Source organism: Leptosomus discolor, chromosome 24 (assembly GCF_034619465.1).
Source record: "Leptosomus discolor isolate bLepDis1 chromosome 24, bLepDis1.hap2, whole genome shotgun sequence".
In the NCBI taxonomy this organism is placed as follows: Eukaryota; Metazoa; Chordata; class Aves; order Leptosomiformes; family Leptosomidae; genus Leptosomus; species Leptosomus discolor.
In genome coordinates, this window is record NC_141414.1 from 8,804,252 (window position 1) to 8,863,014 (window position 58,763).

Sequence of the window (58,763 nt, forward strand, 5' to 3'; positions counted from 1 at the left end):
TTTGTCACTTGCATGATTCAGTTTGGCTTTTGCTCTCAGCAGTCAAGTGTATTAAAAAGAGCTGTCTTTTTTATATATATATTGTGCATGTTGATAGCAAATTTTAGAAGACTCAACAAAAGTACTTAACAGAAGTGTCAGTGGCTGTTGCTTGTGGGATGAAGTGTGGAGATATGCTGATCGCATGCAAGACTTGACCCGTACGTCCGCTCCACAAAAGGTGCTATGTATGTATAGAGTGGCAGTTGCTGAGTACTTTCTGTGATACCAGTTGAATCGTGAGTTTAACAAGGCTGTGTAACAGTATGGGTACTTCATCTGACGATGTTTTTCTCATACTTACAGTGTTGGAGAATTCCCACTGTCTTCTTGTATCATCTGTTGGCCTTCAGATGTTAAATGACACTTCTGGGGCCATAAACGTAGGAGTGGGAGGACCTGCCCAACTGACCGTGCAGGAAGCAAGCGCTGAAAGAGCTCGACTGTTGAATGTGCTGGTGTTGGTGCAAGCGTGTCTTGCCCTCCCATCTGCTCTGAGACCCAGCTTCTCTGGGGCAGTAAACCTGTGTTGTAAGGGACCTAAGGCCTTGCTGAATAGCCTGCTGTCTGTTAGAGATTGAGACAGAGTGCTGTGATCAACATTCTACTCTGCTCTCCCTGTCAGTTGCTGGTTTTAACCCTATAATATCCAGAGGCTGTGGGCAGTATTAGAGGTATCTTGCCACAATGATGATTATCATTTTGGTCCTTAAGAGCAAACACTATGTTTGCACAGTAGTTTGGGATACTAGGCAGATGCGCTGACTGGATCATTCGTGTCAGATGGATAAGCAAATACTGAGCTCCGTTCTCCTTTAGAGTTGATTTTTCTGTTGTGTTCAGTTCTTTTCTGTGAAAAGACACATAGTCTATAAGGTAAAGAGCATTTTGTGCCAAATCACAGCGAAAGAAAATGTGCTCTCTGCTGTGCAAATAGGCTTCCCCTGGCCCACTCACTGTCATCTCAGTCTGCAGTGCTTACCAACCTGAGAGGACACCTGGGCCCTCTCGGGCTGGTGCTGTGATTGTAGCATCCTGCTGGAGTATCTGGGAATAGGTCAGGTGTGACGGACAAGGGCCTTTTGACGCAGAACGTGTGGGAGTGGCTGTAATGTGAGATTTGGAATAAGTACCAGAGCTGCTTTTGAAGGCTGCTGTAAAGGACAAGATGTCTTCCTCCTATGCTGTTAGGGTCGTAGTGGAGATGAGTGGGACCATCCAGACTATCTTTTAGTGTTCTGGAGGGCAGCTAAAAAAGTGGTTGGTAGTAGTGTGTACTTGGGTACAGTAATAGGAACTTTAGGGTATGATGTGATGGATGTTAGTTTGCTTTCTTCTGTAGCAAGCCTTGCTTGTGATGGCTCCTAACTCTCTCTCTTGCATTCTGTAGGCACTGGGGAGAGTGGAAAAAGTACGTTCATTAAGCAAATGCGTATAATTCATGGCTCAGGCTACTCTGAAGAGGACAAAAAAGGCTTCACCAAGCTGGTATACCAAAACATCTTCACTGCCATGCAGTCTATGATCAGGGCCATGGAAACCCTAAAGATTCTGTACAAATATGAACAGAACAAGGTAAGTTTATCACAGTTTTTGTGTGTATCTTCAGGCAATTGGAATTCTAGGGTTTGACTCCTAAGTTGCTCTTTGTTTGTATCCTTCTGCATTACAATCTCAAACTCCTTGAACTCTTTCCCATAAATGTTTTGTGCTTAAGGACTGCTTTTGATGATGTTTTGTTGATATCTGACTGCATTTACTGGGTAGTGTTAAGGGATAGAGCAACTTTCTCAGGATGGTTTGTGCACTGGTCTGCCTAGTGAGTGGTGGGAGCAAGGGACTGGGATGCGGTACAGGAGGTGTGTTCTTTTTACTCGTTTCGAGGATTCAGTATTGTTAAATGTGTCAGGTTTTTCTTTGCGTGCATTACTACTCACATTGGAACTTGAAGCTGACAAAATACATGCTGAACCCAAAAAACACCTCTACTGGTGGTTATCGCTGTTGCTGCAATCTGTCAGTTTTTCTGATAGGTACTGATCAAAGGTACAAACCTTTGTTGAAGGGTTTTGGTCTCAGCCACAGAAACGTGATTTGAGCTGAAGTCTGACTTACTGCTTTTGGGTCCAGGAATAAATTTTTTCAGCCAGATCTGGTCTAAATTATTTTAGCTTTTTTGGGGGAGGACAGGGAGGGGGAGGGTGTGCCAGGAAATTAATTTTTTTTAAGTGTGTTTTGCTTCTTAATGCTTAGTACCTTAATATGTTAAAGTGAAATTGTATTTTATCTGTTCCGTCACTCAGTAACTTGGAGCAGATTTTTAATAACTGTTTATAGGGACTGGACAGTGCCTCAGGAGTTCTGAACACCTTTTTTTGATTTTAGAGAGATTCTGCAGTCTCAGTGGTGAGGATAGGCAGGGTGTGAGGAAGCTTACTTTGCCTGTGCTTTACCTGGCGCATGGTGGAGGTGTTGTGATAGGTATAACCTGCCAACCTTTGCTTGTGATAACGTGCGTGGAACTTGGCTTTGTTATTTATTTTTAATGGTATAGGTGGTATAGGCAAAAGGCCTTTCCTGCAGCAAGTGTACAAAATACTTCAGAAGGCAGCTTGGTGCGGAGAATAACCTCACAGATGCCACAGGCTGTTGTAATGACTGTAGTCTTTCTTTTGCCTATAGCTTATAGGGTGGCCGTTTCTGTTTTCTCTCTCAAAAGGGATTGTGACTGAAGTATGCTGAAACAGTGTCTCTGTTGCTGTTCAAAATGTAGTTTACAGGGTTTTTTGGTCAGAAACCTGAGATAGCAACTTGTTATTCAACTGCAGTTTAACCTCCTCAGAAGTTGGGCAGTCTGTCGTTCTTCACAGTGAATGCTCTGCCTTGGAAACCACTGTGTTTCAAAACACCTGGTGATCTAACGATAGGTGAAACCTGCTGCTGTTTCATAGCTTATTCTGTGAAGGAGCATATGATGCTTTGGGGACATTTTGCTGATATCTGCTATGTTTACTCATTGTCCCTCTGGTCTTAGCAACCTGATCCACAGCCAGCATGCGGATTCTTGGTCATAATGTAAGGATTTAGTTCATCTGAGCATTTTCCATTTTCTGCCTGCCTGTGACCAGTACCCTGTGCTCCTGACCACCCCACCTGCCCTTTTTTTTTTTTTTTTTTTTTGTTTTGTTTTGGTTTTGTTTAATTTTTTTTTTTTTTTTTTTTCTCTTCAATCTCCAGGCCAATGCAGTGCTGATCCGGGAAGTGGATGTAGAAAAGGTCATGACATTTGAGCAGCCATATGTAAGTGCAATTAAAACATTGTGGAACGACCCTGGAATACAGGAGTGTTATGACAGGAGAAGAGAATATCAGCTTTCCGACTCAGCTAAATAGTAAGTGTATAGTCATTGGCATGCACTGGTAGGTGGTAGTGATGGTCTAACAAATAATACCTGTCCAATTTTTTTATTGAAGTCTAGAGTTTGTTTCAAAGGGCAGGAGCAGGGCTGTACATTTCACTACATAGTTTGTTTAAAGTACCTTTTATCTTTTTCATTGAGGCAGATCAGTCTTGCTAGCGTTTTACACAAGCTGCACAGTCTCCGCTGGCTATGTGTAATGGGATAAAAAGCATAGGTATATGAGAAAGGCACTTTGCCCCTATCAGCTAGAAGTATCCTTAGGAAGAGATAAGATGAAGGAGCAGTGGGAGCAGGTAGCTGACAACTTATTTGAATCTGGCTGCAGAAAGGCAACGAGCTTTGCTGGAGGTGGAAGCAGCTATGTTTATTTGGGGATAGATTTAGATCTGGAAATTCCTTGCCATTTGCTACTTTTCATGAGAGTATGAGGCCTTGTGGTGGGTGCTAAAGAGTTGTTCGCACATCTGCTTCTGGATATACCTGAGGCTAGAGTCTCTACCTTATGCCATCTGGGTTGGTCCCTGCTCTTAGGCAGCAGCAGTGTTGCTCTTTCTCTTCAGGTTTGTCCTTTGGCCTACAGGTGTACATGGATATGTAACTTAATGGATTTATTATTAATAAAATCTAAGTCAGGTGACATAGGGTTGTTTATAAATCGAAGACCTCAGATGAGACTTAAGTCTGAAACATAAGGATCCACTGTACTTAAACTTTCTCAGTAGTAAAGATTGTCTTCGACGCTCCTGTACAAGAACGCTGATAAAGTTGTCCTCAATATATCTGTTTACCTTCCAAAGGGGATGGCTGGTGAATTACTGTTTTCCCAGAGATGTATTCTGTTATTTTTCCACATCATATTTTAAATGGTTCAGGTGACTTCTGACTTTCTCGTTACGCTAGGGAAAGACTAAATGTAGCAGTGTTGAAATCTGCAAATTTGTGTGCTCCAACCTAAGGTAGTTTTTTTTTCCATTGTGCTTCTCGTAGCTATCTTAGCGACGTGGATCGTATCGCTACCCCAGGATATCTACCAACTCAGCAAGATGTGCTACGGGTTAGAGTTCCTACAACCGGTATCATAGAGTACCCCTTTGACCTAGAGAATATTATCTTCAGGTACTGAAGGTGTATTCATGTTACAGCTGAACTGAGAGAGGAGTGATATGATTTCAGGAGGGATGAGTTCTGGATTGCTTTAGAGTGTCCAGGCGCATATTTGAGAGGCTTGAGTGGATGTATGTGCTGTGATGTTATGAAGTATCTGCTGACAGGTGCTCCTGTAATGGTGATGGTGTAACGTTTTATTCTGATTAAGGGAAAACGCCAAGCTGAAGCATTGGCTGTCACAAGACAGAACGTGCATTTGAATAGGTGACACTTAAAGCCCAGCTAACCATCTTGCAGGACCTGGTGTCCTTCCTGGGAGGGATTGCATTGCTGGCATCTGAGGCTGAAGTGGTGGCTTGTGAGGCAGCTGAGTGAACTGTTGGTAGCTAAGCCACCAAGGGGAGGAAGGGGAAGCTTGGTCTGGGCAGTGCTTGACTTGAAATGTATTTCCCTTTAAGAATGCTTAGCTGAAGCAACATTGACCATTTATTTCTCCTTCAAAAAGAGACTGCTTTTTGTGCAGAAATACTTCCTTGTATGTGATACCTCGCATCTGCCTTCAGAGATGGCTTTCTGTGCCTACCTTGTGCTCTCAGGATCACACCAAAACTTGTTGCCTGTGCTGCTGCAGCAATAGATGGTATTTGGAGGCTTAAGCCAGCAATCGAGCATGGCATAAAGGGCACAATGACGTACCTGTGTATTGCAAAGCAATTTTCTCCCTAGCTCTCTTGTACTTGCGTGATCCCTGCCCTTCTCTGCTGCGGTGCTGACATTACAAGAGAGGAGTCCTCTCTCTTAAACCATTCAGTTACAGATATACAGAAACTTACTCTCCCTGTTCTGGTTTGCTGACCTATGAAGTAAGGATAGGGTTTTTATCAAAGGTGGACCGTGTGTGTTGCACTTGAGGTGAGTGACAAAATAATTTTAGTGTAGTGTACAGGTGGACTTGAAACTGAGAAGCTGAGGTGCATATCTGTTAAACAGCACATTCTAAGAGAAGTTTAATAACTAAAGAATGCTCTGCGCAGGAGAAGTTTTGGGGCCAGCATATGCTTTAATAAAAAATAAAAATAGTTTGCTGATTTGACAAAGCAGAGTTTTGAAGGACTTGTCTGTTCAGAAGCACGTTATTACATCCCTGTGCCAGGTTAACTCGCATGGTAAAGAACCACATTTGTTGTTCTTGTGTGATGGTCCTTTGCATTCAGATAGAGAACTGCAGCTGCTTCTGTGATACTGTATGTATTTCTCTTCCTTAGAATGGTCGATGTTGGAGGTCAAAGATCAGAACGAAGGAAGTGGATCCATTGCTTTGAAAATGTGACTTCCATCATGTTTTTAGTAGCACTTAGTGAATATGACCAAGTTCTGGTGGAATCTGATAATGAGGTAAGCCAAAGAATGGGAACTCTGCAGGAGGGTGGAAGGAAAGGAGGAATATCTTTTGAGCTTCTTGGAGGCTGATACCAAAGTGCTTGGTGCCATGTTGCGTTAGCAGGTCTTGTTGGTTTGGGCCTTCAGTTCTTCCTATTGCAAAGGAAACGTGAGCCTCAGTGGGTCATGGTGTCCCTGGGAATGGAAAATGCACAGTGCATTCAAATCACCTGTCCTTCTCAAGTAATACTGAAATACTCTGAAATTGAAATTGCTGAGTTCTGTGTGCCTTGGAAGGTACTGTGCAAGGTACATGTGGCAGCATGCTCTTAAAAATCACCCATTCCTCTTTTCCGCACTGAAGTACTTCGTGCTGTGACTGCTGTCTTGTTAGGTAGCGACTAGTCTCTTTGAAGGTGCAATACTGAATTTTTGCACTTGCTGATAGATTAAAATAAATGCCATTCAGTAACAGCAGTTATTCCTTTTATATTAGACAAAACATGTTCACAAAGTATTGTGGCCAGTCCTCTCACATGACTGTCAAAGCATTAAATGATTTTAAGCCCTTTGGCTTGCCAATTAAATGAAGCTTGCATTTCCTTTCCATTTACCAGTGCGTGAGCCAGAACCTACCTGGGGCCAAAGTATTCTGTGTACAGTATCTGAGATGCTGGATTGATACATGTCTGAGCCCATGTGTAGGCAGCAGAAAAGGCATCTTAGTGCTCATTTGTGAAAACAGGACTTTTCTTTTTCTTATTTCAGAACCGGATGGAAGAGAGTAAAGCTCTCTTTCGAACCATTATCACTTATCCATGGTTCCAAAACTCTTCTGTTATCCTCTTTCTCAACAAGAAAGATCTGTTGGAAGACAAGATCCTATATTCCCACCTTGTTGACTATTTCCCAGAGTTTGATGGTGAGTGGTTTTTAAGGAGGAACACTCTATATCTAGAAGAAGGGGGGGAGGTTGGTTTGGTTAGAATTTTTTTGTTTTTTAAAGAAAATCTAGATCTAGAGATGGGGAAAACATCTTAATTTGAGAAGGAATACCTACAACAGTGAGAAAATGTCGTGAAAATGTCGCAAAAATATCTTAATCATATGTAGACAACTAGAATCTGATCAAATAATGAACCTCTCCTACATGAAGAATTACTCTTCCCCACCCCCCAATATGCACTTCAAAGTATTAAATAATGGAAGTCTTAACTTTCTTACCTGTATGCTTGTGCATGTAACCCATTTCATAAACATGTGACAATTTGCTGGTATACTTGGCATTTTAACCCTCTAGTCAAGAGGTGACTTGAGTCCTTGTTTTGACAAACTGGTCAAATACCAAGTTGTTCAAATGATGGTACTGAAAAATCTCAGGTAGCCTTACAATCTTACTAATCTGCAGTTGTGTTTAAAAAAAAAAGAAAAAAAAAACAACTATGTGAAACAGAGAAATTGCCATCTGAAAGAAAAGTCCTTAGCCAAAATAGCATTTTGAGCTCTTCAGTTGAGTGCATTTAAAGTTGTCTGGTAACACATCTGTCCAGGGCTGAAAATAAATAAAAGTAGTGGAGAATGAGATCGGGCAACACACTTCCTGCCATGCTGTCATGTATTAACTCTGTCATTATGTGCTTTAAAAATACAAGGTAAAGGAAGGATTGCCATTTTGCAGACAGCTTTCATCTTTCAAACGACTAATGAAATTGCTCCTTATTAGTTGTCCTCCTGCTTCTGGAGTTTTGTGCCCCCTGCTGTCTGAAAGCACAGACACCCTGAAAGCATCAGGGATGGAAAACAGCATGTTTTTCCAGCAGGCTGGGGATAGCTGGTGAGCTTGTTGGTCAAATAGTGCATACTTTTAATATAACTTAACAGCTGGAGACAAGATCACAACATCAGGAAGCGTCATATACTTTCAGGTTTTTTCATATATTTACTGTAGCTCCTCTGGGGATGCTGCTTGGCTCGGGTGAGAGGTAGCCCATCAGACCACCTCTCAAGAGATGGTCCTTGCCACGGAGGATGCGACAACACCAGTACCGTGAAAGAAATATCAATAAGGTGACACTTTTTCTGAGGAGTTGTCAGCAATATGAAGTAAATACTGGCAAAAATTCCAGTTTTTAGCTACTGTGAGTTGACCAGCCAGTTAGGACAGACTGCAGTTTTAGCTGAAGATGACCCTTGTTTGCGAAACGTAGGCTTGTGTCCTTCAGTGCGCAAGTTCCGTGTATATATTAGGAAGAAATACACATGCTGTCTCCAGAGGAGAGCGTTGTGTTGTGTATATCCAGCCTCTGTCACTGTTACCTAGTGAATGCAGCACAGGGTCATACCAAACGCTGTATTTCAGAGCATGGCCTGAAATGATGTCTTGGTGTCTGTCAAAGCTCTCAGCCTTGGAAGAATGCCTTTTGTAGGTTTTGGTTAGATAACTGAAAAGCATGAGACACTTCAGCTCCTGGGACTTTTATGCAATCTTAATTTCTTCTTTATAGCTCTGTAACCTGTAAGAAGCAGTACAAAGCAGTTACTCTGATGGATCAAGCTGGGGGATGCGCTTAGTGTAAATCCGTTAACCGGTTCCTTTGTTTGCTGCAGGCCCACAGAGGGATGCGCAGGCAGCCCGTGAGTTCATTCTCAAGATGTTTGTGGATTTAAATCCCGACAGCGATAAAATCATCTATTCTCACTTCACATGTGCCACAGACACAGAAAACATCCGTTTCGTCTTTGCGGCTGTCAAGGACACCATCCTACAGCTCAACCTGAAGGAGTACAACCTGGTTTGACCTGCTCTGCTCTTGGCCCCTTGAGAGGCTTCATTGTGAAGAAAAGACAAAAAAAGAAATTTTAAATATGACAGGAAAAAAGTTTTCATTTTTGATGATGTAATGATTGCAAATTGTCTGATCTGTGGAGTGGCAAGTGCTCAGTGTTATCCTGGAGTCTCATGTCTCTGTCCACAGAGTAGTTGATTTCATATTTTTAACAAATTGCTTTTATTTCACAGTTAACGGGGATATGCCTCATTTCTCAGCACCTTGCTTACTACTTAGTTTTTGCCAAACCGCTAAGGCAGTCTCATCTTCAGCTTTCCTTTGTTGCTTAGCCACTTTTTTTTTTCCCTTTTCATTCCCATGGTATATATAGAAAAAAAAAAACCCACTTTCCAGCTGAGATTGTGAATTCACTGGACTGTGGGAGTGCAGAATGCTACTGGTCCCTTTGCCTTGTGGTATAGGGTGCCTCTGGTGTAATTTGCTAGTCCTGCTTGCTTTGCCCCGCCCCCCCTTTCCCTTCCCCGGGACACGCTCCATGGTTCACTGTGATGAAACGTTGGGGAGGAGCGATTGCTCTCCAACTGTTGTGCAAAAAAAGAAAAAGGCAAAACAAACAAAAAAAAAAGCCATCACTTTTCCATTCTTTATATGTTCTAGTTCTGAGTTATTTTTTTCTTATCAATTATAAAAGGTATGGAGACTGTGATTTTTTTTTTTTTTTTTTAAATTATTGATGTTCTATACATAGTTTGCTACGTGTTGCTGTATTTTGTTCATGGACTACAAACGATGGAAGCTCTTGGAGCAATAGCTGCTGAGCCTGGGGAAGTGCCTGACTGTAATTGTTCTTTTTTATTTTATTTTGGTTCTAGTTTCTTCGCACATGTACACACATCACCCCACACCACAAGCGCATGTGCGCGCACAAGGCTCAATTTGCAGAGAGAAACTGTTTTGTTGAGTAGAGTATATGACATCAAGTGAGCAACTTCTCTATGCAGCAGATATCAAAAGCACACTGAGTACTTGTGGCATTTAAACATCGGACTTTGGCTGGATTGAAAATCTCAGTCTCGTGCCACTCTCTAGTTCTTTTCTTGCTGCTAGTAGCAAACAAGCCTTGTTTATTGCATTTCGTGCCAGTGTGTTGAATGACTTTGTAAGAATTCCTTAGTCCCGTCCAGCTTGCAGATTTTTAGAAAGGACCAGAGTTGGTGGGTGACAAACTTTGGGACGTAGGTAGGATTCTTACCTGAAAAGATTGAGGATCGCTCTTGGAGGGAGTGGCAATTCTGTCTCTCCTGTTTATGCATTCCCCTGAGGCACATGCTGCTGTGTTTCTCTTTAGAGGAGTGTGGATCCTCTTTGGAAGACTTGCACACATAACTTGCTCCAGGGTGCATGTGATAATCAAGTTACAGTAGTCATGGCTGGAGCACGCGGCTGCTATGGAATCCAGAGAGCCCTGCTGTGGTTGCACTTTTGTTCAGCAGGAGAGTAGAGGCAGAGACAGCAGGGTTTGCTGGTGCTGGTGGAAGGTAGAGTGGAAGTAGTTCTGGATTCTAGATGCTCAGTGAAACTCCACTGAGCAGAAGGACGAGAAGCCTTTGCACATTAGAGAGCTTTTTCCAGGAGCTGAGGCAAGTGAACAAATGTGCTGAAGACCTGTTGCCGGCCTGGAAGATAACTGCGGTGGCAAGGCAAGGAGTGAGTAGGAAACAGGGAAATCTGACCCACCTCTGGACAGGTGTCATTTAGCCATCACTGATGCTTCTGTTTCAATTCCAACAAGTAGCGCTGGGTCCAAATTCTCTGGATCAACCAGACTGCCCCCCTGAAGGCCAGCAGGCTGCCGGTAGAGAAAGACTAAATGAGCTGCACTGTTGAAGGGGGCTGTTGATATTTTGTCTCTTTTGTAGACAGAGCACTACATCAGTGTTTTGCACGACATGTAAATCTTAACTGTCTGAGATGCTTAAGATGCTTTGATCTAGAACACTAAAATATGGAGGACATAATTCTGAGTAGTTCTGTTTATAGGTCCCTCTTGCTTTCCAGAATAGCTGAGGGAAGCCTCTGTACGTCTCAGAGTGCTACAGAAGAAAGCTCTGCTAAGAGTGATTAGAGAGCTGAAGTTGGAACAGCAGCCATGGGACCAACAGTTGAAGAGCCAGGCTGGCTGAGTGGTGATGCTGAGGGAAACGCAGCATCTCTTTAGCCATGCTCCGGACTACATTTAACACTTGGGAGGAATGAGAGGGATTCCCATGTGTCAGACAGCTTTGCATCAGTTTTACTGCTTTTTTTTTTTTTTTTGTCTTTATGCCAAAATGATCCATTTTGTAGAAACTGTCCTATAAAGAGGAATTTATAATCATCTTTGTGTATTTGAAGTGCTGTTCATCTGAAGCAGATGGCAGCGCCAGCCTCTTCTGCTTCTGTGATCCTCTTGTAAATGGTTCACTCTACAACTATTGCCAGCAACGAACCTGGCACTGAGATATACAGGTTCTTGGAAATAACTTTGCAGAAGTTGTTTTTTTCCAAGGTGAATGATGGTGGTCCTTCCACTTGAATCAGAAACTTTTTTTTGTTTTGTGTCCTCCCCGTCTTTAAGAGCTGTTGCCCTGGCATGGGAGGAGGGATCTTGGCTTCTGTCCCTTGCAGAGTGAATCTGCATTGTCATGGGGAACTGTGGGAGGCTATGGGCACAAGGATTTAGGCATGTGCTGTACCTAACTGAGCAACTGCTTGGTGCAGCTGTTGGCCTGATAACTGACTTGGTGCGATGACTGTTGCAAAGGGAAGGGGAGAACATTGTGCGATGGCTGTCCCATGAGTTCCTGAAACCTCATTCGAATTAGGGGAGGAATGGGTCAGACTTGTACACGTAATCTGAAGTTGTCTGTGGACTGTATCTGTGAGAAGATACCAGTGGTAGCATGTGCTTTTCCTAGCAAGTGGTAGCTTGCGTGCCTCCAGCTTGGCCAATGAAGCATTCCTGCAGAACTGGTTCATGTCTTTGTTGGCTGGCCCTTTGGCAAATACCTGCCCTAGCGAAAGTGCCAAGCCTTAAACCAAATTTGCCTATATCATCTTTTCTGAAAGTGAGGCCAGTCAGAATTTTCTGCAGGTTGAGACAACAGATTGACCTTCAGAAAAGAGGTGGAATTGGGTTATTGTAGAGAATCTTGAGTCTGAGTCATTGGTCTCTTGGCTAACCTCTGCTCCTTGTGCACTTTTAATCTTTGTTCTGCCGAAGAAACCGACATACTTTGAATCAGTTTGAAACTTGAAGTCAGTGAGGAGAGGACCATCCCGTTTCTTTGCACCATTCTGTGTGGATTGGCTACCCGGTGAGCAACAGCCCCTTCCTGCTTCAGCGTGTCAGATAGCTCCTGCCCTTTCTGCCTGTCTCCCCTTCTCCCGGAGCTGGGTTCTTTGGTCTCTTGTTGTTGCTTCCTAGCAATGTTGGCCTTGCGTTCAACTATGGTTTTTCTTCATGTGCTTTATTGGTTTTTTAAAAAAAAAAAAAAAAAAAAGTACTTCCGGAGTGTGCTGACCATTGTATCGTACTGTACAGAGCCCAGGTTGTTAGAGTCCAGCAGAGATAAAGTGTGTTATGCAGCACCCAGTTTTTTAAGAGTATGGTTTGTGCCAATGCCCCTTCTTTAGTAGTGCCAGAGACTCTTTACAAGTGCCAATGTGGTGGAAATTATTTGGTTATACTTGTATATTATAGGATCCTGATTTAAGACAATTTAAACATTATCCTATTTAAAAAGATACTATATAAAATGCTGTTTTTAAACCTTGTCACTTGCAATGCATGTATTGTTGTGCGTGTTGGGGTGGGGGGAGGGAAGAGGGTAGGGTAAAGGAGTTTCTGAATAAGATGCCCAGTGTCAGGATCTATTCAGGCTCCAAACTGTCTCATTCCAGTCCAGGAGTGTGATTGTTTCTTGGAATGATCCCACTCTGACTGCTGGGCAACAACCCTTATTACAGAAATATCTGATGGAAATTGATTTTCATATCTTTCTCCTGAAATACATTCTCTGTTTGAAATTGGAATAAATTTTGTTCCTAAAAGCTGTGGTGGTCATGCATGCATTTCTTCATTCCTGTCCCTCCTCTCCCCCTCCTTCTGGTTGGCTTAACAACTTCTATACCCTGAGACCTGCATACGGTTGAGGCACAGTCTGCCCTCTTAGCTAATAGTGTTGCCCCTGCTCAGAAAATCAGGGCTCTGAGGCACAGAAGCAAAGTTTGTTTTGGTAAATATAAGGTCTAGTATTCAATAACTATATATAACATCTACTGTGCTAATAATTCTGAACTGAAGTGTGAACGGTCACTGACGAGGGTTTAAGATACAGGGAGGCAATGGTGGCACCTTGACTTAGGGTTTTACAGGATTTTGCAGTAGAGTTGCTAAGTGATGTTGTCAGTGTTTGCTGCTGCCTCTTGCCGTAGTGTCAGGCACATTTCTTGCAGGATATATGTTGCCAATAGCAGGTATGTTGGTGGGACCAGACCCGCTTCCAGTCTTGTTTGTTAGCAACATGGACTGAAATACGAAACACTGCTAAAATTTATCTCTGTAGGAGTCCAGGGATGGACAATTGTGAAAGCTTTCAAAAAAAGGATTTCCTGGGATGGGGTTCGTAGAATGTAATTCTCCTTCCCTTGGATCGTTCCCCAGGAATTTCGGATTAAGTTGGCCGGGAGTGGGTAGAGTTGTCTGACTTCCTCTGCGGAAGGTTTCCTGTGTTTTTGGGAAGCCGCAGTGGAGGATGTTCTGCTCCCTTCTGTGTCATTTAATGCGCAGGTGAAGCTGCAGGTACTGGACAGCCTGAGATGCTGTTTCATCTTGAACCAGGAAGATCACTCCAATCTGGCTGGCCATAATACTGGCAGGTATTTGTGTCGTTACTGTTTTCTGATTACAGGTGAATGTACATTGCTTTTCTCAGTAGTTCTGTGTTCTCACCGGCTGGAAAGCATGAAACTAGCTGAAAGAAGTGTGTTTGGTTTGTCGTTTATTTCCTTCAGCTCCATGGGGGTCATGTCATGCCATTCTTTGCAAAGAGAGTATAACACGCTCCGTTTAAATAAGGCGCAGTGACAGACTCTTCGAGGAGGAAAATAAAGTCTTAAAACTAATGCCCAGTGTTCCCAACTGACTGCGAGAGGGCCTTGTGTTCTGGCCTTTTGCAGCCTCCAGCCGTGGTATGTGTGCGCGCTGCCTGTGCCTGCTGCGGGTGTGCGGTGCGGGTGCTGTCTCTGAAGCGCTGCAGCTTCCTCGGCTGGTGCGCAGGAGGCTGGGTTGCTGCCTGTCTTGGAGTGGCCCAGGGAAAGCAGCAGCTGGGAGCAGCAGCCGATAGAACAATCCACGCAGCTTGCTCACAGTTGCTGTCTTTCCCAAGGGCCCCTCAAACATAGACTGAGCAAACCATTTCAGCAAGACAGCAAGCTCCTGGCCTCCCCTCAGCAGCTGGGGGTGAGCGGCGCTCTGCTCCTTCGTCCTGTGCGGGAAGTGCCCCATCCTGCAAGAAGTCTTGGGAACCCAGGAGTGACCATGGCATGGAGCGGCCTGCCGCTGCCTGGACAATTCCTTTTGCCTGCAGCCTGCTCTCAAGAGACCCTTGGGAGAAGAGGGCAGTCAGAGCTGGGCTGCGGGCCAGGTGAGTTTTCTGGTAAGGTGTTCTGCCCCAGGGACTGGGGTTTTGTTAGTGCTGCAAGTCACTTCAAACCTGGCCATTAGTCATCTGCTAACACCTGAACAGGTCCTTGGGAGTGTGTGCATAGGTGGACCCAGACATCAAGGAAATAATTTTCCATCTTTTTCATGTTAAGTCCCATGCAGAAGATGAGGGCAAAGAGACAGTCCAGGATTTGCCTTGTCCTTGGGCAGCCATCATCCTCATAGCAGGAGAAAGCTCTTTTCTTTGAGCATTATGTTTGCTGTCTTGGGAAAGCTAGGGAAGCACCTGTCCCGGATGAGAAGAATAAAATGTCATATGAAATTTATAAAGTAGGTATATCATGCATCCCTCCTTTCACTTCAGCTTTCTCTCCTGTGTCTAGCCTGACCCCGAGTTGCCTCATGCAGGACCCTGCAATCTGTGGCATGCAGGTCCGAGGCCATGCCAGCTTGGCTTGTTTGAATGGCAGCTGTTTGTCAATGCAACGTGATCGTCAAGAGCAGCGACTTCTTGGGCCCCAGGCTCAGCGAGGGGCATCCATCCAGCACTCTCAGCCTCTAGTTTATGTTCTCGCTTTCCTGGGCAGCACATCTGTCTTCTGAAGGCTGCTGGGTCCTGTCTCCCATTTTGTTGCCTGCTTTTATCACACCTGGCAGTCACTGTGGTAAGCTCCAGATAGCTCAAGGATAGAATGTGGAAATCATTAGTCCCTCCATTGCAGAAGCCAAACTCTTCTGGGGTGAAGGCATTTGAATAAATATTGCAATTACCTATTTCTGAAGGTAGAGCTTTGGAATGCAGGTGGACAAATGCCTTTTTTTTTTTAATACACATATTTTTCAAAAAGCTTGTATAGTGTATGTGTCCTTACAAACAAAAGCGATAAGAACTGGTGGGAAATAGTCAGGATGGAAATGAAGGTTTCCAGAAGCCACCTTGGACAAAACTCTTTTCCTTTCCCCCCCTTTTTTTTTCCCCCTTTCCCCCCCTTTTTTTTCCCCCTTTCCCCCCCTTTTTTTTTCCCCCTTTCCCCCCCTTTTTTTTTCCCCTTCCCCCCCTTTTTTTTCCCCCTTTCCCCCCCTTTTTTTTCCCCCTTTCCCCCCCTTTTTTTTCCCCCTTTCCCCCCCTTTTTTTTCCCCCTTTCCCCCCCTTTTTTTTCCCCCTTTCCCCCCCTTTTTTTTCCCCCTTTCCCCCCCTTTTTTTTCCCCCTTTCCCCCCCTTTTTTTTCCCCCTTTCCCCCCTTTTTTTTTCCCCCTTTCCCCCCTTTTTTTTCCCCCTTTCCCCCCCTTTTTTTTTCCCCCTTTCCCCCCCTTTTTTTTTCCCCCTTTCCCCCCCTTTTTTTTTCCCCCTTTCCCCCCCTTTTTTTTCCCCCTTTCCCCCCCTTTTTTTTTCCCCCTTTCCCCCCCTTTTTTTTTCCCCCTTTCCCCCCCTTTTTTTTCCCCCTTTCCCCCCCTTTTTTTTTCCCCCTTTCCCCCCCTTTTTTTTTCCCCCTTTCCCCCCCTTTTTTTTCCCCCTTTCCCCCCCTTTTTTTTTCCCCCTTTCCCCCCCTTTTTTTTTCCCCCTTTCCCCCCCTTTTTTTTTCCCCCTTTCCCCCCCTTTTTTTTTCCCCCTTTCCCCCCCTTTTTTTTCCTGTCTTTGTAAAAGCTAGTTGAAAACAAGTTGTATGTGTGGTCTCCTGTCACTGATATTTCAGGACCTTCCCAGCAAAAGCTAGCAGCAATTTCTAAAATGTACTCTTGTCTGTGCACTCTCTTCAGGCATACCAGTTCAGTATAGTTGTCTCTGAGCTGTTTTATCTTCTGTGATGCAGTCCTATCAGGAATTTAAGCCTCTACAAGCAGTTTTTGTAACATCTGTATCACCTTGGGTTGAGAACTCAGCTTCTAAAGAGTTTATGTGGGTTCCATACTGGACCATCAGGATTTCATCTGTGTGAAAGCTTCTGGGTAACCTAGCTCTTGAGAAGAGTGAGGATGTGGCTCAGCAGGACTACAGATGCAGCCCAGGGGCTGTTCTGCATGCCTGGTCAGGTGCTATTGCCTGTTGTCACTGGCCACTCCTATGCACCGCTCTCAGAATTGCTCCTCCCTTCATCTCAGGTGTGCATCTCTAGCTCCTGGCCATGGAAATAGGAGGTGTCTGTATGAAGCATCCAAAAGGCCGGTCTCTTCTGCTATGCTGGTTCATATACTCCCTCCCAGTGGCTCAGACCTTTGGTCTCTAATACTGCGAACAGCTGATAGCTTCAATGAAGCTCTTTGCAAAGCAGAAGTGGTGTAGGATGAGAACATCTTTGGAATTACTCTGGAAAGCATTTGTCAGCCTGATTAGAAAAGTCTCAGCTTGATGTTAGCTTTGCGACGCTTGATTCAGAGCAGATTAAATGTAGAGAATCCTAGGGGGTAGAGATGCCTTTCTCAGCTTAGCCACGAATTTGCTTCTAAACTGCAATCCTATGCATTGTTGAAAAAGGTTTGTTTGTTTTTTTTTTTAAGGTAGGTTTTTTGGATTAATTCAGAAGTTGCTTAGAAACAGAACCTTGAAGAACACGTGCTGTTGTTAACCCCAAGAGGGCACTATATGCACGTAAACACCACAGAATAAACGGGCTCTCCTTGCACAACATCATCTGCAGCAAAAATCACTGATAACTTTGTTCAGTTACAGCTTTTCTTAGTCATGTGAATGACCCGGGGGGCTTTAAGACGTTTTGAATTACTAGGTTTGGAAAGTACTTGGAACCTTAAAATCTTTGGTCTAAGTGTTTTGTATCCAGCGCTGCTGCAGATATTATATGGGCTCTAACAAGTCACTCCTATGCAAAGTGGAAAGGCAAACACTCTCCAGAAGTACATCTTGAAAAATAAAACCCATTAGGGGCTTTCCTTTAACACAAAAGCTTCAGTCTGACTGCTGCTTTTCAAAAACTTTGGAGATTGTGCTTCTATAAACAGGAAACTTCTGTTGTAACCTGCAAACTGAAGTGAACCTACAGACTTGAAATGATTTAAAAACAGGAGCTAGTTGGTGAAATTGGCCTTGATCAAAACTTCCAGATCAAAAAACAAGTTTGGATTCAAGAAGATAGATGTTCTTATCAGTAGTTTTGTAGACTTTGTCCCCTAGTCTTCGATTTTTAGAATTTCATTTGTCAGTTCTAATCTCAAGAAATATGTTGGATTCTTGTGCTATAAACAGATCTTCTCTCCCCGCCCCCCTGCTTCTATGCAGTTAAAATAATGTAAATATTGTCAAGTTCAAAACCTCTATGCGCCACAAAACTATGTGTGTACCTCTAATAATAGTCAGATTTTATCCCATTTTTCTCCAATGGTTGCTTAAATATCTCCAGCTGTCTGACTGCTTTTTCTGTTACTGGAGTATCCCCACTGCTTGGGTATGAATCAAGCTCCACACCTCAGCTGGGAGATTCCTGTCGAATTCATCTCATCTCTGAAGACTTAAGTTCTGTTGTTCTTTCTGTGGAGAGCTGGGTCTCTCATTCCCCGGCAGTAAGCCCCAAAGGGTGCAGTGATAGTTAAGGCTGGAGTAAACGTGGCCTCAAGGAGGTGTTTGTTCTGCGGATGCAGGCTCGGGTTTTCTCCTGTTTTAGTGTGGCTGTGTCATTGCAGCAACACTCACCAGGGTTCCTGTGCCTCACAGTTCCGAGGTTCTGAACCTCCAGTGGTTTGGTGGGAGTGGTTATTGCAGCAAAGAAAGGAGAGAAACCAAGCCTGCTTACAGCACAGGAAAAAGTATAAATAGAAGATTATTATAAAACTCCTCTCCTCCCTGCCCTGCATTAGGCTTGGATAGATCATGAAATTTTGCCAATGTCTCACCTGGAATCCCAGTCAAAACTGGTATGTTTGGAAATCCACACGGGGAGAAAAAGCAAGTGGAGTTAGTGTTTTCATGCTTGTTTGAAGACAAGCCTCGAAGTTACCCCTCTTGGAATGCCCTTTGTGTAAAATAGAACACATTCACCATGCTACTGTCTGCCATACTCCTTCCCTCACCTTCTGCTATTGACAGCAGTTACCCTGTGACAGATGCCCAGGTGGCCAATGTGGATTGTACAGACTCTTCCTTCATTCTCACTTCAGTGGGGTTGCATTGTCCGTGTGTGCTGTGTCAGGGGAAAGGCCCTCTTGAAAAGCTTTCCTCGGGCTCTTCCCCCCCACAAATCTGTAGATAATAGAAGAGGTTTACTATTGCTTTTTATGGGTAGGAAAAGTCTGCACTTCTGTGATCCAAAGTTTTTACTCAAAAAGTTCCTGGCTTTGTTTCTGGCTTTCAAAATTCGGGAGAGGACAAGGCTCTCTGCATTCACTCGTGCTTGCCTGCGTTTCACTTCCATCATACGAGTGCAGAAGCTGGCTGATAGGTGTTAAGCCTGGATTGTATGCCCTGTACTTGCAGCTGGCAGACAGGAGTGTGCTCTTTCAGGACTCTTTCAGATCAGCTGGATTGCTGGTGTGCAGATGCCTCACCGACTAAGATTAATTCAATCGAACTGATGTAGTTCAGGGTACACCAATGAGCAGCAGGTTAACCCAAGCGCCCGTGATGGCGGGGGGAGTGACGGCACTGCTGGGTCTGTTCTCACTCTGTGCGGGCAGCAGCAGGGTTCCTGCACTGCCCGGCTCTCGCAGGTGAGTAACTCCTCTTCGCATGGGGGGGGCTTTGGTGCGTGGGGGGAACTGAGAGCACTGGCTCACAGCCATGCCGCGGAGCATGGGACTGGGTGGCTCTGATTAAGAGGCTGAATCTGTAGATGTCAGATTCCATTTCCCTTCCCTCCTTGGGGCAGAGGTGGCAGTGTGAGAGGCACCAGATGAGGAAGCAAGAATCCAGTTTTTTCCTTATGGTGGTTCTTCCTGAGCTGGGGGTGGGGGTTCATCATTCATCTCTATGGCTCGTGGACCCTGGGCCAGGGAAGGATGTGAGGTTTTTCCCTGTATGGTGTGAGGATGAGAGGTTGTGCAGGGCACGGGAAAGTGCAGCCTGACAGGCTTAGCCATTTTTGTAACTTGGACTTGATTGGCACTTCTGTCGTATGGGGCAGAACTGCGGCAAGGGACATACTGAAATTGTTTTTCTAAGAACTGTTGTTAACTTGAAAAGGTAGCGGGACTTGGCAGAGTGGGTTTTTCCTCGTCTCCCTCATTTTTGTCAATGAAATCCTAAGCACCTGATGGAAATGTTTGTTCTGATTCTCTTGCTAGGTCACTTGCCAAATCTCCAGATTAATTTCCTTCAGATGTAGTATTTTCAAGCTCTATTCTAGAAGAGGTGGTCTTTGTGGTCTTTTTCTTTCTTTTTTTTTTTTTTTTTCTTAAACCACAAAATGTAGGAAGAAAATGTTCACTGTGTCAGGCTGTGGTGGGAACGTGTGGTGGTTCTCTGCTGCCAACTTCACTAAAAAGACCTGAATGACTCAATGTGTCTTGATGAACGCTCATGTGTGATAGAGGCTCATCAGGGTTCCCCTGACTGGCACCTGCCTGAGTGCAGCCACAGCCCAGTGGAGAGGGCTGAGGGTGGAGTAGAGAGGGACAAAGACAGAGCCTGCCCAAAACCATGCTCTGCTCTGAAGACCTGAGCTGCTGCAACCTCCTTCTCCTTGAATCCTCCTGCGCCTCCCGCTGCCAACCTCCACGGCTCAGTGCTTCTGCTGATGCGTTTCCTATTAGAGGTGGATAAAGCTGTCGTTCTGATCAACTGTAAAATCAACAAAATACCGAGGGAGAAGAGCTGAGTCTGGCAGGAGCTGAAATTGCTGCTTCTTGGCAAGTTGCACTAGGGGAAAGATGATGGTTTTCCATAGAATGGCTGCCAGGCAGAGGTGGATGGAGGAGAATCAAGACGGGCCACGGGGTAGCAGATGTGATGGAGGAAGGAAGACCCCCAAAATGCCAACCGGGGGGAGCACATGTGTCTGACTGCATGTGAGGAGAGCCATGGCTCACTAGTGCCGGGAGTGCTGCTCTGGATGCTGAGGTGGTTCTCCCAGATTCACCGTTGTGCAGCCTTGAGCAAATTCATGCCTCTGTTGCTTTAGCCATGTTTCTTTAGCATCTTCAGTGTGAGGACTGATTCTACTGCATGCACGTACAGCACCTTGCATGGGAGGATCCTTGTCACCAGGGCATTTGGCCACTACTGTAATACGCAGCACTGAAACATCTCTGATTTTATGGGTTGCCAAAGAGCTGATGCCTACATCTTTCACTCTTTCTTTTTCCAGTACAACCAGGCACAAAAATCTCTTGAATCTTTGGGTATGATTTCTTTCCTGATACACAGAAATTGGGGGTGACTCTCTGGGGTTTGTGCCTCATTAACGCAGTTGCTTGGGCGTGTAGGAAGAGAAGGGTTGTGATATGGTTAAAGCATGGGGACAGGAGTAGTACTCCCAGTTCCATTTCTTTCATTGCTAGAGATTGACTTTACCCTTTTACAGACTGGCAGAGATCTGAGATAAAATCGTGTATTGGCGTAGTGCCTTACAGCCTAGGCACAAGACCTTGCTGTGTAAGGTGCTGTTGTCATCTTGCTCACAGTGAGGGTCTGTCTGTCTGCATTGTTTGTGGCTTGAACCAGGACCAAAGCCTTTGCCTCTAACCCAGTTGGTGCAGCTGACTTGTGTCCAAGCTTCTTGGGGATATTGCCTTCTGGAATGGACCGGCTGTATCCACGTGGCACAGGAATAGGTCTAGATCTCTTCTGCACTCTGTGTTACCCATGGTCAGAAAACACACAGGGCTTTGACTTGGGCAATATTTTTTTTTTCTTCTGTTGAAATCTGCAAGAAAGGATGAGACAGTGATGTTATAGCCCTATAGGATGCTGTATTTATACTGTGACATCCAGTAGCATGAGCGTATGCCTGCTTTGGGAGATGGTGTAAAGATGCTTCTGCTTGGGCTGGGCAGGTGCTGTGGTTATTAGGAAGCAGAGCCTTTGTACCTCTGTGCCTTCTCTTGTTTGAAATCCTGCCTGCACCTTGAATTTCGAGTAGTTGAATTCCAGCTGGCTCTGGTGCTTTTCCTGTCCTCTGTCCACAAGGTGGCTTGGCGAGGTCTCTGCTCACTTGCTCTTGGCAGGCTAAAAGTGCATTTGGGATTACATTTAGTAACTCACTTTATATCTGATATCAAGTGGTACAATATGTGGCAGCACAGTCCTGGGGGCTCTGAGTCGGTGATCCCTGTCAAAGCTGTGGTCCCAGGCACTGCCTGCCCAAAGGGGAAAACATTGTGCCCCTGCCTCTGGCTGACCCTCCATCCTGGCAGGATCATGGATGTGGGTGGGCAGAAGTCAGAGCAGAGGAAATGGATCTGCTTCTTTGAGAGTGTGATTGCTCTCATCTATCTGGCCTCCCTCAGTGAATGTGACTGCTGCCTGGAAGCCAACTGCAAGGTGCCGCAAGGCTCAATCTTTGAGCTGTTATCTCCCCTCACAAGGTCTGTAGAAGGGATAAGCTGATACCAGCATTCTTAACCTTTCGCTGTTTTTTACCAGGTGAGCAAGTTGCTCAGCTCTCACCCTTGATCTATCCAGGGCACGATAAACATGTTGCTTTATTTTCCTTAAGTTGAACCTTACAAGCCTAGCATTTCTTCACATATGGTAACATGCTCCTCCAGGCAGCTGCATGGCTGGAGCAGCCAGATGCGTGTTGTCAACACGAGCTGCTGCTCCCCTGGGTGTCTGACAACCCGGGCGAGCTGGAGGCAGCAGAAGGCTTGGCATAGCCCTGTGACACAACTTGTAGAGCACTTGGGCGCTGCAGGGGCTGGAGCCTCAGCTGTGTTCCTGACTTTGCTGCGCTCTGTGGGCAGGCTGCCCTGTGATGAGATGGGCTAATTCTGCCCCCATGCCACACCAGCAGACACGTGCTGCAAGTGCCCCCATAGCCCCAAAGACCCCTTGTGCTCAGTGCCCCCTCCCCTGTATAGTTCTTCTTTCCTGACTGCTCACACTGCAGCATATGGGGGGGGGGGGGGGGGGGGGGCGGGGGGAGAGGATCCCCTGCCAGGAGACGACTGATTACCGTCTTTTTCACTTTTGCCTGAGCAGTCCACACTGGGGAGAAGAAGCCAAGAGGCTTCCCCTGCCCTGAAAACCAGGCTTGACACCTATTCTGGGGGTTTAGGTGGGACAGAAAATGGAGGCCGCTGGTTAGGGTAGAAACTTCCAGCTTGGGATCCAGCTGTTTGAGCAGTGACTTTCTTCTGAGATGTTCAGGACTGGAGCCAGTGGCTGAGAGAAATCCAAATCACAGAAGGAAAAAGGCTCTCAAACGCAGATGCAATTTATTTGTTTTACATGTTCTTACAACATTGGAGCTACAGCAAGAGGGAAGAAAGGAGGTAGCAGGTTTCAGAGGCAGGGGACAGCAGCAGCAGTAGTGAAGCAGGAGCTGAAAGCGTTCTCCTTGGAGCTGGGGCAACCCTCTAACCCCAGCGCTTGGGCAAAGGAGACCCAGGTGTCTGGTGTCACAAATACAAGGGGCAGGGAGGAGGCTGGTCTTTGGATCCCCCCAATCTAATTGTACTGCCTTCCCCAAAGGGCAGCAGACATCCCAACAGCTACTGTCACTTCACTCAGGGCTGTCCTGTTGCTTCCCTTCCAGAGCTGTAGCCACAAGCAGCGTGACAAAGGGGTAAATCAGAGCAGCAAAGTGTGAGAGCACGCACTGTGTAAATGGGCACTCCCTAGCTTGCACAAGGAGCAAACGCAGACGAGGTGCAAACTCTGTGCCAAGCCCCCCACTGCCAAAGTTTGGCTTTGCCAGAGAGAAGTCCTTGCCATGTCCATGAGGACCAGTGGAAGATGTATCCCAGGGAGAAAGGAAGAAAAAGCAGGTGAGCATGGGGCCATGAAGTGTGAGTTTTCCATGGCAGCAGCTGTGGGGAGAGTAGGGTCATGCTGACTTCATGACACTGTTGACCCAGGGAAGGTAAGGAGCAATGTGTGTGTAGAAACCGGGCCAATTGTTATGCCTATAGGAGAAGATGCCGTAGGCTTTGTTGTTGCAGACAAGTGGATCCCCGGCATCGCCCTGTAAAATGGAGGAGGAGAGAGATCAGTATTGATTTATGTGGGGTTCCCAGGAAAAGGGTGCATTTGCAAAGAACGGGGAGGCTGGAAATACCAGAACAGAGCTTCCCTAGGAGAAGCTTGGACTCACAATAGAGACTGGGTCCAAAAGGGACCTTTGGCAGTTTTGTCTGGGATCCAGCACAACTACAGCTGGGCAAATGTTGAAGCTTAAAGTATTGTTCATTTCTGCCCTTCTGCTGGCTACAGAGCACTACAAAATGCACTCAGACCAGCTATGGGATTTAGGGCAAACCCTTCTCCAGCCAAGCTGTTTTGCTGTTGCAGACTCCTAGGTCCTCTGACATGGGAAGACAAGGATCCCCTTGTCCCTTCTGCTTTGCCCAGGGCTGAGCACAAGTGTGATGCCTGCAGTCAGGAGGAATGCTGCTGATCTGAGGGTCTGATCCTTGGAGATCAAGACCCAGGCACCTCTTGTGCCAGGACAGCAAGAGAGAGGGATTCTGGTGAGGAAGCATGCACTAACGGTGGAGGGGAGAGTGAGGGTGCAATGAGAAGCAATTTTAGACAGCACCTTTTCAGTGAAGTTTTTTAGCCCAGATCAGGTCTGTGCCCAGCACCTGGCTGAAACCTCCCCCTCAGCCTTCTACTCCCTAAGTCAGGGACTGACCTTTCCAGGTACCTCAGCAGATTCACTGCGGCCACAAATCAAGTTGTCTGCAAGTCCAGGGTAGTGGCTGAGGCAGTCCCTTTGTTTGATGATGGTGACAGTGGTTTTGCGTAACGTGGCAGCGGGTGTTTTGTAGCCCCAGCCAGCTATGCTGCACGCAGTCCCACCAGGGACCTTTGATTTTTCAAAGGAAATGGTCCTAACGTAGCCGTTGCTGGTGGCATTGCCTTTCAGCTGGGCAAGGGGACAGAAATTGCAGAAGTAAGTGCTTGGTCTGTAAATGTTCTGTGACAAAGGCTCTCCCCTCCCACTCCAGGGTTACAGCTCAGGCCTGCATGTTGGGCAGACAGGACCATACAGGTGCTCCAGGCAGACAGTTACCTTCAGCAAGAGGATGTCATTTCCCTTCTTAGGACTCGTGAAGTCTGGGTGGCAGTGATACTCTTGGACTTCAAAGGTCTGCCAGCTTTTCTCTCTCCTCTGGATTGTGTGGGCTCCAAGGATGACAGTCAGAGGTTTGTGTCTGGTAAAATCAAGCACGGTGTATGTCATTAGCTTTCTCCTGTCTTCCGTGGTAATGCTGAGGCCCATCTCCCAGGGGCATGGCCAAGAGGGACTGGCTGGGCTTTAAAGAAGAATGGTGGGAGCAAGGAGCTCTGCCAGTGAATCTACCCAGCCGAGAGGCAGAGCAAGTTCCTGTCCGACAGACTGGAGTTCTGCAAGGACTACCTTACCTTTGGACCTTGAGCTGAGCGGATTTGGTTCAATGCTACTGTGTTCTAAGATATGTGGACTGTTGGTCCATGCTTCGTAGGCCCATGGAAGTCCATGGCGCCAAGGAGGGATTTCTAAATCGGGACCCTGCCCTGGGCCAATGTACCTTTACTGGCCTCTACATCATCTGCAGAAGGGTCTGCCTTAGCAAAACTGGGAGGGAGCCTGGGTATGGGTAGGAGTACCTCTCAATCTAGCAGGTGGGACTTGGGCATCTGGGCTCCTGGGTTCTGCTGATCCTCCTTTCCGCTGCTCAGATGTGGCAACTGACCCTCAGCCTGGGTTACTGGCACCAGGGCAGAGCTGTCAGCCCTGAGCAGTGTAGTAGCTACACCCAGAGTCATACACACCTAGAAAAGCCTTCTTGCCTGTCCATGCCCTAGTTTCTCCAGCTGGAGGGAAGGAAGACTGCTGGGCAAGCAGCTTGCTTATAAAAAATGACTAATTCTGATAAGAGTCTTGGAGGTCTTTGGTGGCAGAAAGGGCAAAGCCTGACACCAGTGATCCCTGCTATGCCAGCAGGTCAGTGACAGCAAGGGAAGAAGCTGGTCTGACTTCTCATTGATGATGTCTCAGAAGAACAAAATGAGTCATGGAGGGGGAATAAAAAAATAAAGGTAGGTGTCTGAACATGGGCTGGGGAGGGACATGGGGAAGGACGGTTCATGGGAGAGCTGCAGTCATACCCCTGCTGTTTTGGTGCTAGCCCCCACAGCCTTGCCCTGTCCCAGCAGTGCAGCCTGCGCTCCCTGCTAGGGGAAGAGTTTCACCACAGCCAAATCTCCATCTAGGAGATGTTACCCGGATCACGGCAGTGAGAGAATCTCGTTGTGCCAGGTGCTGTACAAACACGGTAAAAACTTACACAAAGCACTGAGCCGCTGTCATCACCCAGTTCGGGGCTACTAGGAAGCCTCCGCAGAAATGGTTGTTCTTTCCTTGCAGATAGGCTACGTAGGGTGTGGAGTGGGTCTTGGCTTCACCTCCTCTCTCCACCCGATTCCAGGAATAATCTGCAATGGACAGGACCGAGGATGCAGGGATCAGAGGACACAGGGATCAGAGGACACAGGGCACAGAACACGCTGTCTGGGACTCTTCCTTCCCCAGCCCTCTCCTCACCTCCAGGCTGCTCTACTTACTGGCTTTAGCTGGGGGGCATGTCGCCAGCAGGAGGGAGAGCACGAGTTTCTCCAGGTGCTTCATCATAGCGTCCTTGGCTTCAGTGGATCCCTTGGAGGTGAGGCTGCAGCTGGGGTCTCTTCCTGCTCCCAGCAAGGTTTTATAGCCTGAGACTAGACTCCAGGAAACCACAGAAGTCACTCATCTGATTACTCTATCTGCAAATTGCATGCCTCAGCGATCTGAGAGGGGAATTCAGTCAGCCTTAGCCTTGGCCATCAACCCACCTTCATCTTGGGCCTGAGCTGGGGTATCTGACCTCCTTCTAAACCCAGAGTCAATTTTAACCCATTGCCTTTGAGCTGGAAGCTGTAGGGAGCATACTCACCCTCATCACTTTGCTCTTCCCTTGCTGTTGTTGTGCATTTGCAAACTGTCTTGATTTTTATCATGAGCCCTGCAAGAACAAGATTTCTTTCCCCCAGTGTACCAGTTCCAAAGACCGTGCAGTGGCAGCTGAGGACCCTCCTGCTCTTTCTCAGTAGGTGTGGTCCTGGCTAATAGAGCAAAATCGGTGTGAGTGCATTTATAACACCACACTGGTCATGACTACGTGAGGGCAAGAAGTTGCTATGACAGCTTCATGAGCATGGCCCACAGCAGCACGACTGCTGATGCGTTAAGTGTGGATGGAGACAGGAATGCAGATTTGGGATTCTGCCCTTTCACTGGCTATAGATAACCCGATGACATGTCTCCCTGAAGCTGGCCTTGTTGCTCTGGGAAGGGTCATGTCCAAGCGTGTCACAGCCCCCACCCTGGCAGGCAGTGATTTTTAAATGCCAAAGAAGTGCCAGGTGCCTTTCTGCAGCACATGGCAGGGGTCTTCCCTGGACCAGGCACTGCAGCAGCTGCACGTCTTCCTCCTCCAGCCCTTGGAGAGAGGGACCACGCTGGAGGAAGGGCTGGTGACAAATCACTGAACACAGTCCTCCCATCCTCGCCGCCAGGATGGCCCCTTGCCTACCCACTGGCACCAGTGCACAGGCTCCAGCGAAAGGTGAAAGATGGGCATGTCTGTGCACTCGCCCCAGCAGCAGCTCCTTCCTTCAGCTGTGGCAAAATGGGGCCGACACGTCCTTACTGACTGCTGGTAAATTTGCTTTCCTATCTGGCCCCGGTGCTGCAGGGCAAAACCCATTTTTAAGCTAAAAGCTGCTATTCTCGTGCAAAGACTGCAGCAGCTGGAGCTTCCAGGAAAAGCCTGACGTGACACACAGATTTATACTACACAGATAAGCAGTTGCAGCCTTTTCACTTGCAGATTTGCTAAGTGATAGCAGCTCTCAGCAGAAGCCCAAACCATGGATGCTTCTCAGTTTCCCAGGGCTGGGATGTGTGCTAAAGGCAAAGGCGATGTCGTTTTCCTTCGTCCCAGGCAAGAATAGGAAGAAGGTAAGAGCAGACATCCAGGGCCAGAGTGCAGGCTATCTCCCTCCTCTGACAGAGGTGGCTAGTGGGAGCCTCGGAAAGACTATGAGGACAGTGTGTGCATCCTGTTCCCTTGAACTGCATGTGGTTTCTGTATGTTTAAAATTCCCCGCTGGGTTTCCCTGCCACAAACCAGTCCGGTCTCCTCTTGAACTTGCACAGCCATCTGTCACCCTGCAGCAGGGAGTTCTGCGGCTCAGTTATTTACCAATACACTGTATCTGCCCCTCGTCATCTGCTCCAGGAAAGTGTCTAGTACTCTCCTATCTGTATACGAGAAATGTCATCAGAAACTAGGTGGAACAAAGGAGACTAAGGCTCAGACTTTACGCAGGTTGCTTTACACCCAGTGCAGGCCATGGAAGAAGGGGCTGGTGCAAGTTATTCAGACTCTAGTGCAGGGGCTGTTTACAAATGGTGCTAGAGCATCCTTTGTGGGAAGGAGCAGCTCACCTCTGAGCATTACCCAGCTGAGGGAAGAGTTGTAAGCCCTTTTAGTTTTGTGCCACTGCTAGAACAGTCTCTGCTTGAGCTGTACTGCTGGGGCTGGGCTTGCCTTCCTGAGAGGGACAGAAACATGCCAACAAGTTCCAAGGTGGTCAGCTCCCAGCCAGGACTTGCCCTTGTCTTCTCCAGGGAAAGAGTTGGGCTCTCCTGCTATAGTCAGCATGGGACGAAAGGAGGAAGTGGCATGGGGTCAAGAGCTTTTGTGAACCCAAGTCCTTCATCAACCCCTGCAGCACAATCCTTTCAGAGACTGTATCAATGTTTCTACCCAGGACATTGTGCCGCTGGTCAGGAGATGGAAGACTGATTGCTGGAGGATGGCAGAGGCAAAGACTGAAAGCACTAGTGTGCAGCAGCTGGGACTTTGAGTATGTCTCCTCTCTGGGATCCTAAAGCCCTGTCCCTGGGATCTCAGCTGCCACCTGCCCTACACCCAAGGTGGGGCAGAAACAGCACAGCCCCAAAAAATCCAGCTCCCTTCACCTGCTGGAGCCTCTTACAGATCTTTTTAGATTAGCCTGTTTTCCCCTGTGACCCAGCCTGCTGTCTTTGCTGCCCTACGTGCTAGAGTGCAATATCACCCAGGCACGAGCTCCCTGCAAAGGGGACAGTCATTACTTTGCAAGGAATGTCAGCTTTTAATTCCTGGTGCCTGCTGACACACACACACAAACACCACAGCCTGGTTGTCAGCTGCTCCCAGGCAGGTGGTGATGTTGCCGAAGTTGATGAATGAAGTGTGTGCACATCACTTCTCCCAGCCCTGTCTACCTGAGCAGTTTCTCTTCCTGCAACACATTCATCCCCACAACCCCAGGAAGGGCAACTGTAGCTCTTGTCCTCCAAGTCTCCTAGCCATTCAGCGGATGCAGGGCTACAGCTGCCTCGGCTCCGAGAGACTGACCTTTCACTTTCACCAGCTAGACCCACCGTCCCTCCCTTCTCCCTGGGGCAAGGTATGCTGGGAAATGCAGACATAGAAGACATGCTGGGAAATGCAGCTCTGAGTTTACTGTGGGTGTTTTAAGTGCAGCAAGGTTCAAGCACTGACAGGGTTATCTTTGCAGGACATGGGGTCCGTTGTAGCACAGCCTCTTTCTGATGCCACCTGGGAGGATCCCTGCTTCTGCCAGGGTGATTTAATGTGGCCCTGAACTGGCTGCCACAGATAGGCAGGGCATGGGACAGCCAGCAGCCTCAGAACAGAAACAAGGGGACCCTTGTGTGCGCTGATCAGGTCACTCAGGTTCCCAAGGAGAGGAGGGAGTCAAGCCTTCAGCAGGGGCAGGAAGGAATCCAGTGCAGTCTCCAGGGCCACACCAATGCCGGAGCAAGTGCTGCTGCTGCTACTGCTTCAGGGTTTTTTTGATCCAGTGCAGGTAGTTGGAGATGCGGGTGTAGACCCCGGGTGGGGTGTCATACCCAAAGGAAACGATGCCTTGTGCCACCTTATTGCATACCAGGGGCCCACCAGAATCTCCCTGAGGACAGATGAGACTAGTTTTAGAGGCCTCTTCCCTGTGGGGACAGGTTTCACCTCGGTCGCTCCCTGCCCAGACACGCCACATGCCCACTAAGCTGGAGGAACTGTCTGGAGTGGGCGAGTTGGGGCTCTACCCCTGGGACTGCGCATGGACCATGGTGTCAGAGCAGCCAGAGAGCTAGTCCGCATGGGAGCTACAAATCAAATACTTGTCACCTCTCCTGGGAACCAGCTAAGCCTGTGCCAGCAGCAGCCCCTGCTACCAGAGAGCCCACCTGCCCCACAGCCAAGCCCACAGCCCGTTGGCAGCCCATACCTGGCTGGAATCGCTGAGCTCGTGGAAGCTGCCGGCGCAGACCATGCCAGAGTTGAGATGTGGATAGAGGCGGATGCATTTCCTGCGGCTGTAGATGGAGACTTTGGCTTCAAAGAGTTTGTTGGTCGCCTGGTTGTCATCGATCAGGCCCCACCCGGCTATGCTGCACTTGGTGCCCGTGTGGAGGTCGCTGTTGGTCTTGGGCAGTGGAATGGTCTTGACATAGTCATTGAGAGTGGCCTTTGTTGTCAGCTGGGAGAAAGCAAGGTTTTGGAGAAGACGATGAGTGTAACAGCTGAAGGAAACCTCCTGTGCAGAGGTAGGGGAGGTCTAGCAGGACATACAGCACTGCAGGCTCTGGTGAGCGGCTGTGGATACAGCATGTGGCTCCAAGCCCTGCCCACGGTTCCCTCCCAGGGCCCTCCCATGCCTGCCTGCCTCCCGTACCCATGGGCAGAAGCAGCTGATGGTTTGCAGAAGGAGCTAACAGCAAGAATGTGCTCTGCCCAGACCGTGCTAGACCAACAGTGCTGCTCTACCCTCTGACCCACTGCCTGCTGCAGGACTGCCTTGCCTTGAGGAGCATGATGTCGTTAGCCACGGTGTTGGGGTCATATTCAGGGTGCTGGTGGTATCTGAGAACTCCCCGGATCTGCTGTGTCGTTTCTGGTTCGTGGATGTTGTGAGCCCCCAGGATGACTGTGGTATTCCTGGCCATGGCAGCAGAGGGGAGAACAGGTTGGGTCTCACCCACGTCCCTCCCCTTTCACAGGCAGGTGGAGAGAGCTGCTCAGCACAGGAGGAAGAGGAACCTGCTCCAAAAGTACTCCAGTGATGGACCTCAGGTTAGGGGAAGAAGAAGGGGATAAAGCCCTTGTACAAAGTACTCACCCCATGCAGTGTGCGGCTGTCATCACCCAGTCAGGGGCCACCAGGAAGCCTCCGCAGGCTGACATCTCTGTCTTCAGGTATGCCATGTAAGGGTGGGAGTGGGGCTGAGCCTCGCGCCCCCCCACAATCTGACCTGCAAGACACCCCACCGCAGGATGAGCCGGTGGCTGCTGAGGTCAAAGCCCAGACCAGCAGTCTCACTCACAGCAGCTTGTGGCACCCCAGCTTACTGGCATTGGCCCATGGGCAGGAAAGCAGGAGCAGCAGGGCCAGCAGCAGCTGGGGCTTGCGCATCTCTTCCCACAGCTGGACACTCCTTCCAAGATGTGTAGAAGTCTGAGTCTCCTAGTGCCCAAGGGCTGGTTTTATACCCTGGGACTAGCTGTATCCAGCAGCCAGGAAACCATGTGCGATGGCCTGATTGTGCTAATCAGTACAGTGCAGCATCCCTACAGGTCTATTTGCATCTCTGCTGCCCTGGCCTGCTCGCATGCGCCACGTACCCTGAAGCTGTGATTGATGAGCGATAGAGCAGGACAGAAAGACCAGGGCAGAGAGAGCATGGTATGTCACAGTCCCGAAGCCTCAGGGATGCTGAGCAAGAGAGGCATCTGGGGGTATTTTTGAGTTGTGATTTAGCATTTCTCCCACAGTCCAGCTGCAGGACCGATCATGTCCACCTGCTTCAAAGTGTGGTGTCTTCAAGCTCTGGTAATCAGGCTGTCTCAGGCTACCTTCAGGAGCTCGTGCCATTTGCTCCTGGGGGTGGGCAGGTCACTTCATGCTTTGTTGGCAAGCGCAATGACTGCAGATGCTCTCTCCCCTCTATGGTTTCCCCTCTGCAGCTGGTCTGGCCGCTGGCACACCTGCTCAAATGGGACCAGGGGAAGCCTTCATCTACCCGGCTCTGGATTCTCTACTGCCTCCCTTCCCTGACCTGAAACTGCCTGCATAATGGGCTGCAACTGCTGCCTTCACCTCGCCCCTAGCAAAGTGTGATTTGGTTAAATGCTAAACTGAGCACCAATCTTGTCCTTGGGGTCCTGAACAGAAACCACCATTGGGCTGCCCCAGGTGACCCTGTTTCAAAGAGGTGACCAAATCTGTGTCAAGGGCACGGAGCTGGGGCTCAGGACACCTGTGTTCCTTCTATTCCTGGCTCTCTCACTGCCTTAGCTGGTGGCTGTCTGCTCTTTCCTTCTGATCTTAGGGCCTCCAGTTGCCTAAGTGTGTCCTGTGATGGCAGCTGAGACTGTCCTTTGTATGAAGAGCTGCCTGACTCTCAGGCTGCAAGCTCAGAAGGAGCTGTGCCATACAGTCCTGTGTTGTTTGAAGTTGTCTTTCCTGTTTGCACTTCCTAGCCCTTCCCTACCTTAATTTTCCCCACTGCCAGGTTGTCCCAGTTTGCTGCATTGTTTCTCGCTCCCTGGGGTTTGTCTGGGCAGTTGAGTGCCCACAGCAAAGCATAAATCTGTTAGGATTAATGCTGTGTGAAACGTCTGGAGTGATTGCACGTTGCGTACTGGACAGACATCTTTTCTATACTCATGAACTTTCAACAACTCTTGACTCTGCTTCAACATAAGAGCATCCAAGGGGCTCTGACCAACACTCAAAATAGGAGGGATGAGGCTGGGTGTAGGAGGAGTGCAGAACCTGGAGCCCAAAAGCATGGAAGTGCCACTGGCTTGTGTGAGCACTTGCAAGGTAGGGCAGACAGGTCTCTGGGCAGCATGCTAGTTGCTAAAGCTGGAGCAGTGTTCTCCTCTCATGCCCAGTAAAGCTGTGGGCAGCTGCTAGCCAGTCTTAAGCAAAGAGGGGCCATAGAGGAGGTGGCAGGGTGCTGCACTGGAGCTGTGTGGCCGCTCTGCTGCCATAAAGACAAAAGCTGTCATGAGAGCACAGCCAGGTTCTGCACTCCTCCTACACCCAGCCTCATCCCTCCTATTTTGAGTGTTGGTCAGGATTAAACCTTCCCTCAGATGCTCTCCAGAAATTTTCTCTGAGCCCTGAAGTCCAGCCCTTTCCCCTGCTTTGCCCCATCAGCACCAAAGTCTGGCTTAGGGGCAAACCAGCAGGCAGTTGCCCGGCCACGGCTCATCCCCAGAGGCTGTGCTTATGTGACAAGAGGGACGGAGCCCAAAAGCATGGAAGTGCCACTGGCTTGTGTGAGCACTTGCAAGGTAGGGCAGACAGGTCTCTGGGCAGCATGCTAGTTGCTAAAGCTGGAGCAGTGCTCTTCTCTCATGCCCAGTAAAGCTGTGGGCAGCTGCTAGCCATTTTTAAGCAAAGCAGCTACTCCAAAGCACCTTCCTCTACTGTGCAGATGAACAATTTGCTATTGAAAGGACAGGGAGAGCTGGGGAGGTAGGGGGTAATGCCCCCTTTTAATCCCTGGAGTACTTTCAGTCTGATTCACCCAGGCAGGAATCCTCCCAGAAGCTCTGGTTGAGGTCACTACAGGTTCTCTGCAGGCATCTGGTTTAAATAAGCTAATTTGGGCTTGTAACCACGGTCAGGAACTGATGAAAAAATGCAACAGACAAAGGCAATAGAACAATTAGCAACCTGAGGCTTCAGGGCTGCCCTGCCGAATCCTTGGTGCTGCTATGGGAGATTTTTCTACCCAAAGACTCTTGTCTGTGTGCCCATTCCCTGGGACGCTTTCTCCCAACACTCCTCACGGGCCTGCATATCACTTGAAGAAAATGAGGCTTGCTTTAATCCTAAATCACCATCTCTGGAGCAGCCTCTGGTTACCAGTCCTAATGCAGGTCTGTGAGAAGTGGTTCAAACTCATCTGTGCCTGCCCAAGATGTGATACCAGCTTTGCTTCCCACTGAGTGTGATTTCAGGTTAAAAAGCACATACAGCTCCAAGGCTTCCAGCAAAGGAGAGTGAACCAGGAGGAAGAACTGTCCTAAAATCCCCCTTGGCACACAGTAAAGGTGCTGCTTCGTGGCAGACAGGCCCTGTGCGGGCAGTACTGCCAGGCCTGGCACAAGCACAGTGCTTAGGTGCTGTTGTTGCCTCTGTCTGCAGTGTGCCCGGCGAGCTGGTGCTGAGTTGATTTTGCCATCTTCTGGCACCCTGCTCACAGGTCAGAGGCACAACAGTCGTCTCTCCCTGCCCTTCCTCCCCTACCTGTTTGGGCCAGTCCTCATTCCCAGCCAGTGCTCAAAGCTGAGGGACTCTGGGCAAGCTGACAGCAGGGTACCCATGCAGGGGGCACACTGGCAAGCTGACGGGGCAAGTGTCCCAGAAGGGTACCAGGAAGGCAGCGGGGCTGACCTGCCAGTTAGTCTGTGCTGCTGGGAAGAGGGCATTTGAGGGAGAGCTGTGGTATGAGAATGGAAAAGCCCTGAAACAGTTCCTGGAAATAAAATCAGAGCATGTGGGTAGGTCTAAACAAACCAACAGATAAATATGTCCCTCTCTTACTGCCCAGAGCAGTCTCCAGCACATCAGAAGGGAAGCCCACATCTGGGCTCACAGTAGGGCTATACTAACTCGGGCAGGGAGGTCTGGGAGCATGGGCTATCCTGTATGCTAGTCCTTGGGCACCAGGGCTTTTGTTTGATTGAAACCTTACTCCCAACACAGGCCTTCCACTGCGCTCTGATCCTTAGTTTCTCTCTGTGAGCTGCAGCTTTCTCCATGAGTCTGTATCCTGCAGTAACCTTGTCCAAAGGTCTTGCTTTCTCCTTGATCCCAGTGGAACTGAGCTGAAAGCTGTGAGCTCAGATGTCCAGGGCTATTTGAATTTACTTATTGCTCTGTAACAGATGGTGGGTCAGCAGTACCAGGGCCAGGCTATCCTGCAGATAGTAGAAACCAGATAGCAGTTCTCTGCCCCAAACCACTTAGTATTCTTACATATAACAGGCAGGGAGGAAAAACAGCAGGTGCAGAAAGTAGTGCACAGGATGGTAAGCAGCAAAGCTTGGGATAAATTTATGCTTTCCAGACACAGTGCAGCAGCACCAGCCCTGCTGACAGTAAACACATTGCCCCTGCCCCAGCCAGGCAGCACTAACCACAAGGAGGTGTGTTGCTTGTCCTTCCTCTCCAGTGCTCAGGTTAGGTTTTCAAACCAGCCCAGTTTCCTCTGCGTGGTGCTTGGCACCACACCCCACCTGCTCCCCCTTGCACCCTGCTGTTTATACTGAGCCCTCCCTGGCCCATTTCCTGGGTGAGGATGGGTTCCTCCCTGCCATCCCTGCATGAACATGGCAAGAAACAGCTCTCAGCTGTGAGCCTGTGAGGACAAGTCTGGCATTGAGCTAGGCCCTGCCCCAGAGGGTGCAAAGCAGCGTTGCTGAGCTCATGTGAGGAATTTTACGGGTCCTGAACAGGGCACCCTAGGCCACAGGCTCCAGCCAGGTCTCTGGAGCAGCTTCATGGCCTCGGTCACACCACACTGGCCATGCCACACTGAGTGGGGGTGGTGGGAGCATTGTGCAGCTCCCTCCCTCCTGGGGACGTATCTGCTCACCAGGGACATGGTTATAGGGCAGAAGATGCTAGGGGAAAGCTGAGCTTGTCCCAGGTACAGGAGGAGAAGCGGTGCTGGGCATGGTATTTGGAGACCAGGCACTGAGGTGGTCCAGCTTCTTCAGCCCCTCTGAGCTACCCAGGCCAAAATCCAGACCTAGGGAGAAGGGGAGGTATTGCTTCTCTGGCAATTGCCAGCAGCTGGCAGGAGCTGCATGAAATGGCACACTGTAGAGAAGCAGCAAGACTCCAGAGTTTGCTTACTCATCACAGAGAGGATGAGGACAGAGCACCTCCAAAGCTCCTGTCCTACAGGTGCTGAGCACTGGAAATGCTCAGTGCCTTTCATTGCAGGACAGCCAAATGGTCAAAATCTCAAACCTGTAGCAAAGGAGGGAAAGTGTAACACCATGGGAGACACAGTCTGGGCTGGCCCACTGATGATGTGTTTTATAGTAATGACTTCCAAGTCATTATCTTTTTCTGGGGGGATGGAGATGGCTTTCCGTTTAATGTTTTTGTATTGAGGAAATGCAAAATTCTGAAGAAAAGCCTCTTAAAGAAAAACAGTCAACAAAACTTTGCCATTTAAGGTCATTCATGTGGTCTAAAGGAGATGATCCTGAAACTTTGTCTTTCATGGTCTTTTTTCCTTCAAATCCAGAGATGCATTGCAGACATCCTTTTCCTACAGACATCCACAATCGCCACCACACAATGTCAGTGATCTGACACCCAGGCACAACAACTGTGCCTGGGACAATTCTTTGAGCACTCTGAAGGGACAGGTCTCCAGGGTTTGGTGTCAGCCCAAGTCAGAGGGGCCTTGCTGGCTCTTCCCAGCTCCTCTGGGGCCAGGAAGTATCCTGCCATGCTGGGGACTGAGATGTGCCACTGGAAATATGACTGCCTGCTGCTGCACAGTAGAAGAGACCAAAGCTGGGAAATGCAACCAACCAACTGCCAGGAGCAATCAGTCATTTTTAAACCAGCACAACTCCACCCTTCCTGGAGCAGAAAAACACCTGCAGGCAAGTGGATGCCTTGGCTGATGTTGGGCTGTGCTGGGGCCACTCAGTGGGGACAGGATGGGTGGGTGGGGAGTGAGCCTTGTAGGACAGAGATGGGGGATGCCAGCTGTCTGCGAGCCAGCCTGGGGGTTGCCTGGCTAGGCAGACCAGGCAGAGCTTTGCACAGAGGTTCACCCAGGGATTTTTTTAACCAGAATGTCTGAAAATACAAGTTTTAATCAGGACTGTGCAGCAGCACAGCAGGAAAACCTCAACAGAAGTCACTGATATTTTATCTTGCATTTGTAGCTTGCTGTCTTTCCCCTACCGCTGCTTGTGGCCCCCCACAATCTGGAGCTGGCTGCCCTCCCGGGAGCTGGCAGTATCAGGGCAGGAATGACTGGGCATGGCCACTGGCCACAAACCCATGGAGCTGGGCTACAGGCTGTTCCTGCCCAGCTCCTCTCAAGAGTGTCCCTGTCTGCAGACAAACCCTTCCCTCTGGGGACGAGGTGCTTTTGCCTTCCCGTTGGCCTTGGTAGGAGCAGGCTGTGGAGGGTTTGGGGGCTTCTGCTGCCAAGGTGCCTCATCTCAGCATCCATGAATACCTGCTCTGGCAGAGGGTTCAGGAGGCTGCAGCTGACCCCATACCTCCCCTGGTCCTTCCAAGTCCAGCACTTGGCAGTTTCAAGTAGATCATGGTCTTGATCTGAAGGAAAAAGATGAGAAACATTGCAGGATGGGGTGTCCCTCCCCCACCCCCCTTCATTTCAAAGAAAGAACATCTGAACTGAAACAGCAGCAAAGGAGAAGTACCAAGATAAAGCTCAGCCTGCATCTGTGCAGATAGCAATGGGGAGCTGTTGCAGAACAACAGGAACTCTCCCTTGTGTGGGTGCCCAGCTGAGGGGGAGCCTCCTTTGCCCCCAGCCATGGAGCTGGGAACTCCCTGCCTTGCGTCTGGAGGCAGGAGCTCTGAGGGGGACGTGGGGCCAATCAGCGAATCCCAGCTCTGCTGAGCTGATTGCATTGAGTGGAGGGGACCCAAGATCCCCCAGGGCCCCCAGGCTATGGGACTGCGCCCTGACTTGCCATGAGATGGGAGCAGCATTGGAGGTGTGTGGTGACTTGCCGTGAGGCAGGGGAGCTTGGCAGGCTGTTGCGGGGCAAAAGTAAGAGGGTGCCGGAAGGGCAGCAGCAAGGGCTGGGACACAGCTCAGGCAGCTTCCCAGAGCCGGTCACCATCACGACATGCTGTGAAACTGTGGCATGCCTCACAGGTACCCTGTCCCCTCTGCTATGGAAAGGCGACACAAGTCAGGGGCTAGGAGAGGGCAAGGAACAAGGTTTTGTCTCACTGGAACAGCTCTTGACAAAATAATCAGCCTTTTAGTCCACACCCGATATGCTTGTGGAAGGGGTCTTAGGCTACAATATTTTGCTGGTCCAGAGGACCTGGCACCCCATGGGTGAGGGTGTTGAGCTGTCTCAGCTGCTTATCTGCCTCAAGCCCTCCTGCATCAAAAGCATTTGCCTCCCAGCTGCCCCACACTCTCCACAGATCTCCCTGACAAAGAGCTTGTTCCTGTCAGATATCTCTTTCCTGAGGCTGCTCACATGCTGCCAGCTATTTGAGAAGCTACTTAGGGCCCCTAACAAGGCAAGTTTCTTCATCCTCTGGTCTTTTAGGGACGCCCCACCAGCTCTGTCCTGAGCAGACACATTAGCTGGAGGCTCAGCCTGAAGCAAGAATAAAGCAGGGGTGATGTGCAAGAATCCCATTGACCCTTTTGAGTCCAGTGCTGTGCTGGGAGCATCTGCCCTGCCCATTTAGGAGTGTGCTCTTTGTGCTGAACGTGCAACCTCCCACTCCTCTTCTCTGGATTGAGCTGCGCTCAGGACGCAGCCTTCCTGCTTATTTCTGCTCCTTCAGTCTTGGGGTCATCTGCTGACTTTATCAGCATGAGTTTCTTTCCACGCTGCTGGTAGAAAAGCCCAAAACACCAGTTAAAAGAGTGAATGTGGAGGATGGAGTCCCTTTTGATGAGAACCACTCTTGCTTGTACATGACTGCCTGCAGCAGGAACCTCCTTTGTATTTTCCACTTGTCTATGCTGCGACCCAGGCTAGGATCCCTCCCATCAAGCAGTAGATGGATTCCCAGGACAACTCCCTACTTGCCATGCTGATGGAAGAAATCACTGCTCCTTGCTCTCAACCTAGGTACCTCTCCATGGTTTTGTGTCAGTCTGGAGTTAGAACACAGGTGAAAGCAGAAAGCAGGGCACAGCTTCTGCTGTGATCCTGTGTTAAAAGGTGCTCTTTCTTTGGGCCACTTTGCAGCTGTTTTGGGCGGGGTCCATCCTGCACAGAAATGTGGTTGATGTTGTAACTTCCCTTTTTCCACTTTGGTAGGTAGAAGTCTCACTTACTTTGCACAGGGAACTCTCCCCACTGCCTACTCTGTGCTGGGCCTCAGATAAGCAGCTGCAGAGCACTGCTAGCAGCCGAACCTCCCTTCAGCAGCAAAAGCCTCCGGCCAGTCATGACAGGTGAGTCATAATGCAAATTCAACAGCCGCGGTTGGGAATAGCGCATTGCAAGACTTTCTCTCCAGTCAAGTTTTGCAGATGCAGGGAATAGGTCAATGATAGATACTAACATTGCATCATGTCAGGACTCCTGGGTTCTGGTCTCAGTGCAGCCCCTTGTGTCTTCTGCAATGCCAGGCAAGAGGTGGCAGCAGCTTTGTGCCTCTGTTTCCCTGTCTGTGACCTAGACATTGGGAAGTTCCTGACCCATCTCAAGCAGGTGCTTGGAGAGCTGAAGGTGGAGGGTGCAGTGTCAGGGCACATGCAGGGCTTTGACCAGCTGGTTTCCTTTGAGCTGGGTGGAGCTGAGCCCTAGCTTCAGACACCAAAGTGCCTGGACTTGCTGTGTTGACAGGGCAGGACTTGGGTGGATGTGTCTTGAAAGACTGGCAGGAGCTGAGCCTGTGGAGGAGCCCAGAGGGGTGAGAGCATGGAGCTTCCTCCTGGAGAAGGATGTATCTGGGCATGGGTGGTGCACAGGGCAGTTGATGAAGAGGCAGTTGCTCTCTGCCAGGCTCAGGGATTAATTTAATGCCACAAAAGGCAAAGCACTTAGTGTCTTAGGCTGTCTGGGTGTTCTTACTACCACTTGGCTTTGTTCAGCCCAACCGACCCTACCCATCAAGGTGGGAGGTGTTATCCCATTTGACCCAGCCTGCCCTGACTCAAAGAGGGGCCTGACACATTATTTTATTCATGTCCCACCTTCACAACCACAGCAAAGCTGAGAATAGCCAGACCCTTACCGAGAAATGATGACAGCTGTTAGAAACGATGTCAATGCTCTAGCTCACAACAGGAAACTTTATTAAACAACAGGAAGCCCAGGCTCATACGTGGACTTACAAAACACCTCATCCTCCTCTCCCCTTGCTCTTTCAGTGCAACAGGGCTGGCAGACGAGGCTCTGAAGTCTCATCTCCACGCTGACTAGGGATCAGCTGGGATCAGAGCTGGTCTTGTGCGGCACAGTCTCACAGCTGTCTCAAGCCCTCAGAGGGTCTGCTTTGCTCCCAAACCCACCCCAACCCTTGCTCAATCGGGCATCCCTGGACTGCTGACGCAGGCTCAGAAGATGGATGGTCCAGAGCTGAGCTGGCTAGTGAATCGCTCCCTTCCACTGGGCTCTGCTCAATATCCTGAGCTCAGACGTGACCTGCTCAACAGGAAAGGTTCCTGCCTGCAGATGGCTGCCATGAGGAATGTGAACATCATCCTGCAGCACTACAACTTCACAGGCAAGCTGACCAACCGACAGTCTGGGGATGAGGGCATGGGTCTCATCCGCACAACCTTTGCCATCATCAGCTGCATCATCATCCTGGAGAACCTGCTTGTGCTGCTGGCCGTCCTGCGGTGTCTGCGAGCCCGCCGCTGGGTCTACTCCTGCATTGCCAGCATCACTGTGAGCGACCTGCTTGCAGGAATTGCCTACCTTTCTAATCTCTGCCTCTCAGGCAAGAAGACCTTCCAGCTTTCACCTCAGCTCTGGTTCCTGCGGGAAGGCATCCTCTTCATCGCGCTGGCTGCCTCCACCTTCAGCTTGCTTGTGACTGCCATCGAGCGCTACAGTGCCATGGTAAGGCCGATTGCTGAGAACGAAGCCAGCAAGACCCTGCGCTTACGTAGCCTGATCATTTCCTGCTGGCTGCTGGCCTTTGTCATTGGACTACTTCCACTGCTGGGCTGGAACTGTCTGTGTGACTTCAACTCCTGCTCTGTCCTCCTGCCTCTCTACTCCAAGAACTACATCCTTTTCTCTGTAGTCATGTTCAGCATCATCCTCCTGGGGATCATCGGCCTCTACATCTCCATCTTCCAGCTGGTCCAGGCCAGTTCTAAGCAAACCAGTTCTCGGCACAGCCGCAAACGGTCCCTGCGCTTACTCAAGACTGTGCTAATGATCCTGGGTGCCTTCATCATCTGCTGGAGCCCCCTCTTTGTCCTGTTGCTCTTCGATGTCTTCTGTGAGACCCAGATCTGCACACACCTCCACAGCCTGGACTGGACCTTGGCTCTGGCCATGCTTAACTCAGGCGTAAACCCCATCATTTACTCCCTCCGGAGCGTGGAGGTACGCCGTGCTGTGGGAAGCCTGCTGTGCTGCTGCTGTGTCAGGGTTGGGCTTTGCAAGCCTGGGAACTGCTTGGTCATCACAGACATCAACTCTGGCTCGTCCACAGAGAGCTCCCTGCGCTACCGGGAGAGCTTCCGCAGCTCTGTAGCACTGAACTCCCGGCCCAGAGCACCTCTCTCCAGCAACTCCAGCATGATGAGCAATCTCCCCAGCCTCTGAGAGGCCATGGGGAGAGCAAGAGATGCCAGATAGTCCTCCAGGACCTCATGCAGCTGGTCCTGGCCTGGCAGAACTGTAGCCTACATGCAGGTCAGGCTGAGCAGGTGCAGCCCCACCCCAGCTGTTAACTGTGGCCAGGCTTTCCAGTCTCTTCAGTCTCAACAGTGTGGGTGCAGCACAGGGACAGGCATTGCTCTTACAATGGGAGTGAAGGATATGGGCACATTTTGGGATTGATGGTCTCCTGAGACAAGTGCTGTGCCTAGGCTATAAGTGGACCCTGCTCTGTGTGTGCATGCATATAGATGCTGTACGTGCCCAGATGAAGGTATTTTGCCCCAGGGCACTGTGACAAATAGGGTGGGTATCCCCGACTAGACTGCCCCCTAGCTCCTTGGGATCAGGCTGGGCTGGCAGTGCTGCCACTGCATGTCATGCAAGGCTAGAGGGGATACTTGTGTCTTCTGCAGTTTACAGCCTTCTGGAACTGCTGTGGTGCACACAGCTGCTGGGATAGGATGCAGGCTTGATGTCTTGCCAGGGAGTCAAGAACAACTGGATTTGCAAATGCAAGCGTGTGCAGGCGAGGGGCAGCTCAGCGGCCCCTGGCAGTGCAGCACAAACCATCTACAGGATGGGAGAGGGCTGCAGCAAGCCCAGTCCCTCACCAGAGCACAGAGGTGGGGCACTGTGCCTGGGCAAATGCTGTGACAGTGCTGACAGCCTGGCAGCAAGAAGAGCCCTGCTGTGCCTCTGGGCATGGGGCTGTACCTGCAGTAACAGCCCTGGCATCAGCACAGGCAGAAGGGGCTACCCACAGTGACTGGGGAGCGTGGTGCCATCCTGCATGGCAGAGCTACCTGCTCCCATCTGGCCGAACCTCTCAAGTAACATACGCCTGTACAGTAGAGGGTTCACAGCACCATGGCCTCCCAGAGAGGTGGGTCATGCTCCAGCAAATCTGCCAAGTTCTAAGGTCCCCACACAGAGGGAGGTGCCCACTGTGGTGGGCACTGGAAGGTTGAGCAGCAGCTTCTAGATGGTTTTGCATTCTGTTGTCTCTGGTGGAGTTTGGCTCACACCTGAACAGAAGCAGCAGGAATTGTTTCCTCTTCCTTTTTTGGGCTGAAAAGGCTGCACCCTCCCAGAAACCTTTCCAAAAAGTGTTTGCAACAGAATAGATTTGCAAGAATCACTTCAACAGCCTGGAACAGTCACCACCCAAAAGCAGGAGGCAGGGGGAGCCTGCCCCAAGCCCTTCTGAAGTTCAGCACAGCTGGGGAAAGGAATGGAGGGGTCTGATCCTAGCATGTTTGCTCTAAGCGCTACCACATTTGGAGAAGGGGGATGCTCATGCTCTGCCAGGGAAATGTTCTGAGGGTCTCCACCTCCCTGTGAGCTGGGCAGCATCCACAGCAGAGAAGGTACTTAAGGACCCCAGGAGGGAGCCTAGGCTCACAGAAGTCACATACTGATTCTCCCTGCTGCCCCAGGGCTGAGCACGGCTGCCCTGGCCTCTCTGTATGCCATGCCTTCTCTGCCCTGAGCTTGCAGGCCAGTGGCTGCCTGGCTGCAGCCTCTGGCCCTGTCGGTTTGCTGGCTGGCGTCTCTGAAGTAGCAGGACAGATCCCAAGTTGCTGCAACTTTGCAGGCAGGAAGAAGCTTAAGAGGCTGCCAAGCTGTATGTGGACACAGCCCAGCTGGCAGCAGACACGGACATTTCCCTGGGCAGGCAGATTGCTGTGCTGCCTGAGTTGGTGGGGGGAGGTTGGTCCTGGGGTAAGGCTTGCTGCAGCCAGCAGAGGCTTTCGCAGGGCTTGGAGACCTTTGCAGCAGGGCTGGGGCTGTGACAGGGCTCAAGCAGCACTAGCAGCTCCCAAGGAGCCAACAGAACATGCAGAATGCCTGCTGGCACAGGGAAGGGGAGGCAGGCGGACAATGACACCTACATGCCAGGCCTGCGGGTTGTGGAGGTTCATTGGGGCCAGACTTCATCCCTGGTACTGAGAGGGCCGTTCTGTGCTACGGAAAATGGCTGGCTCCAAAATAGCCCCATTCCTGCCTGGGTCTGACAGAGACCCAGTGGCGCCCAGAAGGCACTGCCAGCTTCTGCGTCAGATTCCTGCTCTTCTATTCCCTAACCAAGTGAAAAATCAGAGCAGCACCCAAATGCCTCCTCTCACCACACAGAGTCCAAAGCCACGCAAGCACTGAAGGGAAGCTTCTGACAACTTAAAACCTGCTGGCCCAGCCCCTCAGCAGGAGGTGCTGAGCTGCCAGACCATTGGTTTGCAATAAATCTAGATTGTAAGAAAGCCCGTTTGATTGCTATGGTTTTATCTTCCGGCAGGTCAGGTACCCGGTGGCTGGTCCCATGGGTGAGGGGCCTCCGCGCGGCAGTCTGGAGGTCCGATACCGCCCAGGGGGGCACGGAGGCGGCCGGTTCGGGCTAGGGCCGGCAGCTCGGGCAGGGTCAGGCTGCCCGCTCCGTGCGCCCCTCGGCTGGCACCCAGCTCGCTGCCCGGTGCAGGGCCTCGCCGACTGCCTCCTCCGTGCCCAACCGTGCGTGCAGGAGCACGCAGACACGCCCCGTAGGCCCGGGACAGCTGGAGCCCGCCGTCCGGTTCTCGGGGCAGCGGGATCACCCCACCCCCGCGGGAGCCCCTCGTGCCGTGCCGTGCCGTGCCGTCCCCGGGGCGGCACCGCCGAGGCAGCACGGCCCGAGCGGTGCTGCTCTGCGCCCCGCGCACGCGCTGGCACCGAGCCCCTTCGCCGCCGCTGTTCGGCGACGCGCGTGACGCGGCTCCGCGGGTCCTGCCCGCAGCTCCCACGGCCGCAGAGCGAGGGAGTGCGCGGGAAGGCGCCGCCCTCCCGGGGGGCGCTCGCCGCTGCCGAGACTACAGCTCCCAGCGCCCCTTGCGGCGGCGCGCGAACCACAGCTCCCGGCAGCCCGTGGGGGGCGCCGGCCGTGCGTGCCTTGCCGCGTCGTGCGTGCCGGTGGAGCAGGCCGCAGCGGCAGGGCCGGGGCCGCGGCGATGCTGGAGGAAGCGGGCGAGGTGCTGGAGTCCGTGCTGAAGGCCTCATGCCTGCCGCTCAGCTTCCTGCTCTTCGTGCCCGCCGTGCTTCTGCTCCTGGGCCCGCCGCCCGCCGCCGAGGCTGCCCACGAGTTCACGGTCTACCGCATGCAGCAGTACGAGCTGGGCGGGCAGCCCTACGGTGAGAGACTGCGCGGCCCCGCCGGGCGGTCTGCGCCAGGCCTCGGTCCTCTGGGAGGGCGAATCCTGGCAGCGGCTCCCTTCAGGGCCGATGGAGCCCTGGGAACAGCCCCGACCCCGGGGAGGAGCCCAGGGAAGGCCGCGAAGCCGCAGGCGGCCCGGGGAGGGCGACCCAGCCCAGGGGAGGCTGCAGGAGAGCTCGGAGGGCCTTGTGAGGCCGCAGGCGGACACTGTCAGCCTGCGTGTTACCGCCCAGTCTCAGCACGAGCAGGAGGGTGCCGAGAGCTCCCACGTGGTGACTTAGAGGTGGCCACGGACCCTGCTGTGTCCTTGTAGGCTCCTATCTGTGGGCTGAACTTGTGTTTCAAATAGTCCAGCTGCAGGCCTCTTGCCTACTGGGGAACTTTATTGTGAGCACAGTTTTGTTCTCTTGCCTTTGACTCCTCTGTTGACAGGTTGATTCTTCTTTGCTCTTCAGTCTCAACAGTGTCTGTTGCTCCAGTGTCTCCGTTTGAGAGTCCTTTCTTTTACAGTTCTTCCTTTATGTTACAGTTGACCTACAGTTCCTCTGTTCTGTTGCTTCCAAGCTGCCGATTGTGCAACACCTTTCTTTGAATCAGAAACACAACCTGTTCTGTGAATCATTGATGTAAACCCTCAGCACCTCCACTCCCTCCCTATACTTGCTAGCTCAGAATCAAGTGTTGTTTCCAAGTCTTCCATAGATATTTTATTCCAGACCAGGGCATGTGTTCTGTCCATGAGTGACTCTTCCGTCTGTTTTGTGGCCTCATTTTCAGACTTATGTCAACAGTCTGGCAGTACAGCCCCACATTCTGCACTGTCCATGAGACTCGGTCTCCAGATCTTTCAGGTCGTCATAAGATCAAACACCAGTAGAAGTTATGAAATGCCAGCTATGCGCGCTTTGTAAATACTACAGGCGCTACTGGTGGCTTCTGAATATGTGAAATTATTTCTTCGCTCTTCCATCACAGTTTTTCAAAATGTGCCCACATCTTGAGACCTCTGTTATTGCGAACCTCACTAGATCTGTGGTAGGCTCTCTTGTGGGGGATGTTAAGCTATCTGTTTTCTTATGTGGTGCTAAATCTGTTGGCAGACTTAATGAGGGCAGCAGGCATGTGTTTCAGCTGGCTTTGACTTTGGTTGCCTGAGTGTTCTCTAGCCAAGTGCTCACAATGTATTTTGGAATAACTCTTGAAAAGCTATACACTTTTTTTAAGGTGCTTGCAATTAACTTTTTGTGTTGTTTTGTTTTCTGGAGCCTTTTAGCTTAGTGGCTTGTGTGTTTATTTGTTCCTTGGGTAGCTGATGTTCCTGCTCCATGTGTGTTCTCAGGCCAGATGTCCTTCAGGATAAAAGCTGTTTGTTGTTCTGGATTCTCATATGCTTTTCCAAAAAGACTGAATAGAGATTGCTGCTGAGCCTGTTCTTACAGGAGGGAGAAGAGTTGTTTGTCGACGTCAGTCATAGAGCAATTTAAGAACAAACTTGGACTTCCTCTAATCCTGTTAGAATAATGTTCTTTAGATTGTAAATTAATGATTATTAAACAGTTACCTGTAGAGAAAGTACAGAAAACCAGCTTGTCTTGCTGTGCTGTCAGAAAATACTGTTGGGTCTGCTCTGCTTAGATGTCAGAGGGTTGTGCAGGAAGCAGAACTCTGGATCCACACTTTGCTATTTTTGCACATCATTGTTTTGGGAATGATGGAGGGATTACCCTCATTATGGATTGTTTTTCTCTGATCGGGGCGGAGGGGGAGAGTGGACTGCTGTTAATACCTGTTTGTCATACAGCATAGGAGCTCTATGTGGAGAATTCAGATCATGTGTTAACTCCATGTCTGGGTGTGTGGCCCTCCCTGGTACTGCAGTGGAAGTACAGATTTTTCTTGTTTAGGTGACTTGACCTTTGATGAGACCAAACTAATGTTAGAGATAAGTTAAGCCAGGTTTAAATCGAGCCTTCAGCCGCGTTTAAATCGAGCCTTCAGCAATTTGGCATAGGCTGAAATCCTTCTGGAGCACCTTGGTCCTTCCCTGGCTGCATGGGAACCCAGTGTGATGAAGTCTTCAATGTAGGTGCCAGATTTACAGAAGAAGAAATTGAATTTGGAGCATTACAAACTGTAAGGTGGATTTGAATGTCTCTGTTGATACAAGATGTCCTTGTGGTCCTGTCTTGGAGAATGCTGGAGCTGCTGGCAAACCTCCAGACTGCTGTTCTACCAAAGGATTGCATTTTCATGTCTGGGGTTTGGTATGCTGAAACTGAGAGTAGGAGAAAGCGAGCAGTTAGAAGCAGCCTGCTCATTTGTCATTTTCTTGGCCACAGAAACATCCCAGTGGGTGAGCTACTACAGCCCTTTGGATGGACATTGGGTAGCCTTGTGTCCTTTCAGAAAGGGGTTCTGCACAGCTTGCATCCTCTGCTTGCAGGCATGATCCTACAGCTGGAGGATGCAGTAGGCTGCATAGAAAGAGGCCAGGCTTTCTCCAGCTGTATTGCTGTCTGCAGGTGTTAGGTGAGGTGAGCAAACAGCTAGCCTGTGTGGTTGTGATGGGGAAGAAGACTGGAAGGTGGTTGAGGCTGTGTAGTGCTGGAATTAGGGGAGCCTGGCAGGACATGGCTGCACAGATGTTGCTCTGACAGATACAAGGAAGAAGCAGAGATCTCTGTTCTGTCTTGGACGAGGGGGAAGAGACAAGCTTAGCTTTCTGCAGGTCCCGGCTGCTCTAAAGTTCATCAGACTGTCACCAAGACTGTTCTGAGAAGGGGCTAGGCTCAAGCGAAGGGCATGTGATGCAATCACTTGCAGAACCTCTTGCTGTCCTCTCCTCAACAGGCACCAGGAGCGCAGTGCTTAACACAGAAGCCCGCACTGTAGAAGCGGACGTCCTGAGCCGCCGCTGCGTCATGATGCGGCTGGTGGATTTCTCTTACGAGCAGTACCAGAAGGCTCTTCGCCAGTCAGCTGGGGCTGTGGTGATCATCTTGCCGCGGTCTATCTCTTCTGTCCCACAGGATGTTGTAAGGGTAAAAAACCCCCAAAAATGTTCCCTTTCTTTTCTAATGGGAGATGTATTTGAGAGGGAGAGAGGCTTGGTTTGCTGCAGGACTGAAAGCTCCTGTTGTAATACACAACATCATATTCTAATTTCAAAACTTACTTTCTCTGCTTTGGTTGGTAATTTTTTTCTGCCCTCTGGCATGTTTAGCAGATGCTAAGTTTGTGTTTCACTTGAATCCTCAGCAATTCATGGAGATAGAGCCGGAAATGCTTGCTATGGAAACCATTGTGCCAGTCTACTTTGCAGTGGAAGATGAAGAGCTGCTGTCTATCTATGAACAAACGCGGGCTGCTTCTGCATCGCAGGGTTCTGCCTCGGCTGCAGAAGGCGAGTTCTAATAAGTGGGGGAAAGGTTTAGAGGAAGACAGGCCTGATCCCAACTCTGGGAACAGTCTGCTGTGTCATACGCACCACAAACCAGTGTCCTGTTGCCTTCATGTTTATTCCATCTGTGTTAAAGTGCTTTGAGATTTAATGGAAGAAAAACATAGTGTAAAAGAGAGTATTTCTTGACTATATTTGGAAATACTGTTGCATGGAGTTGAGGTCTCAGCTTCACACTGTTGCAAGTAAGATTAGAAAGCAAAACTCAGGTTAAAATCAAGATTGGCGATGTTAAGTTAATGCAGTGTATTGGTGGAATCTGAAGCTTTTTGTCTGACCACAAGCCAGTTCAGTGCTTCCATGTATTCTCCTGCAAATAACTTTACTATCTTACTGACCCGCTGCTCATGAATAACTTTAGGACTGCTGGAGAAAAGTTTTTATTTTAGCCAGCTAAAAATACTGGGATTTAATGACAGAATGAAAATGCCTGGTCACCAGGATTCCATGCCAATGCGTAAACAGAAGCAACAAGTGAGAGGGCTTGAACAGTTTAAAGCTGGTCTCTCCAAAGCTCAGTTAGCCAGGGAAATAAAGGGATGAAACTTACCCAGGTGTACTTTTTTGTTGTTGTTCTAGTTCTGCTGCACACAGCAACTGCCAATGGCTTCCAGATGGTGACCAGCGGGGCTCAAAGCAAAGCCATCAATGACTGGCTCATACCCAGCGTGGAGGTGAGTTGTATATAGGTTCAAACTGGCAACATTGATGGGGATGCCTTCTGTTATTGGGATTTCGTCAGACATTTGGCCTAATATGGGGAGTCTCGGCCAGGTAAGTATCCTCGGAACTGAGGCCACTGTAGACTTGATACGCATGTAAAAGTCAGGCTGTCTTTGTCCAGGCACACAAGAGGCGGTGCTGAGTGACACTGATCTCTTTACAGGGAAGGCTAACAGGGCTGGGTGGAGAAGACCTGCCCACTGTTGTGATAGTTGCCCACTATGATTCTTTTGGAGTGGCTCCAGTGAGTATTCTTTCTGTTCTTGTCTGTGTCTTCCTGTCTTTTTTCCCCCATGTGGCCTCTGCCCCTCTGTTTTTTTTTCTTGGCCTTAAAAGACTTGGGGAAGTTATAAGCAGAGCATGGTGGTGTGCTGTCTTGAAGGCTGTTCTGGTACGTGAGAATAAGTGTAGTATTGTCACCTCATCTCTGTCCCACTTCATCCTGCAGTGGCTGTCACATGGTGCTGACTCCAATGGCAGTGGTATCTCAGTGCTGCTGGAACTAGCCAGGCTGTTTTCCCGGCTCTACACCTACAGACGTACCCATGCTGGGTAAGAAACTGCCCTAGTCTTGGTTGCATGTGTGTAGCTGAGATCAGGTAAGAAGGGCCTTTGCTCCAGATCTGTAGAGTGTTACAAGCAGTCCCTTACTTCCTTTGGTCTGTTTTGTTTCCCTCTGAGTACAGCTGCTGTTAATGACCAAGCTCCTTCCTTTGGTTTCTTTGCTGTAGCTCTGCTCAAGGTTGAGGACAGGTGGAGGGAATGATGTGGAAAGCCGATTCCATCCTTGAGCAATGGGAACTCCCCCCTTTTACCCCATCCTGCCATTACCTTAGTATGTGGCATGTAGGAAGAGTTTGTTAATGAACAGTTTGCCTTGAATGTCAGATGCTAGCTGTTGCGATTTCACCACTCCTCCAAGGCTGAGGAAGGGAGTTCTGTAGCCATGGAGTGTAGCATGCTAACACTTTTCTGGCTTCTTTGATGGGCAGGTATAACTTGCTGTTCTTTGCATCTGGAGGTGGCAAGTTTAATTATCAAGGAACCAAGCGGTGGCTGGAAGACAATTTGGACCACACCGGTGAGAAAGAGGCTGGCATTCCAGCATGTTCTGTGGCAAGGCCTCTGTTAGTACGATTGTGTTAAGTGTCTAGTATGTCAGCCCTCCTGTGGGAATCTCCTTGCATGGGCCTTGCTTTTTTTGAATGGAAATGCCAGCACAAAGCGCGGCAATAAAGGTTTGGATTTTTCTGTTCCAGATTCCAGCCTGCTGCAGGACAATGTAGCATTTGTTCTCTGCCTTGATACCCTGGGCCGAGGCAATAGCCTTCATCTCCATGTCTCGAAGCCTCCCAAGGAGGGGACCTTGCAGCACGCATTTCTGAGAGAACTGGAGATGGTAATGGAAAGATTTTAAGTAGATGGAACTTGAGACTTATGGTGAGGAGCTGCAGCTCTCCAAGAGAGGAAGGAAGGAAGATGTGAAGAAAGGGTTGCCATTGACATATTTCATGTATTGTTTACGGTCATTTGATTTGAAGTGCAGACAAATCTTCATGCCACAGTCCCAAATGAAGCAGACTAGATCATTTTCTACTGCACTTCGTTATGGCTTGTTGCTTGCAAAAGCTACCCTGTAGTGACATCAAAACCACTTTTTTGACATTAAACCAGCTTTTTAAAGGCAGCAACTGCACCTTACTTAAGGTGGAAGGGTATTTACCTTCTGGAACACAAAAAAAAAAAAGGGTCTAGGTGGACTGGGCAGTGTGAGATGGCACTATGTGGTGGGCAGCATGACACCCTGGATGGCTTGTCCTTTCCCTCAGGTTGTTGCCAGCCAGTTCCCAGAGGTGAAGTTTTCCATGGTGCACAAGAAGATAAACTTGGCTGAGGACATGCTGGCATGGGAGCATGAGCGTTTTGCAATCCGACGCTTGCCAGCGTTCACCGTCTCCCATCTGGAGAGCCACCGGGACAGCCTGCGTAACAGCATCATGGATAGGAGGTTAGAGGCCTTAAGGAAGGCTGCTGTTGAAATCCAGCCTGTAACCACACATGGGCCTCATGACTGCTTGTGGTGTTCTGATGGTCAGAGGATGGGTGAAAAAACACTGAGAATTGGGCTCTGGATTCAGGCTTATGCTCGATGCAGTGAAAAAGGGTGGTTTCTAGAGGAAGCTGATCCCATTGACAAGTCCATAAACCCCTCTTTTGCTTTAGGGCACGAATAGACACTAAGGCACTAACCAGGAATACTAGGATCATTGCTGAGGCTTTGACAAGGGTCATCTACAACCTAACGGACAAGGTAAGAGCTGCCCATCGTGCAGTGCTAGCCAGAATTGGCCTGCCCAAGCACGCTTGCTCTCGCCGATAGCCTGGGGGATTTTTTTTTTGCCTTGCAGGGAGCACCTGCAGATCTGCAGATCTTCACAGATCAGATGGTGAGCACAGTGCATTTTTGTAACCTGTGGGAAGAAAGAAGAGTCTGGGAGAGAGGTCTGGTCTCAGCATATGTGTGGTTGACTCGCTTTCTTTGGTGGTATTTTTCTGCAGCAGATCCAGCAGGAGCAGCTAGAATCAGTGATGGACTGGCTGAGCAGTCAGCCCAGGGCTGCCCAGCTGATTGATAAAGACAGCACCTTCCTCAACACCTTAGAATATTATATGAGTCGCTACCTGAAGGATGTCAAACAGCATCATGTAAAGGCAGACAAACGGTAAGAAAAGAGATGAAAGAACCAGCCAGGGCATGCAAACTGGCTTCCCCCTCCAATTAATTTTGTCTCTGCGCTGCAGCTTTTCTGCCTTCTTGGCATGTAGCTGGAAGTGATTGCTCTTTTCTGCTCTCCTGTCAGTTTTGGTTCATGCTTTCTTCTCCCAGAGAAAGCTCTTTACTGCTCCTCACAGCACAGTAACAAGTCCCAGCAGCTCCCTCTGTCTGAAGAGCTTGTCTTTTCACTATTTTGGTTCCATCCTTCCCAGTCTGAGTGCTGCTTGTCTCTGAATGCAGGAGAAGACCAAGGTCCCGTAGAAAGCTTTCATTAATGGCGAAAAGACAGCTTCCGTCCTGTCTAACCTGCTTGGGTTGAAACAGCTTATTGACTCCAGTGAGGCATCTTCCAGGTGCCTCTTTCTGAGACAACTGAACAGCATGTGTTCCGAATTGTATCCTTACACTTCTGAGTATAGGAAAAGAAAGCCTTGACAACTAAAATCAGTTCAAAACTGGTATGCAAGGTGGTCATCTTGACCTGTCTCTGGTTTGATGAAGTCTAGGAACAGAGGTCTGGGCTGTCCTTACTGCAGCATCAAGAAGTTTAATACAACCTGAAGAATTTCTTCTTTTCACAGGGACCCTGAGTTTGTTTTCTATGACCAGCTGAAACAGGTGATGAATGCATACAGGTATGGAATCCCAATGGACATGTTGGGCTATTGTCTCACTCTTGACAGCTGCTGTAGCAGTTTCATGTGTTCTTTCTTTATTGCAGGGTCAAGCCAGCAATCTTTGACCTGCTTCTGGCTGTCTGTATCGCAGCCTACCTTGGTGTTGCCTATGTTGCAGTGCAGGTAAGAGAAGAGAAGTAGGAGAGGTATTATTTTCCTCGTAAATCATGTTAGCTACAGGAATTGGTGCTCACACAGTTCCAGCACCAAAGTTGGAACACTCTAAAAGTAGTAATCCAAATGGCTGGCTGTTGTGATGTGTTTGTTTTTGAGTATCACAGTTGGCTGTGCTGAAGGCAATCTCTTGCAAACTGTTTTACACAGCTCCTTCTCTTGGTCAAGGACATACACTTGTTTAGCTGTTTTGGCTCTGTAACAGCTTCAGACTGAAACTTCTCAAGGTAACTAAAATCTGCTGTAATGTTAAAGGTTTGCAGCTTGTAGTAAGTTAGGAATTTCAGGAGGTCCTTCTAGTGTCTGAACTTGGAATGCAGCTTAGAAATGCATCTTCAGGGTTTCTGTTTTGTTTTTTGTTTTTTGTTTTTGTTTTCAGTGAAACCATAAATACATCTGGTGTCCATACTCCTGGAAACATGATACCCTATGCCTTGGCCAGCCAGCTTAAATTTAGTGATTTTGTTTAGGTGTTAACAAAGCCACTTGTGAGCTAGGCTTCTGATCCTGGCTGAGTTCTCTGAGGAACATGAATGAAAAGGAAGCATTTTAGGTCAATCTAAATTTTGAGCTATTGATGTTATTATGTTATGTTTTATTATTTGTTTGGGGAAACAACAAGCATTTAAAAATCCGATGTACTGACATAAACAGGAGGGAAAACATATACTTTGATTTCTGTCAGCTATCTTTATTACGTTTGTCATTACAAATTATTTGAAGCCGGGATCATCTTATATCTGTCAAATATCCAAAGCAGCTGTTATCAGATCAAAATGCAATTAATCAAAAAGAGGAATTAAGTGAATTTCTAAGTCAGTGGTGAAATGATGAAAGGGAAGATCCAGTTAAAGGATGTTGAACTACTGGGAATCTGTGTTCACATGGTTCATTTTTACATTGCTGAAACTGCTAGCAGCAGTGTTTCTGTAGCAATCACTATCATGCATGTGTTGAAATCTGAAGGTTTCTCCTCCCCTTCAGAAGGAAGAGAATTGCACTAAAAAAGTAAAATCTTTAACAAGTTTTTGCATCTTCACAATGGAGAAGATGCAGGCCTGCACAAACACTTCTGGAAGCCATCACTTTCTGTACGACCTCAAGTAACTGGCTTCATTGTAATAATTCCTCCTAATTCACCAAGTCCCACTGTATGTTCAGGATGAGAGTGCTAGTGGATGATCTAAACAAGGTACTGCGTTTGCACATTAGTATTGTTTTAAGCCTTCTAGTAAGTTTTCCCTCTGTGTAGAACACAGTCATTTTATTAGAATTCATAAGGACTCAAGTTTACTTATTTTCCTTCTGTTTCCAGCACTTTGGTCTCCTTTACAAGATGATACAGAGATTATCCCTTAAAACCAAGCAACAGTGAAGCAATGAGTCATCACCCACACAGCAGCACTGAGCCATCGGTGAGCCCATCAGGAACCTTCTGCTTTCCATTGAATCCTGCTGTTTCTCTGTCTCCGCTACTCTGTAGAGGGGAGGAAGGCAGAAAGAAAATGAAATGTTAACCCTTGTGCACCTTTTCAGTGCTTTTCTTCACCTTCTTTCCCTGACTCACACCATGTCTGTTTTCCTTTGTTTTTTTGGTGAGGGAGAGGCTCAGAGACTTCAGTAGTTTAAACACTGAGCAGCTGATTCTGAGCAGCTTCTATTGAGTGTAAAACCAAGTCCAGCAACTTCACGGACACATGTGCCATACAGCCAACTTGGAAACTGAAACTACAGAGTAAAGTGACATGTTATCTCTGCCCAGCAAACAAGGACTCAGAACAGTTGATTAAAAGAAAAAAAAGTGCACATGCAAATTAAAGAGAATACTAGTAGCAAGTTTTCTTATGGCACCTCTTTAAGTTCACTGCCTGGCTTTAGGAAGGTGTCTGCAGCAAGCATCCTCTTGCATTTTGTTTAGACTGTGCAATAACTCGTTCCCTTTCAGGAGGTGCACTATAAAGGATCTTGACTGTTATTGACAGAACGAGGAAAGATTGTTGAAACGGGTTCCTTGCATTAGGGTTCTTACCAGGACAGGATCTCTCCTGTCTCTATGGGAGGATGCATTTTGCTGTGTACTTGATTTCTCTTAAAGCTTACGGTCCTTGAAGAGTTTGTGGCTGCCGCCACTCTGTGCCAAACTCTTGCTTGGTTTTAAGGGGTGTTCTACAATCCCAGCTGCTGCAGGATCGTATTCTGTGCTGTTCCATTTATTTAAACAGGCTTGTTATATGAATAGCAAGAGCAGCTCAGTTCTGCCGAACTCTGGTCTGTAATCCCTTCAATCTTCATTTCCTCAGTTTTCGCTTCCAGATGGGTTCTGGCTTTTGGGGTGTTTTCCCATGTTCACCTGCATCTCAGGGTCTCAATGCACATTTTTCAGCTCTGTTATTTCTGGAAACACTGTTCCTGGCCTGCATATAAGAGCAAGTTCATTAAGTGCTTGCTGCTGTCCTTTCACGTGCTGTCTCTAGTTTGTATGAAGGGAGGCAGGTCACTTAGCCATTAAAAAGCGAAACAAAACAGCAAATGAAGTTTTAGGGATGTCATTTTAAACATGACTGTTTCTAAGCCTGTACCTAAGAGAGTGTATCTTGGAACACACGCTTTCTATTACTTTTATCCTTGAGCAAGCCTTATTTTTAGTTTGCTGATGCTTCTGGATGGAGAGAGTTATATAGTTGCCAAAAATAGTTGCCAGTGCTGTGCAAAAATCAGGAGGGCCAGCTAACCAGTTGCTCAGGCATTGTCATCATCTTAAGTTTAAGTCTTTTCTGAATTCCACCATCCAAGGTAATCAGGATACTTGTCACCACTTTCTGGTGAGAGCTGAATGCGAGAGCTGAATGCCCTTTCTTAGCAGAGTTGCACTTTGTTTACCCTCAAGTTCTTCTGGAAAATATATCAAGATACTGACTACAAGTCCGAGGCTAGTTGCTGTTCTAGAAGATGTCCTGATTGAATACTGCTGTCGTGCCACTCAGCAATGTTGGAGTCCTTTCTGTAACTTCTTCTATGCACACGAGGGCTCTTCATAGGCCATGGTGACTACCTTTTTTAAAAAATGACTACTTGTATTTAAAATAGCATCTTTTATAGGGGCTGAAAAGCTCTTGTGGGTTTGAATGAAGGTGTACCCTTTTTTTGTATGCAAGGAAAAATTTAAGCTGTGCATCCTTGTCTGCGCTACAGCTGCTGCGTGTGCGCTTGTTAGAAAAGGGGTCATTGTGGCTAGTCACTGTCCTTGTCCTTTGGATGGGGACCAAAGCACTGATTTCCATCCCTCTCAGTTTCACTGTAGTCTCTTCTTGGAGTACCCTTAACCCGTGATGTGTGCTTTCTGCTACTGTAAATGTGTCGCAACTTGTTCTTTAAAGGGTCTTTTCCAGGAGAGCCTGCTGATGTCAGTGGCTCACGGTAATATCAGCAGGTGGCATGGTACCAAGCACTCCTGAAAGATGAGCCCTGTGGAGAAACTTGCCTTTTTCTGATCTTTTGAGTGCTTATTTAAAATAAGTCTCTGCATGCATGAAGTGTTTGTGACACTCCTCTGCCAAATGAATTTATAAGGAGTTCAGAAACTGCTGGAGTGGCTGGAAGATGAGCCTTGATTGTTTTTTGCTGGCTTTTATGCTCTGAGACTACTATGCTGTCGGAACATGCGTGCTCTGGACTGTAGGTTCAGAACATGCATGGCACAGTGGCTATCTGAAGAACTTCTCTGTAGGTTCTGAATATCTGGAAGTGGTTTCAGAGGCCTTCAGCTGCATCATACATTCCTAGTGTGTTACACTTGGAGAGGGGGTGTTCCCCCTGATCCAGCAGATTATTTAACCAAGCTTAATGAAACTTTTACTTCACTGAGGAATAATAGAAAAAACCCACATTATTAGTAATCCTGCTGCAGCTTGACATGATGCATATAGAATTTGCAAGTAGTGGGCAAAAGAGAACAGAACAGGCCCGGAGCATTCTTCTTTGCTGTGGAGACTGTCCACCTTCATTCTTCCAGATGAGAAGCTCAAAGTTCAGAGTCAAAAACTTCCACCAAGGCAACCCAGCGTGATTGCAGCTGTGTCCCTGTCAAAGTCGAGGCATTAAAGCAAACACTTCAGCTCCTTGTGGCCTCAGCTGCTAACACTCCTGATGCAGTGCTGGCAGTCAGTGGCAGCTCTCTAAAGGGAAGGTGGATAGAGGTAAATGAGGAGAGTTAAGAAACCTGAAGGGCAATTGGGATAGTACATCACTCTCTCCCACACAAGGATAATTTCTCCTATAATATGGATGCATTTTGTGTATCATGAGCTAGCTGCCATAGAAAGTAGTTCTTACTACAGAGAAGGGTTTATGCTTTTGATCAAAGTGCATGTGCAATGAAACACTATATACTCCAATCTGAGATAGTCAGATTCCGACTTTCTCATTGCTGGAACAGAGTGCCCATCCTGGGAGTGAACTTGGTTCCCACATTGCTGTTTCCTTCAGGAAGCTGACAGAGAAGCTTGTAAATAGACCCTGCTATTCTGTTAGGTTTTGAAAAAAGAAGAAAAATGGTGCTGCAGCATAATCTAATCAGTACTGTCACCAATGCAACATGTGAAGGCAGGAAATCCGGTAGTGGTTCTGGTAAAATAAAAGTTCTCCATAACATTGCAGAAGAGCTCTATGTAGCTGATGCTTGTTGCCCCTATTTCTACCTGTCCTTTTTAGCAGGAGTTGGCCTGGCCTGGAAGGAAGAAGCATGGAAAGCAACTGTCCACATACACACAAGTTGATGTTTCTAGCCATAAAACAATTTTCTTTGTTATCTGTCTGGCTTTACCTGTTGTCCTGGTGTTGTCAAAGTCTGCAGCTCACAAAAATCTGGTTTTCCAACAGGGTTTAAGTGCTGAAGCTGTTTGTTCCTTCTGTCCACTCCCACCCACACAGGCATTAATGGGGATTGTACACAAGTAGTTTGGACTGTTGTAGCTGATCTCCCAAATAAGAGAGGGTGGTTCATCGTTATGAAATAAGTATGCTGTGCAATATGAACTCCACCCTTGTACTCAGCGCTAAGAGGAAGGACCCTGAAGCCAAAATGAAAGTAGGTAGCCCACTGCCTGTGGCAGTCACCACAATCTATTTAGACGTTCAATACCACAGATACCCAAAATTGTTGTGGGGCTTGCTTTTGGGGTTTTTTTTTGTTTATTTGTTTGTTTCTTTTAAATCATGCTGTCTCATGTTCATACCACAAGCCAAAATACCGAGCTTCTCTTGCACCTTGTGGCCAAGTTGGGTTTTACATTTAAGAGCCATTCAGTCTGGACTTACCGATCTGAAATGATGGGGGCGCTACTATACGTCTCGGTAAACTGGGCCTCTGGGTACCCAAGTGTGGGCTCCTGCTTGCTTACTTTGATCCGTTTAGTTTCCATTTGTAGTTATTGGTTAGCAGAGCTTCAATATCTGGAATACTTGCAGCTCAGGAAAAAAAGTTGATTTATCTAGCAATGTTAACTCAATTATTTATCTCTTGTGTGTCCTAAAGAACAAATGTATATTGAGGTGAATATTTAAAAGCTAATAGAAAATTCAATGCAGTTGATTTACATTTTTTTTCTGACTAATGTAATAATATTTAAGTATTTTAACATTTTTCATTTCCTTATTTGTTTGTCCCTTTTTCCCTTGGAAAAATAAACCAAGTGAGTAGGTTTGAACAGATTTGTTGGAGAACTATTTGCTGCTGGAAGCTCAAAACCCTGGACTCTCCTTGCATTATTTCAAGGAGTAGACCCCCTGAAAAAAAGGGAGAAAATGCATGTGTTTGAGAGCTTACATCATCCCTTCTATGTAAGCAAAAGTAAAACAGTATGACAGAAAACATTTACAGACCCTGAGCAAGATTCCAGCACCTTGAGGTGAGCAAATTCCCATTTATTCAAAGGGTTCATGCCCGTTTGAAGCAATGAAAGTCTCCATGCAAGACAGCTTCAATATTGTGAAAAACTGGCTACCTGAGAAGCCAACACAGTGTGTGCTAGAGGTCGATTGTTGTGCCTCTGTTGGTACCAAATGACTTTTGAACACTTACAAACTATTTGTTCATTCAAATTATAAACACTGCAAGAGATCTGCTCCCTGAGCACGAGTCAGTCCAGGGCTTACAAACCACAGCTGTTGGAGCTGCAGAGTGGGAAACTGCCCTAAACACTACAGAAGGGGAAAGACAGAGGTTGTACTTTCCTTCTGCCTCCTCCTAACGGCCGAGTATCTCAGGGGCCCTCCTTGGCAAGACCGACCTTCCAAGCATCAGCTACCCCCTTTCCACACGTGCTGCGGGGGTGCACGAAGCCGGGTCTCGATTCATGCCTCGCCCAGCCGGGCTGGCAGAGACCGGGCCTTCTGCGGTGGGGTCCTGCAGCCACGGGGTGAGTCTGCCAGGTCCCGGGAATACCCTCTGCTTCATCCCCGGGGTTCGCTGCCAGGCTGGTTCCGACGCGGCTGGAGCGTGCCCCAGTGCCCGCCGGCAGTGGAGCCGCACCCGCCCCGGGCCGGGCCGGCGGCGGTC

The 58,763-nt window shown here is 48.7% G+C and overlaps 5 protein-coding genes across 8 annotated transcripts in view; 3 read left to right on the plus strand and 2 right to left on the minus strand.

Moving 5' to 3' along the window:
* Positions 1–12,829, plus strand: part of GNA11 (G protein subunit alpha 11) — a 15,895-nt gene extending 3,066 nt beyond the window's left edge. Inside the window, exons 2-7 of the mRNA XM_086477470.1 lie at positions 1,430–1,614; positions 3,277–3,431; positions 4,449–4,577; positions 5,834–5,963; positions 6,717–6,870; positions 8,556–12,829. Coding sequence (XP_086333596.1) covers positions 1,430–1,614; positions 3,277–3,431; positions 4,449–4,577; positions 5,834–5,963; positions 6,717–6,870; positions 8,556–8,746 — 944 coding nt within the window. The 3' untranslated portion in view covers positions 8,747–12,829. The remainder of the gene's footprint in view (positions 1–1,429; positions 1,615–3,276; positions 3,432–4,448; positions 4,578–5,833; positions 5,964–6,716; positions 6,871–8,555) is intronic.
* A 10,548-nt stretch (positions 12,830–23,377) lies between these two features.
* LOC104344238 (granzyme E) lies at positions 23,378–26,164 on the minus strand. The gene is made up of 5 exons (XM_009948321.1): positions 26,101–26,164; positions 25,824–25,971; positions 24,566–24,707; positions 24,185–24,418; positions 23,378–23,515 (listed from the first exon to the last, which is right to left on the minus strand). The coding sequence occupies exons 1-5, from the start codon at positions 26,162–26,164 to the stop codon at positions 23,378–23,380; spliced, it is 726 nt and encodes a 241-aa protein (XP_009946623.1).
* Positions 26,165–29,344: 3,180 nt separating this feature from the next.
* LOC104344239 (mast cell protease 1A) lies at positions 29,345–31,062 on the minus strand. Of its 2 annotated transcripts, none has more exons than XM_009948322.2 (5): positions 30,996–31,062; positions 30,769–30,910; positions 30,452–30,587; positions 29,878–30,129; positions 29,345–29,559 (listed from the first exon to the last, which is right to left on the minus strand). In XM_009948322.2, the coding sequence occupies exons 1-5, from the start codon at positions 31,060–31,062 to the stop codon at positions 29,425–29,427; spliced, it is 732 nt and encodes a 243-aa protein (XP_009946624.1). In that variant the 3' UTR covers positions 29,345–29,424. The 2 variants fall into 2 exon arrangements, with proteins under 2 accessions (XP_009946624.1, XP_086333729.1); XM_086477603.1 differs by having other exon boundaries at positions 30,769–30,901; positions 30,987–31,062.
* An 8,876-nt stretch (positions 31,063–39,938) lies between these two features.
* Positions 39,939–41,381, plus strand: S1PR4 (sphingosine-1-phosphate receptor 4). The gene has a single exon (XM_009948323.2). It carries the CDS (start codon positions 39,939–39,941, stop codon positions 41,157–41,159), a length of 1,221 nt encoding a protein of 406 aa, XP_009946625.1. The 3' UTR covers positions 41,160–41,381.
* Positions 41,382–44,194: 2,813 nt separating this feature from the next.
* On the plus strand, positions 44,195–57,810 carry NCLN (nicalin). Of its 3 annotated transcripts, XM_086477395.1 has the most exons (16): positions 44,195–44,375; positions 47,248–47,438; positions 47,656–47,800; positions 48,437–48,531; positions 48,744–48,824; positions 49,029–49,132; positions 49,573–49,661; positions 49,840–49,979; positions 50,410–50,588; positions 50,804–50,891; positions 50,989–51,027; positions 51,140–51,303; positions 51,938–51,991; positions 52,078–52,156; positions 53,523–53,622; positions 57,086–57,810. In XM_086477395.1, exons 1-15 carry the CDS (start codon positions 44,195–44,197, stop codon positions 53,580–53,582), a joined length of 1,689 nt encoding a protein of 562 aa, XP_086333521.1. In that variant the 3' UTR covers positions 53,583–53,622; positions 57,086–57,810. The 3 variants fall into 3 exon arrangements, with proteins under 3 accessions (XP_086333521.1, XP_009945420.2, XP_086333522.1); XM_009947118.2 differs by lacking the exon at positions 57,086–57,810 and having other exon boundaries at positions 53,523–54,043; XM_086477396.1 differs by lacking the exon at positions 57,086–57,810 and having other exon boundaries at positions 51,143–51,303; positions 53,523–54,043.
* Positions 57,811–58,763: the final 953 nt, after the last annotated feature.

What these genes read in the sequence shown, in the direction of transcription:
- LOC104344239 (XM_009948322.2), bottom strand. Translation starts at nt 31,062, where the DNA reads ATGCGCAAGCCCCAGCTGCTGCTGGCCCTGCTGCTCCTGCTTTCCTGC. An exon ending in ACAGCCGCACACTGCATGGG is followed by an intron (nt 30,588 to 30,768) that starts GTGAGTACTTTG and finishes TGCCATGGCCAG; the next exon opens with GAATACCACAGTCATCCTGG. An exon ending in ACGACATCATGCTCCTCAAG is followed by an intron (nt 30,130 to 30,451) that starts GCAAGGCAGTCC and finishes GCTTTCTCCCAG; the next exon opens with CTGACAACAAAGGCCACTCT.
- LOC104344238 (XM_009948321.1), bottom strand. Translation starts at nt 26,164, where the DNA reads ATGAAGCACCTGGAGAAACTCGTGCTCTCCCTCCTGCTGGCGACATGC. An exon ending in ATGCCCCCCAGCTAAAGCCA is followed by an intron (nt 25,972 to 26,100) that starts GTAAGTAGAGCA and finishes TGTCCATTGCAG; the next exon opens with ATTATTCCTGGAATCGGGTG. An exon ending in CTGCTGAGGTACCTGGAAAG is followed by an intron (nt 23,516 to 24,184) that starts GTCAGTCCCTGA and finishes TCCATTTTACAG; the next exon opens with GGCGATGCCGGGGATCCACT.
- S1PR4 (XM_009948323.2), top strand. Translation starts at nt 39,939, where the DNA reads ATGGATGGTCCAGAGCTGAGCTGGCTAGTGAATCGCTCCCTTCCACTG.
- NCLN (XM_086477395.1), top strand. Translation starts at nt 44,195, where the DNA reads ATGCTGGAGGAAGCGGGCGAGGTGCTGGAGTCCGTGCTGAAGGCCTCA. An exon ending in ATTCTTTTGGAGTGGCTCCA is followed by an intron (nt 48,825 to 49,028) that starts GTGAGTATTCTT and finishes TTCATCCTGCAG; the next exon opens with TGGCTGTCACATGGTGCTGA. An exon ending in AGATCTTCACAGATCAGATG is followed by an intron (nt 51,028 to 51,139) that starts GTGAGCACAGTG and finishes ATTTTTCTGCAG; the next exon opens with CAGATCCAGCAGGAGCAGCT.